The sequence below is a fragment of the Eretmochelys imbricata genome, chromosome 2 (assembly GCF_965152235.1).
Source record: "Eretmochelys imbricata isolate rEreImb1 chromosome 2, rEreImb1.hap1, whole genome shotgun sequence".
Classification (NCBI taxonomy): Eukaryota; Metazoa; Chordata; order Testudines; family Cheloniidae; genus Eretmochelys; species Eretmochelys imbricata.
This window is the reverse complement of record NC_135573.1, coordinates 84,947,641-85,019,729: the sequence shown is the minus strand read 5'-3', so window position 1 is coordinate 85,019,729 and position 72,089 is coordinate 84,947,641. Positions and strand designations below refer to the sequence as shown.

Genomic DNA, 72,089 nt, shown 5'->3' with positions numbered 1-72,089 from the left:
CCTGGGGAAGGCTTGATAAAAATCCTCACCAATTTGCATAGGTGAACACAGACCCAAACCCTTGGATCTTAAGAATAAGGGAAAAACAATCAAGTTCTTAAAAGAAGAATTTTAATTGAAAAGAAAAAGTAAAAGAATCAGCTCTGTAAAATCAGGATGGTAAATACCTTACAGGGTAATCAGATTCAAAACATAGAGAATCCCTCTAGGCAAAACCTTAAGTTACAAAAAGACACAAAAACAGGAATATACATTCCATTCAGCATAATTTATTTTAACAGCCATTTAAACAAAACAGAATCTAACGCATATCTAACTAGATTGCTTATTAGCCCTTTACAGGAGTTCTGACCTGCATTCCTGCTCTGGTCCAGGCAAAAGCAACACACAGACCGAGAGAACCTTTGTTTCTCCCCCACTCTAGCTTTGAAAGCATCTTGTCTCCTCATTGGTCATTTTGGTCAGGTGCCAGCGAGGTTATCCTAGCTTCTTAATCCTTTACAGGTGAAAGGGTTTTTCCTCTGGCCAGGAGGGATTTAAAGGTGTTTACCCTTCCCTTTATATTTATGACAGATGGAGATTCCACAATCTCCCTAGGCAATTTATTCCAGTGCTTATCAATTCTGACAGTTAGGAAATTTTTCCTAATGTCCAACCTAAACCGTCCTTGCTGCAATTTAAGCCCATTGCTTCTTGTCCTATCCTCAGAGGTTAAGAAGAACACTTTTTCTCCCTCCTCTTTGTAACAACTTTTTATGTACTTGAAAACTGTTATGTCCCCCCTCAGTCCTCTCTTCTCCAGATGAAACAAACCCAATTTCTTCATGTTTTCTAGACCTTTAATAATTTTTGTTGTTCTTCTCTGGCCTTTCTCCAATTTGTCCACGTCTTTCCTGAAATGTGGTGCCCAGAAACTGGACACAATATTGCAGTTGAGGCCTAATCAGCGTGAAGTAGAGTGGAAGAATTATTTCTCGTGTCTTGCTTACAGTATTCCTGCTAGTACATCCCAGAATGATGTTTGCTTTTTTTGCAACAGTGTTACTGACTCATATTTAGTTTGTGATCCACTATGATCCCCAGAACCCTTTCCGCAGTATGCCTTCCTACGGAGTCATTTCCCATTTTGTATGTGTGCAACTGATTTGTTCCTTCCTAAGTGGAGTACCATACTTTGCATTTGTCCTTAGTGAATTTCATCCTGTTTACTTCAGACCATTTATCCAGTTTGTCCAGATCATTTTGAATTTTAATCCTATCCTTCAAAGCACTTGCAACCCCTCCCAGCTTGGTATTGTCCTCAAACTTTATAAGTGTACTCTCTATGCCATTATCTAAATAACTGATGAAGATATTGAACAGAAATGGACCCAGAACCGATCCCTGCAGGATCCCACTTGTTATGCCCTTCCAGCATGACTGTGAGCCATTGATAACTACTCTCTGGAAACTATTTTCCAACCAGTTATGCACTCTCCTTATAGTAGCTCCATCTAGGTTGTATTTCCCTAGTTTGTTTATGAGAAGGTCATGCGAGACCGTATCAAAAGCTTTACTAAAGTCAAGATATACTACATCTACCGCTTCCCCCCCATCCACAAGGCTTGTTACCCTGTCAAAGAAAGCTATCAGGTTGGTTTGACACGCTTTGTTCTTGACAATTCCATGCTGACTGTTACTTATCACCTCATTATCTTCTAAGTGTTTGAAAATTGATTTCTTAATTATATGCTCCATTATCTTTCCGGGTACAGAAGTTAAGCTGACTAGTCTGTAATTTCCCGGGTTGTCCTTATTTCCCTTTCTATGGATGGGCACTATATTTGCGCTTTTCCAGTCTTCTGGAATGTCTCCCGTCTTCCATTACTTTTAAAAGATAATTGCTAATAGCTAGGGTATCTCTTCAGTCACCTCCTTGAGTATTCTAGGATGCATTTCATCAGGCCCTGGTGATTTGAAGACCTCTAACTTGTCTAAGTACTTTTTGACTTGTTCTTTCCCTATTTTAGACTCTGATTCTACCTCATTTTCGCTTGCATTCACTATGTGAGATGTCCAATCACCACCAACCTTCTTGTTGAAAACCAAAACAAAGAAGTCATTAAGCACCTCTGCCATTTCCACATCTTTTGTTATTGTCTTTCCCCCCTCATTGAGTAATGGGTTTATTCTGTCCTTTCTTCTCTTTCTTCTAATGTATTTGTAGAGTGTTTTCTTGTTACCTTTATGTCCCTAGCTAGTTTGATGTTTGATCTTGTTATGTGTCTTGGCCTTTCTAGTTTTGTCCCTATATACTTGTATTATTTGTTTATATTAAACCTTTGTAATTGGACTGAGTTTCTACTTTTTGTAGGACTCTCTTTTTTGAGTTTTAGATCATTGAAGATCTCCTGGTTAAGCCCGGGTGGTCTCTTGCCGTACTTCCTGTCTTTCCATAGCATGTTAAAATGACCATTTGCATTCATTTCTGCAAGTTTAATTTCTCTATGTATTATTTTGAGACATAAAATGGTATTTCTTTGTGACCTCAAAGTATCACAACAACAATCAAAAAGGCTTCTTAAAAAAACTCTAATAATTTGTACAGGTATCATTAAACTGTAATAGCACTGGTGACATTTCTAGTCAACATCATTATCATCATTTTCGTTGATCTCTGAGTGTGTGGGTTGCCACAGTCTTCATTGCCTTGGCATGTACATAGTTCTGTGCAGAGAACATTGTTCTGCATTCACACACAGTTGATTTTCTCAAGTACTTTTTCATGATGAGTCTGTTCTGGATGTGTTCTACATTTTTTTTTTCCTTTCTCCCAAATGCTGTTCACTGCATAAGAGACCCTGATTGTCCAGGGGGAGTGAGCGACTTCATAGAATTTCAAGAGGTCATCTAGTCCAGTCCCCTGCACTCATGGCAGGACTAAGTACTATCTAGACCAGTGGTTCTCAAACTTTTGTACTGGTGACCCCTTTCACATAGCAAGCCTCTGAGTGTGACCCTTTCACACACACACACATTATCTCCCCATATGTCTGTATTTACATATATATTGGTAAAGGTTACTCTGAAATGTAATCAAGCCGTCCCTGTCTATGCTGTATTCTGTTAATTCAGAGATCAAAAGGACATCTTAACATTTAAATGAACTGCAAACATAGGATATGGCTGTATTCATCTCTCTTTGAAATGTATAGCAAATCATCTGCGAATGGTAGAAAAACAGGTAATTGCCTTATGTTAATCTGTGTGAATAATTACCTGCAATGCTTAGGAAATGGGGCCACTTCAAAGTCCTCATGAGTGCCTATTGTTCGCCGAACGACTCCGAGCTGTCAAAGAAGGCCTGAAACTGTATAAACAATGGCTTGGGTCCTGATTCTGTCATCTCAGATCTGCTTGAGGTTTCATGCAGGGGAAACCCAAGTCATAAGGACTGACATCCCAGTTCTGACTGGACCGCCCTGAATATAGACATTGGACTATAATGTATGGACTCTGAAAGACCTCTTTGCATCTACAAAGCTCACCATCTCGTGAGCTGTAGCTCACGAAAGCTTATGCTCAAATAAATTGGTTAGTCTCTAAGGTGCCACAAGTACTCCTTTTCTTTTTGCGAATACAGACTAACACGGCTGTTACTCTGAAACATCTCTGCTATGAATCTGAATCTCAAGATTGTATTTATGTCTGTATGTATACTGATCTTTTAACCAATGCTCTCTTTTCTTTTTTAATAAATTTTAGTTTAGTTAATAAGAATTGGCTGTAAGCATGTATTTGGGTAAGATCTGAAATATTCATTAACCTGGGAGGTAATGTGTCTGATCCTTTGAGATTAGTAGAACCTTTTTGATATGATGAATAAGATTTTCAGTAATCCTCATCATATTTGACTGGCATGCCTAGATGGAGGCCTGAGGTTGGGTTACTTTAAGGGAACTATATTGTTGGCTTCTGGGTAACCAGTGAGGTATTGTAGAAGCTGTTTTGTGCTTGTCTGGTAAATCTAAGTATTGGAATATCTACCAGCTTTGGGAATTGTCTTCCCCATTCTTTGCAGTTCACCCTAATTGAGTGACCTTAGTTGGCTCCCCTGGGACTCTGGTCACATCATGTTTTCTAGCCCTTTAATAATTTTTGTTGCTCCTCTCTAGACATTCTCCAGTTTGTCCACATCTTTCCTGAAATGTGGTGCCCAGAACTGGAAACAATGCTCAAGTTGAGGCCTAATCAGTGCGGAGTGGATTTGGAAGAAAGACACAAGAAGTAATTTTTACAACATTCCTGCTAATACATCCCAGAATTATGTTTGTGGGGCTTTTTTGTTTTGTTTGTTTTTTAACTTTCCCACACTTCAGTGATCTTTCTTGTGATCCTGGACTATGTGCAGATTGTTATTGTAATACCACTCTAGCTACTGAATGGAAGGTATTCTTTCCATCAGTGGTCTATATGTTGTCTACATTATCCTCTCCTTCATGGATGAGATTTCCACCAGCATGAAGTGGTAAAATTTCTTCTGGAATGAACACACTAAAGAGTCTTTCTATTCCAGTTTTTGCAGCATTAGTGTTGAACCGCCTCAGCTCATCATAATTGATGCAGAATCCATGAAAGTGTAGTATGTCAATTAAGTTTGGGACCCAAACTTTTGGTGTAGGTATGCAGCAAGACTTATGTACAATAGTGTGATAACTTTGGAACTGTTAAATACTATTCACTCTGAGGCACCTTCTTTGAATGTCTTCTGAAGGATGACACTCCTGGGTGAATTGTATGCCTCTTTATCTGTCAACCAAATGACAAACTCCTGCATAGGCACCAACTTTTCCCGGCGCCAGTGGGTGCTCGATCCAACCCCGCCCCAACTCCACCCCTGCCCTGCCCCCATTCCAACCCCTTCCCCAAAGTCCCCACCCCAACTCCACCCCCTCCCTGCCCCTATTGGACTGCTTCCCCAAATCCCCAGCCCCGCCTCTTCCCCAAGCATGCCACGTTCCCCCTCCTCCCCCCTCCCTCCCAGCATTCGCTGCTGCGAAACAGCTGTTTCACAGCAGGAAGCCTGGGAGCTAGGGGGAGAAGTGGGGAAGGTGCGCTCAGGGGAGGAGGCAGAGCGGAGGTGGAGGTGAGTTGGGGGGGGCAGGGCGGGGAGCTGCTGGTGGGTGCAGAGCACCCACCAATTTTTCCCCGTGGGTGCTCCAGCCCCAGAGCACCCATGGAGTCAGCACCTATGAACTCCTGCACACAAAAGACCTCTGTAAAATACAATTGCCTGGCTTTTGATGATGATCTGATGCTTTCATTTTGGCTATTTCAGAGTGAAGGATTGAAGCGGCATTATACAAAACAACTTGTTCATTTGAAAGCTGTTCGTCAAGCTCACTCACCAGAAGGAGATCCACGAAACATTTAGATGACTTAAGTTCCTGCCTCAGATTACTAGCAGTTTGGATAACATCAGCTGATGTTGTTGTGCAGCATAGAATAATGGTAGACTTGCCTTATCCATGCTGTGCATGGAATGAAATTTCAGAACCACAGTATTTTTCTAATCTTGCATGTAATTTGCTATTGGCATAGCTTGCCATTTCTACTTCTGAGGGTAGTAGGGCTTTAGAACTTGTAGCAGCTTGGACAGGAGAAGAACCTATTTTATATACAAGATCAATCTCTCTCTTCAATCAGCTGATAAAATGCAATATTGTAAGGTGATTACATTGCTGCAGTGTAACAGGTGGCTTTGCTTTAAGATTTGATTTACTCAAGTAGGAAGAAAGGCATTTTGAGTGATTAAACTGCATCCTTAGCAATCAAGTCTTCCACAGATATTCTGTGCAATGTGTGATCATCTCCTCTTTTGAAGTGCCCCCTCCCTTAGATTGGTTGCTCTCCAGTGTTACTATTGTATGAAGTTTCTTGGTGTGTGTGTGTGTGTGTGTGTGTTTGTTTTTTTCCCCCTCAAGCAAACAATGCAACAGGACCAATTGCTGGAGGGCATGCTTGCTCTGGTGGATATAGAAGCAGGTGAACATGATAGACTCTGAATCTGATCAGAGAGTATTTTCTTTCCTTGGTTCAATACAACTCTGACAAGTGCCAAGTTTGACTTGCTTGAGTATTTCTGAAAGCACCCTCTGTGATAGAGTATTGGTGGTACATCTTCTGAACTAGAAAACTCATCTCACAGCTGCCAATATAACTCATCTCTCCTGGCTTCTACTGCAAGCATCACAGAATTCTGTCCAGTACTGGTGTCTTTTGACAGTATGAATTCTTTTAATTTCCTGACAAATAACATTTTTCAAAGTTTCTGGAGAGTCTTCCTCTTTTGATGTAAGCTCGAAGGGGCTTGTTTCCTCTGTGTCTTCGTATGCTGTAATTTCCTGTGGAGTAAAATACCCAAAGTATAACTTTAGCATTACTGACTGGTTTCAGAGTAGCAGCCGTGTTAGTCTGTAGCCGCAAAAAGAAGAAGAGTACTTGGTAAAAAGGTGCCAAAAGTATTCTTTTTCTGTTAGCATTACTGTGATGCTCTGTACCTCAAAGTAGCACCCTGGAACCCCCATATTCACCACTGTCATAAAATTATGTTTTATGCAAAGTATGCCTCCAGGTATAATTTTAAAAGTCTTGATCTGCTGAACATTAATGTCCTGTTGGATGGGTGTGCTATCATTGTATGAAGTTATGAAGCATTGCTATAAGTGTAACTGGAAATATGTTGAGCTGTCCACAGCCAACCTTTCAATTGCAACAAAGGACCAGACAGACATTCTGATGCGAGAGTAGAGTCTCTTTAATGGGCCAGCAGCCATCCTAGAGACTTCTCGGAGTACGTAAGCAATGGAGACGGCTTGACCAATGGGGACTGCCTGATCCCCATGTCACAGCAAAGATCTTTCCAGCAAGAAGAAAATATAAAAGAGGGGAATTGACATCACTTGGCCCCTTCTCTTCTCTCCCTCCACTCCCGTCAACACCTGGAAGAACATCTGGAGGACACAGACTTTGAACTGGAGAAGGGTGATCCCAGGCTGGATCTGAAATCTGCTTGTACCATCATTCAGAGTGAGGCATTGCTTGCTTCAAATCCTGTTTCATTTGTAGAACTTACACTGCAAATTTATTTGTATTTCTTATGTAACCAACTTTGATCTCTACTCTTGCTGCATAAAACCAGATCTACACTGTGGTTTGACTAGTTTTAAAATAGCTTGAGCTGAACCAGTATTCAAATTGATTAGAAAATTTCCCTAGTAGAGATAGACCATTTGTGCTTCAAACATAAATACTGAACAGTAATACAGAGAAGTATAAAGCTCCTATATTTATCATAATGACTTCTTGCCAAAACCTAATTGTGATGGGGTGTACTCCCCACACTGGCCCTGAGAGGGTAAATTAGGCCAAATTAACTGCGCAGGCTCCAGTTGGAGGAGCAGCTGGGGAGCAGGGGTTGATTAAATGAGGCTTGGCTAGGCAAGAACAAGAGGGGCCTGTGTAAAGCCCAGAAGCAGAGAGCAAAAGGCGGAAAGGTAGGTTGTAGTCACTCCCTGGGAGGAGGGAGGTGTGTTGGGACTATAGAGGGTAGTCCACAGTTGCTCCCTGGGAGGAGGGAATTGAGAGGCTGGCAAACCCAGAGAGCAGCCGGGAAGATAGAAGAAGGCTCAGCAGCAAGAAACAGTGCAGGCCTTGGCTGCTAACCAGAGGGCCCCTGAGCTGGAGCCTGGAATAGAGGGAGGGCCCAGGTTCCCCTATTGGTCTCTGGTGATATGGCAAGTACCAGGCAGAGGAGAGCGGATTGCCTGGGGCAACTTGGTCTGGGAAGGGGGAACCACGTTGTGACCTGCCTGGTGGGATGCGTCATGAAAAGGAGTCTGCAGTTCCTGGAATGAGAGGGGGTGTCACAGGATGAGAGGACAGTGTGGGAGTGACAGCCAGAGGAAGGTGCAATGCCTGGCCAGAGCTAATTCTCAGGATGGCCAGCAGAAGGCACCATCATGGTGAGTGCACCTTGTGACACTGATTAGGAGTATTTAAATACAGACGTCCTTAAAGGCTCCCTGGCACTTCTCATAACGGGGAAAATAAAGCTAATGCACGTATTCGGTGTACTTTGTGTGTCCTAACGTTTCACTTATTTGAAAAGAAATTACATGGGCTTTGTCTTCACTGCCAAGAAAGGTGTGTGTTTTTTCACAGGAGAACTAACATTGGTTAGTTGTCCTGCTGTCAGTCTTCGTGGGGACAAAGCCCTGTACTCTTGATTGTAGTGTAGTTAGGCAAAGTCAACACTATACTCCTGCCCTTACTTATTTACCTAATGGTAAAAACTACACTGCCTTGTCTCCACTAGGATTTTACAGCAGGATAGTAACACTGTATTAGTTAACCTATAGTTAAAACTGCCACCTTTCTGGCAGTGGAGACAAAGCCACAGAAGTGAAGCTGCAAGTTTTATTTATTTATTTATTTATTTATTTTTATTTATAAATATAGTCCTATATAGCATTCATAATTGGAATAATCCAAAGGATCTGTGAGCAGTGCTTATGCATGTCCTTAAAGTGGTGTTTGTTGTGTCAATCAAAAAATGTTGGTCTTCCAGGTGTGGTTTTAGAGATTTTGTGGGTTTTGTCTAGAACTTGGGATAGCAGCACTAGTAGTTCATTTTAAAACGTAGGGCCTAAATCTGATCGCAGATAAGGATTACATACAAGACAGTGCATTCATTGCCTGGTAACGAATCATTGTGTTATTTAATATGTTACCAAACAGGAATTTCAAAGTAAATTTGCTGTTTAAAAGGGGTATACTTCTCACTCTTGCTACAAAGCAGAATAGACCATTTTAGAATAGTTCTAAACTCCAAAGGTTAACATTCGGACACATGTAATTTGTACTGAACAAGGATGTTAAAGTGTTCAAAAGATGATAGGTGATGTAAGAGTCCTAACAAAGATAGTTAACATACTACTAAGGTGAGAAGCTTGTTTTCTTCTGTTTTATTAATGTTATCTTAACATGCTATGAAACAGCATAGGATGAATCTTACCTTACAGTAAAACTATGTGGGTTTACACTGAAGAATAGGCTTAATAGCAAAACATACAATACACTGACCAAAAAAGAGTTGGGTTTTTTTGTGGTAAATCCTACCACTCTAGGGAAAGAGTAACTAATACATAGAGTGCATGTGTATTGTCAGTTTCATTGCAACAGTTGGTACAGCTATCACCATAGACTGTTGATCAGTGTACTTTATATTTACAAGTGAATACCTGAATTTAAAACTACACTTGTTCATAGGAAGAATTACTTTTTGTTGGTCTTTGCAGGGTATTTTGAGAGGTCCACATAGGAATAGGTTCTATAGTGATGGCAAGTGTATGCTTTCTGGCTAGTGTGTTGAGACATAGAAAACATAATTGTAAATTACCATAAGCGTGTTAGTGATGATAGTGATTTGTTAGGCCCTAATCCTGCAAAGACTTAAGCACATGCTTAATTTTATACGCTGTGAGTAATTCTGCTGAACATAATGGCAGTACTCAGTGTATAAAGTTAAGCATGTATATTAGACTTTATCCACCCCCAAATCTTTATTCATGGGAGTAGGACTCAGAAGGACTATTTACATGATTGAGGGCGATTAGTCAATGAATAAGGATTGCAGGAGGTGCTTAGGTGGTGAGCATCCTAGAAGTTCTTGGATAAACAGAGAAGATCATATCCCTAAGTTGCATGTACAGAAATGTATAACTTGTGTGTATATGTATTGTGTGTGTGTGTGTGTGTGTGTGTTTGTGTGTATATATATATGATAACGTTATAACTTTGTAATATAAAACAGACTCTTGAGGATAGTTTATCACTTTTCATTGCTGTCTTATTATAATAATTAATATGTAGCCAAGACGATTTTCAGAGGATATTATTTTGAATGAATGTATAGATAACACTATTGACTTTTTACAAAATTTAAATAAAAATGGAATGATCAAAAGTAATGAACTTCATGTTGTACATGTGTTGCACTGACCTCTGCTGGAGAACGATGGACCTCTGTATATCAGTTGCCTATGGGAGGGTTTATGCTAGGAAAATGAACCAGGCTGATTTCAGAATTGAGGTGCTAGTGAAAATGAGTTAAGTGCCGGACTAGAGTAGACAAAACTGGTTTATTACTATTTCATATGATATGATAACCCTATTAGGAATGTATGTTACAGTTTACAAGGGGAAAAAACGATGCAGACAGGCAGGGCCAGATCAACTTTTTTGTGGGCCTGGCGCCAAACGTATTTGTGGGCCCCCCGGGGAATGATTGTAAAAGGGGCTGGGGGCAAAAGCACAGTGGGGCAGGAGCTAGGGTTGGTCCCTGGTGCAAGGGGGTAAACTGCAAGCGCAGCAGGGCTGGGGAGGAGGTAAACAAGATCCCCCCGCCCCTGCCCATATAGAGTGGGTACCTACCTGGTTCTAGCCCATTCTCTTCATCTCCCTCTGCATTGAGCTGCCCCTCCTCCCGCAGCAGCAGGACAGGTTCTCTTCCAGCCCTCTGGGATGAGTGTTGGGAGTGGGAGGAGCACAGGCTAATGTGATTACTCCTATAACCGGACTTTTAGTTTCCAGTCAGCACAGCTAGCCGGACACCCAGGCCCATTTTCCACTGGAGTTTCCAGTCTAAAACTGGATACCTGGCAATAGGGCAGCCAGAAAAGCCTGAGGCGGAGGGGCAAGCAATCATTTTTAAAAGTGAGAGGGCTAAGCCTTAAGCGGGAGGGGAGGGGGGAGAAGCAAGTGGTGGGTGGGCTAGGGAGTGGAGAGGAGCTCGTGGGCAGGGCCATGTCTGCTGTACTGCCCAGGTAGGTTGGAGACTGGGGATCAGCTGACACAGTATCCCCAGCCAAGGTGATGTGACAGCCAGTGGTGGATTTAGAGTTAGTGGGGCCCCCCGGCCCGGTGCTCAGTTTCAATTTTGGACCCAGCCAAGAAAAAGAACATTCTCTCTTATTTCCCCCCCACCACCGTTTTTCATTCTTTTTTTTTCTTCCTCCTCCTTCTATAAGTAATAGCCAGTAAATGAAAATAAAGTGAGGTATCTTGATCGTTCTTGTAGTCTAACTTATTTTTCCACAGACCACTTGAAAATCGCAGAGGGTCTCTTCAGACACTTAGTGATCTTTCCAAATATTGTAAAAAAATTTTGGGGGGAGGTGGGTGCGGGGTCTGGTCAGGAGCTAGAGTGCGGGAGGGGGCTCAGGGCTGGGGCAGGAGGTTGGGGTGTGGAGCGCTTACCTGGGGCAGCTCCTGTTTGGTGCAAGGGGTGCAGGTGGGAATGAGTGGGTGTGCAGGATCTCCCATTTGGTGCTCAGGATGGGGATGGGAATGGGGGGGGGCAGGAGTCAGGGCTTGGGGTGTGGGAGGTGCAGGGGTCAGGGCAGGGGGCTGGGGAGGTGTGAGGGGTTGCAGGGGTCAGGGTGGGCAGAGGGCTGGGGGGCTGGGCTGGGGTCATGGGGGTGCTCACGGCAGGGGGCTGGAGGGGGTATGCCCCGATTCCAGCCCCTTCCCCAAGGCCCCGCCTCCGCCCCCGAGCGGCAAGCGTGCTGAGGTTCCACTCTTCCCCCTCCCTCCTGCCGGCAAACAGCTGATCAGCGGCAGGGAGGGGGGAGAGGCGGGAACGCAGCACGCTGGGGGAAGAGGCGGGGGAGGAGGAGCGTGGCTGCTGGTAGAGCCTGCCCTGCTGCAGCAGGAGCCAGCAGCATTGAGCTTCAGCAGTCTGCTTCCAGCCCGCGCCAAGGAAACATCTATACACGCTCGTGCTCTACACCCTTCACATCCTCACCCTCGCTTCCCACTCCGATACAAAATGGCAGGACCTCCTGCCACCTCTGGAGGGTGAGGAGCCCCAGTGGGCCAACCTATACTCCACCTTGGTCCTGAGGCCCAATGGGGATATCAGTTGGCAACTCCTTCATGGAGCTGTGAGCACGGGCATGTACTTGGTGCGGTTTACCCCCATCCCAGACACCTGCCCTTTTTGCGGCGTGAGGGAAACCCTGGCACACATATACTTGGAGTGTGCCAGGCTGCAGCCCCTATTCTGGCTCCTCACAAATATTTTGTTACGTTTTTGGTTGCACTTTTCCCCTCACCTTTTTATTTATGCACTCCCTATCCATGGCCCCACAAAGTCATGGGACCTCCTGGTCAACCTCCTCCTGGCCCTGGCTAAAATGGCCATCTATAAAACCAGAGCGAGGAGGTTGGCCGATGGAGTGTCCTGTGACTGTGGGGCCTATTTCCGATCCTCCATCCGTTCATGTATCCGGGCAGAGTTCCTCTGGGCAGCGTCCACTGATTCCCTTGACGCCTTTGAGGAGCAGTGGGCACTATCTGGGGTTCTCTGCTCGGTGTCCCCGTCCGGTTCCCTTCGTCTGACCCTTTGACCACACTCCTGTCCCTGTTATTTTATTAGTTGTCCCCCGTATTTATTTGGTTTCCAGGTCCTGTGGATCCCCCTCTTAGGCTTGGGGGGATGCTTTAGCAGTGGGTGGGCAAAGCAAAGCCCGCCCACTTCCTGGATCTCAATAGGATCAAGCTTCTGCCCTGACAGGAGAGAGTGGGGTGGGCGGGTAGAGAAGAGTGGGCCGGGGCCCCTTTGGACTGTGGGCCTGGTGCCATGGCGCTATGGTAAATCTGGTACTGCAGACAGGTCTAGTTACTTGGCCACAGTGTTAGAAATGGTATTAGAATCCTGGGTGAAATCCTGACCCAGTTAAAGTTAATGGCAAAACTGCCATTGACTTCAGTCAGTGGGGCAAGATTCCAAGACTTCTAGTCCTGTGCTCATACAAATAGTTTGACCTTCTCGTTAAATTAGTTTCCCTAGTCTGGATGGATCTCATCAGCAGATTGATAAAATGTAACTGTTTGGCAGGATAGAAAAAAGATATAAAAGATGACTGATCTATTAGAGAGGAAAATTCTGAGCTGTGCTGGGGAAGAGAAAGAGAGGATGTCCAAGAATACATGGGGATGGAATACTATGCTTCATTTTCAGCCTGTAGGCTCATCTACAATTTACAAAGTGCAGACATAGGACCCAATTACCAGAGTTATCCCTTGATGTCATGGAAAAAACGTGGTTCTGTCTTGCAGTGCAGATGAGACATAACCTAGTCTTGTGCAGTTCTGCAACGTTGCTAGAATACTGTCATGTCACTGCAAAATAGAACACTTTTTTTTTAATCCATGTCAGGAGACAACCATCTTGTAACTTGATTACCCCAAAGCAGGTCTTTTTATAGAGTTGATGGGCCATGTGTACACAAGCCTCAATTGTGCTGCTTTGCTGTTAAGGTATATTTGTGTAAAGATTAACCGTAGGAATTCTACAGCTGTAATGCAGATGATCGTAATTTATTAACACTATGTCTGGTGTTGACTCATTTTCCCTCCCAAAAGAAATAAGCTTTTTTTTTGGCAGTGAAATAACAGGCTTTTGATTTCTGTCACCGTTAGGAACTCTACCTCAACTTGTTTTGATCCTACCGTTGTCAAAATGTGGGAGAACTTGTTTGAAGAAATTGATAATGCCTGTATTCACTTTTAAATTATAACAGACCAGGAAGTTTACAAAACAAAGATGACAGATAACGGATGACAAGCCATTTATTTCAGCCTCCCATTTCTAATGATGTCATCTTTGGTAATAGAGAACTGCTTGTGTAAAGAGGCTCTATTCATACAAAGATCAAAGAGTATATTGTTTGTTTTAATATATTTCATAATTATTTATTTCTAGCATCTCAGGGAGAGGTTATTTATAACCTCTTGCTGCCAGCAGTTTGGGAGCTCCCAAAGCTATATGCTATTGCATTTTTGTTTTAGTGCTCGGCACGCAGGAAATTTTCCCCGAGAGTGCCAACGGGTAGAAGAATATTGGCATCTTTTAAAGTAAATAAAAGTTAATGTTTACAAGCTGATTAGGACATCCAGCTTCTCCTGCTGTTTCACAAAAAACAAGGGGTTATTTTAGGCATCTTTATGTGATTCTACCAAGTTGTGGTTTCCAGATATTTAATGTTTGGGACTTAACAGAGCAGCGACCCATCTCTGAGCTCCAAACTCTCAAATCCACATTACTTTCCATCACGTACTTTTGAGTGTATTTTAAGAGGTTTTTTAACATGGCTATGATCATAGTGCCATAGTTTGAAAAGAGTACAGTAGAACCTCAGAGTTACAAACACTTTGGAGATGGAGGTTATTCGTAACTCTGAAATGTTCATAAGTCTGATCAAAACGTTATGTTGTTCTTTCAAAAGTTTACAGCTGAGCATTGACTTTTTGAAACTTTACTATGCAGAAGAAAAATGCTGTTTTAACCATCTTAATTTAAATAAAACAAGCACAGAAATAGTTTCCTTACATTGTCAAATCTTTTTTAAACTTTCCCTTTATTTTTTTAGTCATTTGTTGAACACATATTGTACTATACGGTATTTGCTTTTTTGCGGGGGGGTCTGCTGCCTGATTGTGTACTTCCAGTTCCAAATGCGGTGTGTGGTTGACTGGTCAGTTCGGAACTCTGAGGTTCTACTGTGTGTCCAACCACAAGAGTATGATATAATCCTCTGACAGATTACACATTGGTACCTGGGATTCAGTTCAGATAAACTTAATCTTAGGCCTTTATTTGGCCTAATATTACTTGCAATAGTCATGTTGGCAGCAATTGTCAGAATAAAGCCTCAAACATTTGAATGTGAGTAAACATGTGTGAAGTATGGTCTAGTGGTTAGGAGACTAGGAATTCTGTTCCTGCCACTAATTCACCTTGGACAAGTCCCTATATCTTTCCATGCCTGTTTCCCTGGCTGAAAAGCCATGTCCACACCAGTCACTGGGGCTGGGCAAATAATGGGGAAACATTTTCCTGTGAATGTTTTCCCACCAAATGTGCCTCAAACATGACCAGGACCACTTTTAGGTATGAAAATAGTTCATTCTGCAAGTCATTTCAGTCACTGGTCTCTCTGCTGGCCTAGGCATTGGATGCATAACCACTATTGGAACAGCATCACCTGGGAAAATAATAGAGGAAGCTGTAGTGTGGGAAAGACTCAGGTTTTTCACCCGTATGTCATCTCGCCATGCTCTGAGCAAGACATGGGGGTAGACGTGCCTAGATGCCATGGCAAGAATGGTTTAACCTGTTCCATAGCTTCCATCACTGTTACCATTGATGGAACTGCACTAGTGGTGAATTACCTCTGAATTTTGCCAGGGTTGGCCCGGTTTCTAAGACTGGGGGAAACAAAGAAAAAGCATGCCAATGATGCTGAGTTTTGCGATGCCGCGTGTACAGCAAGAACTGTACTAGGACCAATTAAAAAAAAAACACACCACCTCTCCCCACCCCAAAAAAAAAAATCTAGTAAGAGAACCAAAAAAGTGCTACTGTGGCTAAACAACCAAGTAAAAGAAGTAGTAAGCGGCAAAAAGGCATCCTTTCAAAAGCGAATTAATCCTAGTGAGGAAAATAGAAAGGAGCATAAATTCTGGCAAATGCAGTGTAAAAATATAATTAGGAAGGCCAAAAAAGAATGTGAAGAACAGCTAGTCAAAGACTCAAAAAGTAATAGCAAAAAATTTTTTTAAGTACATCAGAAGCAGGAAGCCTGCTAAACAACCAGTGGGGCCACTGGATGATCGAGATACTAAAGGAGCACTCAAGGACGATAAGGCTATTGCAGAGAAACTAAATGAATTCTTTGCATCAGTCTTCATGGCTGAGGATGTGAGGGAGATTCCCAAACCCAAGCCGTTCTTTTTAGGTGATGGATCTGAGGAACTGTCCCAAACTGAGGTGTCATTAGAGGTGGTTTGGGAACAAATTGATAAACTAAACAGTAATAAGTCACCAGGACTAGATGGTATTCACCCAAGAGTTCTGAAGGAACTTGAATGTGAAATTGCAGAACTACTGACTGTCGTCTGTAACCTATCATTTAAATCAGCTTCTGTACCAGAAGTCTGGAGGATAGCTAATGTGATGCCAAATTTTAAAAAGGGCTCCAGAGGTGACTCTGGCAATTACAGGTGACTTCAGAACTGGGCAAACTGGTTGAAACTACAGTAAAGAACAAAATTGTCAGACACATAGATGAACATAATTTATTGGGGGAAGAGTCAACATGATTTTTGTAAAGGGAAATCATGCTTCAGCAATCTACTGGAATTCACTGAGGGGGGTCAACAAGCATGTGTACAAGGGGGGGTCCAGTGGATATAGTGTACTTAGATTTTCAGAAAGCCTTTGACAAGGTCCCTCACCAATGGCTCTCAAGCAAAGTTAGCTGTCATGGGATAAGAGGGAAGGTTTTCTCATGGACTGGTAACTTGTTAAAAGATAGGAAACAAAGGGTAGGAATAAATGGTCAGTTTTCAGAATGGAGACTGGAACCAGTCCTATTCAACATATTCATAAATGATCTGGAAAAAGGGGTAAACAGTGAGGTGGCAAAATTTGCAGATGATACTGTGATGGGTTGGACCCCCTGGGAAGCCACCTGATATGCTGAGATACCACCAAGTCTACCTGTTCTGCCAGCATGGGCCCCCTTTAACATGTCTTGCTGAGCCAAGTTCTTAAAACCTCCTCTAACACACACACAGGCAGGGCCACACCCAGCTGCAGATCAGCTCTGGGAAGACTCAGTTTAAGGGACTTGCTCAAGCACTCAGATGTCCACCTCCCTTGGAGTGCAGACCCAAGATATATTATGAAATTTGCCCCCTCCCTCAATGTGGAGAGAGATGTGCACACTTCTCCCCCCGCTCCCTCCCATTAGAAATTACAGAAACTGGATTTAATAATCAACAAAACAAATTTTATTAACTATAAAAGGCAGATTTCAAGTGGTAAAAGGGGTAACAAACAGAACAAAACAGATTACTAAGCAAATGAAATCAAACATGCAAATTAAGCTAGTTTCACTAAAGAAATTGGTTACAAATAGTATTTCTCACCCTAGATATTGTTGAAGGCAGTTTGCAAAGTTTACAGAGTTCCAGTTATATTCCTTTTCAGACTGGACCCCTGTCTCAGTCTGGACTCCCCCCTTGCCTTCAATCTTTCTTTTTGGGCAGACAGGCCAAGGAGAGGAGGAGTCCTGTTTGCCTTCCTCCCCACCCTTAAGTAGGATTTACATAAGGCAGGAATCCTTTGTTTCCCAAACTTAACCCCCCTTCCCTTACAGTGGAAAGTTACAAGAAGTCCCAGGTAATGTTTCAGTATCAGCTGACAAGACCACCTGACTCTGTAGGCTCACAGTGTCCATGAGTCAGTGGCACTATGGAACATCCACAGGAAGGCCAAGCTTTTCTCAGTCTATTGTCCTTGCTGATGGGCCATCCATCCTGTCTGGCTTTTCCACTGTTGTACCTGAAGTGTTAGCAGTGGGCATCACCCAAAGTAGCATGGCTGAAATACAGATACATAGTCAATATTCCTAACTTCAGATACAGAAATGATACAGGAATACAAATTCCCATGATATCTCACATGAGCCATCTGTCCTAAAGTATATCTTATATCATATTCATATCATAAGCATATTTTCATAAAGAATATGGAATGATACATCACAGACACAAAACTACTCAAGATAGTTAAGTCCAAGGCAGATTGCAAAGAACTAAAAAAGGATCTCTCAAAACTAGGTGACTGGGCAACAAAATGGCAGATGAAATTCAGTGTTGATAAATTCAAAGTAATGCACATTGGAAAACAACCCCAACTATACATATAAAATGATGGGGTCTAAATTAGCTGTTACCACTCAAGAAAGAGATCTTGGAGGCATTGTGGATAGTTCTCTGAAAACGTCCACTCAATGTGCAGCAGCAGTCAAAAAAGTGAACAGAATGTTGGGAATAATTAAGAAAGGGATAGGTAATAAACCAGAAAATATCATATTGCCTTTATATAATTCCATGGTACTCCCACATCTTGAATACTGCATGGAGATATGGTCACCCCATCTCAAAAAAGATGTATTGGAATAGGAAAAGGTTCAGAAGAGGGCAACAAAAATGGTTAGCGGTATGGAACGGCTTCTGTATGAGAAAAGATTACGAGAAGAGCGTAATGACTGGGACTTTTCAGCTTGGAAAAGAAATGACTAAGAGGGGATGTAATTGAGGTCTATAAAATCATGACTGGTGTGGAGAAAGTGAATAAGGAAGAGTTATTTACTCCTTCTCATAAAACAAGAACTAGGGGTCACCAAATGAAATTAATAGGCTGCAGGTTTAAAACAAAACAAAAGGAAGTATTTATTCACACAATGCAGTCAACCTGTGGAACCCGTTGCCAGAGGAGGATGTGAAGGCCAAGACTGCAACAGCGTTCAAAAAAGATACATTCATGGAGGATAGGTCCATCAGTGGCTATTCGCCAGGATGGGCAGGGACAGTGTCCCTAGCCTCTGTTTGCCAGAAGCTGGGAATGGGTGACAGAGGATGGATCACTTGATGATTACCTGTTCTGTTCATTCCCTCTGGGGCACCTGGCATTGGCCACTGTCAGAAGACAGGATACTGGGCTAGATGGACCTTTGGTCTGACCCGGTATGGCCATTTTTATGTTCTGTGTAATACCTTGTTCCATATAAAATATTCATCAACCTTTTTGCATCATTGACCTGTTACCAATTTTTACATTTTAATGTTGTTTATTGAACACGGCTAGGAAGCCAGGGCTGTTCTAGTTTGATATAACCTCAGTTTGGTATTTGGGTCAGAAACATTGGGCAAGATGCTTTGGACCACACTGCTGACATAATGTGACCCTAAAGTAAATTAGTCTGACCCAGTGTAAAGGTGATCTTCTTGTGGTTTAGAGCTGACAAAAGGACTTTATACGTTACTCACCTGCACTTCTCAGCCCCTTTCTTCCCCTGCACTCCACCATGCTGCCAGAATAGTAGGGGGGAAATGGGTGTGTTTTGGCAGGGGGCATGATGGAAGGGAAAAGGCTGTGGCAAGGATTCTCATGTGCTACATTGATCCTTGGCTGCATTTTCAAACCCTTATAGCTGTTACAGCCCAGTGTTAATTCCAGTAGCCTTTGGGCTGGTCTAACACAGCATGGAGAAGCAGCGAGTACAGAGCTACAGCAGGATCAGGAAGGTATAAAGGTGAGATTTTTAAATCACCTTTGTAGGTGTGCACATCCACATGCTTTGAGATTATTTAAAATGTAAAAATGCTCCTTTTTGAAAAGATTAAGTGGTTTTTAAAGGATTAAGTACCCGGACAGATGGACACACATAGGTATAGCAGGAAAACTGCAATGACTTCAATAAATTGCAGTCTGCAGTAAAACCTGCTAATTAAAACTTCATTGAAATTTTATATAGAGCAAATTACATACATGGTCCATGTTGTGTATGAAGTTACTCATGTACATAAGTATTGGTAGGATTAGGGACTAAGCAAAGAACAAACATAGAATACAGGCTATGATATTGTAGAACTTACTTAACATTCATTCAACCCCCACCCCCCAAATGATTTATTTATAAAATATCTTTGTGGTCAGGAACAAAAGTGTTTCACTGATGAAATATCATGGTATGAAAAGAATGTGTTAAAATGGTTAAAATAATATTGATTTCATAGCTTCTTTTAAAATATCAACTTGCTTATCATGCAGTTGGGAAGTGTGGTCCATCCTAAGCATGTGCCATTTCCCCACTGCTGAAATTCCAGGGCTAAGTGGTCACAGAAATCTTTTTCATTTTCCTTTTTCTCTTCACTTAGCTTTCATTGGCTTTGAAGTGCCGTTCAGGTCAGAACACACATACACTCTTTAAAGCATCTGAAGTGGTCACCTCAGCTTCTGCTTTAGATCCTGCACACTTGCACTTTTGTTCTAAGGCAACTGTAATTCAGCTCTTGAAAGCTAATTGCCAGGATTATTAGAGGCAATGGGGGATTTATTTTTAATGAAAATGTGGACCTGCCTATATACAGTTTCTTCCAAGACATTGCTAGGATCTATTTTGGACAGAAATACTCTTGATTTTTCTCTGCAACTGTCATTGATAAATCTGAACTACAGCCAGGAAGACAGAGGCCCCTGCAAGCCTACCCAGGCACTGAGAACAATTAGCACTTTTTCACTTGTGGTTGTCCCAGGTAAAATCTGTACCATTGACAGATTTCCTTTTTCCTCCCAAGCGAAAAAGGATTCTAGTCTACATTATTGTTTCTGTCCCTTGTGGCAGTGTTACTCCAGTGCAACAAATGGGAGTCAAATGCAACTAAATCTCAGAATGGCAAAAATTTGCACTCACTTTGCAGTGGTGTAAACTGCACAAGGGGCAGGGAAACAAAATCTATCCATCGGTTGACTAGGTTTTCATCACAATCTCTCTCACATTTTGAATTCCTTTTAGCTTTGTAACCTCCATTTTGTATTAGGACCTGAATTTAGTCTTATGTACTAAACACATCTAACCTTGCCTAAGGCAGGCTTACTGTAATACATGCCAGACAGGTGCCCTGGCCAGGAAAGAGGCTAGGACTGTCACTGAGAAATCATCACAGAACAGTTTAGGGCCATCGGCTTTCATTGCGTCACAACTGCTGGCCCAACCCCATGGAACAATATCTGCACCTGCTCAATCTGAGCACATGGCAACAAAAGAGAACCTATATTTAAGGGTTTTTTTCTCTGAGCAGGGGACCGTTCACTGCTACTTATAACCAGGACTAGCTAGTGAGAGAGAGAGCAGGAGGGACTCCGCAGAGATTGAAACGCTGATAAATCTTGGACTCTCAGAAGGGGTAAGATCAGGGGTGCCTTAGAACTTTTGTTATTCAAAGATCTGTAGCTCTCTGGTGCTTTCTAAGAGTAAAGAGACTGTGGTTAAGTAATTCCTTTGCTTAGCCTGTGTTCCTTGCTTTCCTCCCATGTTGTTTCTGAAGGGATTAAACTAGAAGCCCAGCATGACCACAGGCTAAGTGGGATTCTGAGGGAGCACATGTAAGTGACTAGGGGGGTTGAGAAGCCTGAGGCACTGGTTCCAGAGTCTGGCGTGCTGCACTGCTGAGTCCCACATTGCAAGAAAGGGTTCAAACAATATGTCTGAACCTGGGAGCATGTAGGGTGACCAGAAGTCCCGATTTTATAAGGACAGTACTGATATTTGGAGTTTTTTCTTATATAGTCACCAATTACCCCCCACTCCCTGTCCCGATTTTTCATACTTGCTATCTGGTCACCCTAGGAGCATGTGTCACAGACCCAGAGCTAGGAACAGTGATCTGGCTCTGCCCAGATCCAGTCTGCTTGGAAGCATGTTGAGTCTACTTGCAACTGATTGGTGAGGAGAGAGGGGTAGTGGGATAGGCTGTAACAGAGATTGGTAGTGTTTCATATAGATGGTCACTCTCTGGACTTGCCTGATCTCCTCAGGAAGATTGTTCTATAGCTAGAGCTCCTTAACTGAGAATCTGGTTTAACAGAAAGTGAATATAGTTTTATTTTGAAGAATAATCTTGAAACCTTTTGATCCTTGACTCACATGAGTAATCCTGATTGGACCCTAGGTTTGTCAGCTTCTTAATATTCTTTTATCCTTTGAGTAGCTCTGGTCTCGTGGTGGATTGCTTTGAATAGCAATGGGCTGGGAATCAAGAGATTCTGTTTCTGGCCGTGCTTACTGCATGACATTGGGCAAGTCACTATCCCCATTTCACAGACTGGAAAACAGGCACAGAGGCAAACAATGGTTAAAGTTAAGTATCTAAATTCATATTTACTTTCCCACAAACACTCTGTGGAGCAGAGCTTAGTAAGACAGGACACATTTGTATCTTGTATTTTTCTGTTGTGGACATAGTGGGCCTGATTCTGATTGCACACCATTTTTAAACTCGATTGACTTCAATTATTATTCCCAATTAACACTCACAAATGAGGGGAGAATAAGGGTCCTTTAGGTACACGCTATCCCAGAACTCTGGTGATGCTGCCGCACTGATGGTCCCCTCGCATCTCCTTTTCTCTGATGTTTGTGGCTACACCCATCAGTGACAGGGCTGAGACACTTCAGGAGCTTAATTACAGTGAAGCTCTGCCAATATCTCCCAGTAGAATAGTGGATAAGCTGCAACAGTCCTCCTGGCGTGTTCAGAATCCCTCCTCTTCCTCTGCTCCAAAGAGCAATCACTGTAATTAATCTATTGCTTTCAAAGGCACATACCAACCTATAAGAATCAGTGCTACCATCCTTAGGACATGGAGCCAGATTCTCAATGGTGTAAATCTGCATAGCTCCATTGACTTGAATGGTGCTACATCAGTTTGCAACAACTGAGAATTTTGCCCGTGAACAATTGTTTTACTTTTTTTAAATGGTTGGGAGAACCTTTATTGACAGGAATGAAATGTGGGCTTTTTGGAAAGGCTGAAAATCAAACTGAGAACATTAATTAGGAAAAGTGCTGTGTCTGCTGCACGTCATGCTGAAAAACGACATGGAAACAGTACCTTAAGGAATTAAAAATAAGGTATCGGATTCTAATTTACACCGGTTTTACAGAGTTATTTCTGATTTACCCTGGTATAAGTGAGAGAAGATTCAGGCCCAGGAAAGGTAGGGGCCTGCCAGTGAACTGAAATGGTGCCGCACTTTAAAGAGCAGTAAAAATGCCTCTGCAGAGTTTGTTTGGTGCAGTATCACTCGTTTTCAGGACTGCATATTTTAGTGCTTACCAGTGACTGAATTAAATGAAAAAGTTTTAAATTGCATTTAATTACCCCCATTTGGATAGGCTGAATTATACAATTCGAAAAGTGTCCTTTCTGGATCTGTAATTGGAGTTCTTTATGGAGGTCGTGCTGGTAGGTACTTCCCTCCTCCACGGAAGCATGAGTTCTGTCCATGCAAGTGTCCTTTTGTAAGGCAGGATCTTGAAATGCCCTGAACAATCCTCAACACCTTGGCTCCGCACAGAAGGCTGGGGAAGCCACCAATGCCATGACTGATTCAGGCCTTATCTGCACCAGGGAACTGTAGCACCAAAAAAACCCCACAACCAAACCATGAATGGGGATTTTTTTTAAATTACTGCCAGATGGGGACGATAGATTCTTCTTAAAAGTGGGGGGGCATGAGGCTCTGCCCCTCCTCTTCTCCCCCGAGGCCCCAGCCTCCAGCCAAGCTGGAACTGGGCCAGGGAGCCCCAGCTCCTCCACCTGCCTGGGGATGCCCAAGAACAGCCCCTGGCCTGTGTCCCTGCCCCCCAGATCCCGTGCCCAGGGCAGGTGGTGGGTTCATGGCTCCCCACAGCTGCCTGCGCGGCTCTTACACCAACCCAGCTCCAGCTTCCAGCCTGGTCTGGGGGCAGGGCCTTGGGGGCCAAAGAGCCGCAGCTGGGCTATGGTAAGAGCTACCTGGGCAGCTGTGGGGAGCTGCAGACCCTCCACCTGCCCGGGGCAGGGACATGGGATGGGGACTACTCTTGGGGTGGGGCACCCCAGGCAGGTGGAGGATCTGTGGCTGTCTGCAGCTGCCCAGGCTCCCCGAGCCTTCTTACCCTGACCGGGCTCCAGCTTCTGGCAGGCCTTGGGAGGAAGTGGAGTGGCAGGGGGCCGGGCCCGTGGTGAAAAGCGACAGGCCAGGCCCATTCACTTTCAAAAGTGGGAGGGCCATGGCCCCTTGGCCACCCCCATTCTGACGCCCCAGTTGCCAGAACTGTGCAGCTCCCTTATACAGAGCCTTGGTTGGACTGGTAGGGAAATGAGGTCTTCTGTAAGGATCAATCTTTACTGATACCACTGTGCCAAGCATGGCTTTCTGGGTGGTTTCCTGTCTTCCTAGCAGAAGGCAGGGGAGATGCTACTACAATGATCTGCCCCCCAAAGATTGCTGCTTCAGGGGTGGCTCCCACACAGAATCGTCTGTTTGGGTGGTGGCAGTGAGAGCTCCTCTCCCCCAGACCTCTGCTGGGGTGGCAGGAGTGCTACCTTAGTTTCCTGTGCAAACTTAATTCAGCCCCCTTTAATTCCATGATCACGTGCTATTTTTCCCACAGGACCACTGTTTCATTCAGTGCACAGGCTGGACCTGCCCTGGCGATGTGTAGTAAAGGAGGCTGTTGTCTGTAGGACCCATACCTCATTTGTTGTAGAAGTCGGATGGTGTGTAGTAATGAGGCAGGGGACTGCAGGAAGAGAAAGGAGAGTCTCATGGTTAATACACTTGAATGCCACCATGGAGAATTAGATTCTATTCCTGTCTATGCCACAGAGTTCCTTGTGCTAGGCAAGTAATTTAAATCAAAATACTCACAGGTAGTCGTTAATTGTATGTTTAGCAATCACAGCTGCAATTGAAGTTGATAGGAGCTGTGCTTTAGATGTATTAAGTGCTGTAAAAATGCTAAATATTTTGAAAAATGAGGCCCTAGGCATCTCAAGTTGGGCACCCATAGTTAAGGTTGCGAGTCTGTCACGGAGGTCACAGATTCTGTGACTTTCCGGGACCTCCGTGACTTCTGTAACTGGCAGGTACAACTGTCCCCCAGGCTGCCGGAGCAGCTTGGGTAGCCCTGGGGCCAGCTGCACCGGCCCCCCACAACAGCAGCAGTCCTGGGCCACCTTCCCGCCCCAGCAGTGGCGGTCCCGGGGCTGTTCCCCCACCCATCACCAGCAGACGCCCCAGAGGCCCCCCTCCAGAGCAGCAGTTGTGCCCCCAGAGTCCCCCAGAACACCCAAGATTTAGTCAGGGGTATATAGTACAAGTCATGGACAGATCACGGGCCCGTGAATTTTTATTTATTGCCTGAGACCTGTCCACAGGGGTGAAAGTAAGTTAGAGGACTTACCCGTACGCTGGAGTCCTGAGCAGGGGGTGTGGCCTCAACTGGAAAAGGCGTGGCCTTCACCAGAAGAGGCAGGGCCTTAAATCCCCGGGCCCTTTAGATCTTAATTTAAAGGGCCAGGGCTCCAGTTGCGGTAGTGGCGGCTGGGAGCCCCAGGCCCTTTAAATCACCCCCGAGCTACCAGCTGCAGAGGCGGCTGGGAACCCCGGGGCTGGGGGGCGATTTAAAGGGCCCAGGGCTCCAGCTGCTGCTACCGCAGTGGAGCCCCAGGCCCTTTAAATCACTGAGGATCCCTGGGGGCTTCCGGCTGCCACCGCTACCCCGGGGCTCTGGCAGAGTTTTAAAGGGCCTGGGGCTCCGCTGTGGTAGCGGCTGCCGGAGCCCCAAGCCCTTTAAATCCCCGCTTGAGCCCTGCTGCCCGAGCCCTGGGGTAGCGGTGGCCGGGCTCCATCGGGGATTTAAAGGGCCCCGGGGCTCCAGCCGCCGCTACCGCCCCGGCCCTTTAAATCCCCTCCAGAGCCCCGCTGCTGCTACCCCAGGGCTCAGGCAGCAGGGCTCCAGCAGGGATTTAAAGGCCCAGGGAAGTAGTGGCGGCAGGAGCTCCGGGGCCCTTTAAATCCCCGCCAGAAGCCCACCCCCCACACCCCTACCCCAGGGCTCGGGCAGCAGGGATCAGGCGGGGATTTAAAGGGCCCTGGGGTGGTAGTGGCAGCTGGAGCTCCGGGGCCCTTTAAGTCCCCGCCGCAGCTACCCTGGGGCTTTAAATTGCCGTCTGGGAAAGCTGGTCCTGGTACGGCACACCGGCTCTTACCGGTACATTGTACCGGGGCGTACCGGCTTACTTTCACCTCTGCCTGTCCATGACTTTTACTACAATTACCCATGACTAAATCTTAGCCTTAACCCTAATTAGTGGATATCTTTGGCAATGCTGGTCTTAATCTCTCTCTGCCTCAATTCCCCCACTGTAATTAAAAGGTAATAATATCACCTATTCTCCTGGGAGGTTGTGAAAATAAATTAATGTTTGTGAAGCACCAAGTACCATGGAAATGTTAATGGGAAAATGAACACATTTGCATTCAGTGCAGGGTTTGGATGATGTGTGTTAAGTAAGACCTGGTGCCACCCACTGAATGTGGAGGATAAAAAAGAAATACGGAATAACTACTAATTCACTGAAAGGGGCAGGACTCCTGTATTAAAAATAGGATATAAACATGAAATTAAAGACTGTATCATAATGCATATGCACAAAAGGGCTGCATTAATGCTGCATGAATAACCCAAATTTTGTCATTTCCTAACTTTTGAGTGCTTGACTTTGCAGCCTCAATAGTCTTTTAACTTCAATATAATGTTGCAGTTGTATACTTTTAAAAAATGACCAGAACCCTGCCTCTTCCGCTATTTCACATTCTCACTGTGGTCACAAGACCACAATATGTTTACATTCTACTTGCTAGGTACAGTCCCCATATGTTCACCATTATGAAGCATTCCACTTCAAGGAGTTCAATTGCCAAGGCAACAGAGCTGGTACAGTCATATCTACCCTGTTTACTCTCCATACAGAATGCGCATACCACTATCAGTATCTTAGTTCTCCTCGGTCTGAGATCTAGCATCCATAAATCAGCTCTCAACCCTGACCCCATCCATTGACCAAATAATAACCATAAGCCACAGAGTATCTCAATCTCCTAATGAATTCAGCAGGCTCTGACTTTAGCTAGATTGACAAAATATTGAAAGTTAGTTGTGATAGTTCTGAATGTGAGAAATCCATGTTGTGGACTCTGCACCATATGACACAATAAAGGGACAAGGCAGAGTTAGGAGATTTCCAAACCTTCATATTTTTAAAAAAAAATCTTTAAACTTAGACTTTCCTGGCTTTCATGCATTTTATTTTATAATAATGTATTTTCTTCAAGTAATCCATCTCTAGAACTTTATCTTAACTTTTTGGGGTGTGGTAGGTGGCAGGGAGGGGGCTGGGATCCAGTTTGGGGTTTGTCTTTATATACAGATCAGGGACTTTTAGGGGAGATGCATCCCTTGCCGCCATGCTATTGTACTTTTTTAGGTCTCAGTCAGGATCCTCAGCTGTGTGGCCAAGACATCTACAAGTGAGTGGTTTTACTCTCTAGTTCTTCCACTCTGAATCTCTCTTGAAAAAAGGGCTGTTCTTTAGATTTACAATATTATTTAGAATGATTGCACAAAGAGGATAGATAAAGAGTGACTGGAGTTTCTAGTATCACTGGGATTTTTCAAATCCTACATAAAGTCCCAGCTATTACACTACTTCTTCTATAGTTAGGACACATTTTTTTTAAACGAAAAACTTTAATCTTGCCAGTCATTCAGATTCAATAAAAATAAGTCACTAGGTAGGACAAGCTCCTGCTATTTAGCTATCAAAGGAATGGGCTAGCCAATGGAGAATGCAACTTGTCTCAGCAGAGGGGAAGTAGTCAGCTGGCTAGCAAGGGAGGGATGAAGCAGACATGTCTCTTGCTTACGAAGGGAAGCCAGCCCATTGGGAAGGGAAGCTGTGTGAGTGAACTGGCTTCTCAGAGAAAGAGCCAGATTGTCAGCAGATAAAATGGGTGACTCAGCAGTAACGTGCCCACATTGCCTGACTCTTGGCTGAAATCCTAAACAGGGTCAATTAGCCATTTATACTGTGAGTTCCATTTCAAAATTCATCTGAAAAGTGGCCGTTGTGCCATAACTTTGATTATTACAGTAAATTGTCTGAAGGCTTGTGGTTAGGGTTGCCAACTTCCTAATTGCACAAAACCGAACACCTTTGCCCCACCCCTTCCATCACCCCCTTTGCCCCCCTCATTCCATCCCTGCCTTTCTTTGTAGCTCACTCTCCCGCACCCTCCCTCATTTTCACCAGGCTGGGGCAGGGGGTTGGGGTGCAGGAGGGGGCAAGGGCTTTGGCTGGGGCTCTGGGTTGGGGCCGGGGCAGAGGGTTTGGGGTGCAGGATTGGGTTCCAAGCTGGGGCACGGGATTGGGGCCAGGTGGGGCGGGGGTAGACTTCGGGAGGGAGTTTTTGTATGGGAGCGGGCTCAGGGCTGGGGCAGGGGGTTGGGGTGTGCGGTCTGGGAGAGAGTTTAGGTGTGGAAGGGGGCTCACGGCTGGGGTTTGGGGTGTGGGAGTTGGTGAGGGGTGCGGCCTCCAGGTGACACTCATCTCCGAGGGCTCCCCGCAGGCGGTGACATGTGCCTCGGCTCCTATGTGGAGGTGCGGCCAGGCGGCTCTGTGCACTGCCTCCACCCGCAGGTGCCGCCCCCACAGTTCCCATTGGCTGAGGTTTCTGGCCAGTGGGAGCTGCGGAGCTGGCAGTCGGGGCCAGGGCAGCACATGGAGCTCCCACGGCCGCACGTCCCTAGGAGCTGAGGGACATATTGCTGCTTGCGGGGAGCCTCACAGAGCCAAGTAGGGAGCCTGCCAGACCTGCGCCAACTGGACTTTTAACAGCCTGGTCAGTGAACTGCCAAGGTCCCAGGGTTGAAAACCTGTCACCTGGCAACCCTACTTGTGATCTGTGTTACTCTGGTTGTGATTAAAGGAGGCCAGAAAAGAAAGGGGTAGCAGTTGGCTCAAAGTGCCAGTCACATCAAGGCCAATCCCCTTAGGCACCATTATTATTTTTTTAAAAGATGCTAGTCACACTAGTCTCTTTAAAGGTACTGTAAATTGCTGAACAGGGACAAAAGGGTTAGAAACATATCCCAGAGACACCATTTTAGAAATAAAAAAAGCACATGTGAGTGAAACAAGAAATACAAAGTGGTCTCTGAAGCATCTAGAAGGATCCTGGGGATCATGGGGAAAATAGAGCAGGACAACATGTTTGATTTTTGGTGTTGACACTCATTCATAAAAAGCAGCACCTATCCTTTTTCTCTAGGCGCTCCTTGACCTATTTTTAAAATATATTTATATAGTCCAACCCAGTGACTGTCTTTCAGCCAATAATTCTCATACAGCTCACTTCACCTTAACCACACGGGTCTCTGCTCCCCCTGCTGTAATGTTCAGTAGGAATGTCTGTGGATGTGAAATCGTCTTGACATCTCAGCTATGCTAGATGGGTGTGTCTTTGGTTTTTTTGGCCGGCAATGTTGCTTTCTGTTGTTGGAGACAATAGAAGAGATGGGGAGAATGAGAGCAGGAAATCACAGTGCTAAATATGCTCAGCACAATAATGGCATGCTATTACACTCTGGTCTCACCCTCTCACTGAGCAGACACTGGTCTGTTGTGAATCAACCCTACCTTTGGACACCACATGCTACTGAGCTCCCCCACCATTACCCAGATCTGGGCAGTGACTAGTTCTAGCTCTAAGATGCCACAAGTACTCCTTTTCTTTTTGCAAATACAGACTAACATGGCTGCTTCTCTGAAACCTAGTTCACTGTCCCTAATTCTGGATGTCTCAGGCATACCCCCCAGATGCAGACCCGGTGTCTGACGGCTTTCTGGGCAGTGGGACCTTGCAGCCTGGCTGCCTTAGACCCTGGAAGCAGTGCTTCATCCCTCCTGAGCTCCCAGTTGCTTAGCTGTGTTCCCCCACAGAGTCCACCTGGTTGCGGGAGCTCTTGTTTCTAGTTAAACCCTTTAGGGGCAATGTGGCAGGCAAGCAAGGAAAACAGGTTTAGCAAAGAAATTTCTTAACCACGGGCACTTTACTTTTCAAAGCACGCTAGAGATACAGATCTTTGAAAAAATAACAAAATCCTGAATGCAATCCCCTGGAGTCTGAGCTCATTCCTTCTGTGAGTCTTGGGCTTGGTCAGCATCCTTAGGTCTGCCTTTTTGGCCTGGTCTCCTTGCATGTGGTGGTGGTTAGTCACTTAATTTTGCATTTAAATTTCTATGATCCTTTTTCAAGAAACAGGCAAGAGGTTCCTTTCCCCCCCCCCCAAGGCCTCAATCCTGAATCAGGATCTGCTAGTGATAACTTTGTTTGGACTCTGCCTGAACAACATGTTCCATGTTAGCAGATCCTGACTCAGAATCAGGGGCCTTAAATATTCATTGTGCTATTGATTCCACTTCCACAGCTTTATCAGAGTTGAAAGCACTATGTACTTGTATGAAATGCCACATAGCACAGAAGAACCTAGGTAACTCTCAAACCTCACAATTATATGCATAGAGTCCTGAACCGAAACCCCAGATTTGAAACCTCTGATCTGAACTCCAGATCTAGATCCAAACTTAATGGTCTGGATCCTTGTCTGTGGTCATAGAGTGGTTGATGTAACTCCAAGGGGGAGTGGGTGTGTCATAAATATAAAGGAAAGGGTAAACACCTTTAAATCCCTCCTGGCCAGAGGAAAAAACCCTTTCACCTGTAAAGGGTTAAGAACCTAAAGACAACTTCGCTGGCACCTGACCAAAATGACCAATGAGGAGACAAGATACTTGCAAAGATGGGGGGACGGGACGGAGACAAAGGGTTCTTCTCTCTGTCTGTGTGTCTTTTGCCAGGACCAAAGCAGGAATGCAGGTCAGAACTCCTGTAAAGGGCTAATAAACAATCTAGTTAGATATGTGTTAGATTCTGTTTTGTTTAAATGGCTGATAAAATAAGTTGTGCTGAATGGAATGTATATTCCTGTTTTTGTGTCTTTTTGTAACTTAAGGTTTTGCCTAGAGGGATTCTCTATGATTTGAATCTGATTACCCTGTAAGTTATTTACCATCCTGATTTTACAGAGCTGATTCTTTTACTTTTTCTGTAATTAAAATTCTTCTTTTAAGAACCTGAATACTTTTTCATTGTTCTTAAGATCCAAGGGTTTGGGTCTGTGTTCACCTATGCAAATTGGTGAGGATTTTTATCAAGCCTTCCCCAGGAAAGGGGGTATAGGGCTTGGGGGGATTTTGGGGAGAAAGACATTTCCAAGTGGGCTCTTTCCCTGTTATATATTTGTTAGACGCTTGGTGGTGGCAGCAATAAAGTCCAGGGACAAAAGGTAAAATAGTTTGTACCTTGGGGAAGTTTTAACCTAAGCTGGTAAAAATAAGCTTAGGGGGTTTTTCATGTAGGTCCCCACATCTGTACCCTAGAGTTCAGAGTGGGGAAGGAACCTTGACAGGGTGCACAAAGGTGGCTTTCAGTCAACTATGCATTGCCCCAGTCCAGAGACATGGGGAGAATCTGTCCACATATCTCTCCAATGAGCAGAACCAAAATCTTGTATCTGAACACTTTTGAATTTGGAGTAATTTTCAAACTCCACATCTGAATCCACATTTTTCTAGGGTGACCAGACATCCCAATTTTATAGGGACACTCCTGATATTGGGGGCTTTTTCTTAGGTGCCTTAATATAGGTGCCTATTTACCATCCCCCGCATCCCGATTTTTCACACTTGCAATCTGGTCACCCTAGTTTTTCCACATTTTGGGGTGTTCAGCTGAGGCCCCTTTAAGAGGGAGAGGTTCAAGCTATGAAGCTGGATCTGAACCCAGATCCAGAGTTTGGATCCACTTTTTTGTTCAGCCCTCTCTCTAGTTTACAGCAGTCCATAATCAGGTAGGTAATATCATCATTCTACACTTAGCACAAATTTTGTCCTATGTGGCCACAAAAGTCCATAGCTAAAAAAATTAAATACCTAAGATCTGTAAGAAAAGAGTTTTTAGGTAAAAAGGAAAAAGATTTCTCTTTTGGGCAAACACCAAACACAGAATGCTTCTGCCTAAAAGCAGAATTTTTGAAAAAGTCATATGAAAGCAGGAGTTATAAGAGATGTCTGTAACTAACCTTAACTATACAGCATTCACTACCCATGAATTTTGTCACAGAACGTACTGTAGTAATAGGACTGTAGCATAATTACATGCAAAAATAACTTTTCCCATCTCAGTTCCTGCGCCTCACTTCCCTTTCATCAATTTAATCTTTAAGGTTCCTTTTATCTGTTGCTAAAGGGATGGCTGTAATGACAAAAGAAAAAGATATTGGCTTAATAGTGTGAATAAATGGGAGTAAGTGATTGATGAAGTTTCTTTTCAGACATGAGTCTTAATATTCGAGTGAGAAGTTTTAGAAGAGAGAGGAGGTTTAGGAGATGAATGGACTAATACTGAAATGTCATTTTATTCTTTGTGTTAGCGGACAAGGTTATTTTAAATTTTAGGGAGTTTAAATACAGAAACTATTTCACTGCTACTGCTCCATTCAGGCAAACTTTCAAACTGTAATATCTGATCAAAACCACATTAATCATCGAGCCTGTCCTTCCACTGTTCTCTCCAAAGATATTTCTGTGTAAATCAACCATTCCCCTTTCTACTCAGAAACAGTGTGCCATTTACTAGCTGTCGCTACCTGGGCCATGGAGCCAGGAACTGCTGAATTCTAATCGCAGCTCCTCATGGAATCATTCTGCAGCTTTCTATTTTGTTTCCCCACGTGTACAATGGGGATAATACCTACCTACCTATTTACCTCTGACGGACGTTGTCAGCATTAATTTGTTAGAGCCTGTCCTTAAACCCTTAAATTGAGTAGCACTAAGGCTCTGTCTACACTATGAAATTAAGTCGACTTATGTTACACCAACGGACAGCCACTGCTGTTGCATGTCCACACTGTGCTCCTTGTGTCAGCAGAGTGCATCCACAGTAGCAGCTCTTGCATTGACACAGAGAGCAGTGCACGGTGGGTAGCTATCCCACCGTGCAGCTGGCCGCAGGGTGTTTTGGGAAGGGTTTGCAATGCCTCCTGGGGGCAGGTTCAGCATCACGACTCTCAATTCCATCACTCCATGGGCATCCTACTTGGTGTCCAGCTGCTTTTCAACTGCCCTGGTAACCTGCAAGCCAGCCATCTGTGTCAGAAAGCATGGATCCTGCACTGCTCTTCAGTCTTGTGCTGTGCATTATGAACACAAGGCTGCAAGAGGAGCCCAACGGGGGGGTGGGAGGAAATGACTGTTCATCACCATCCTGACCCCAGTTCCCTCTTCGGAGAAGTGGCAAGTCTGCGGCTCCGCAACAGAGGTGACTATTTGCCTCCCTTGCCTTTTGCTATGCCTGCTGCAGCTCTGATTTTTGCACAGCAGAGCTGCGTGTCTCTGTGTGGCCCTTCTCCTCCATGCACAGCCTCCTCTTCCCACAGACCCAGTAGATCCGCCACTTCCTGTGGATTCCATTTAGGAGCCAATATGCTCAGCTGAGCAGCTGCTAAGTCAGGGGTGGGCAAACTACGGCCCGGGGGACACATCCAGCCCTTCAGATGTTTTAATCCAGCCCTCAAGCTCCAGCCGGGGAGCGGGGTCGGGGACTTGCCCCGCTCTACGCGTGCTGTGACTCTGCGCAGCTCCCAGAAGCAGTGGCATGTCCCCCCTCCGGCTCCTACATGTAGGGGCAGCCAGGGGGCTTCACACACTGCTCCTGCCCCAAGCGCTGCCTCCGCACCTCCCATTGGCTGGGAACCATGGCCAATGAGAGCTGCAGGGGCAGCACCTGTAGTTGGGGCACTATGCAGTGCCGACTGGCCGTACCTCTGCATAGGAGACAGAAGGGGGGGGACATGCTGCTGTTTCCAGGAGCTGCTTGAGGTACGCGCCATCTGGAGCCTGCACCCCAATCCTCTCATCCCGTCCTACCCTCTGAACCCCTTGGTCCCAGCCCGGAGCACCCTCCACTACAGGTATGTTAGCAACAAGAAGGTGGTCAGGGAAAGTGTGGGACCCTTACTGAATGAGGGAGGCAACATAGTGACAGAATGTGAAAAAAGCTAATGTACTCAATGCTTTTTTTGCCTCAGTCTTCATAGACAAGGTCAGCTCCCAGACTGCTGCACTGGGCAACACAGTATGGGGAGGAGATGAGCAGCCCTCAGTGGTGAAAGAACATGGTAAGGACTATTTAGAAAAGCTGGACATGCACAAGTCCATGGGTCCAGATCTGATGCATCCAAGGGTGCTGAGGGAGTTGGCTGATGTGATTGCAGAGCCATTGACCATTATCTTTGAAAATTCGTGGTGATCGGGGAGGTCCGAGATGATTGGAAAAAGGCAAATATACTGCCCATATTTAAAAAAGGGAAGAAAGAGAACATGGGGAACTACAGACTTGTCAGCTTCACTTCAGTCCCCAGCAAAATCATGGAGCAGGTTCTCAAGAATCCCTTTTGAAGCACTTGGGGGAGAGGAAGGTGATTAGGAACAGTCAACGTGGATTCACTGAGGGCAAGTCATGCCTGACCAACCTGATTGCCTTCTATGATGAGATAACTGGCTTTGTGGATATGGGGAAAGTGGTGGATGTGATATATCTTGACTTTAGCAAAGCTTTTGATACGGTCTCCCACAGTATTCTTGCCAGCAAGTTAAAGAAGTACGATTTGGATGAATGGACTATAAGGTGGATAGAAAGCTGGTTAGATTGTCGGACTCAATGGGTAGTGATCAACGGCTCGATGTCTTGTTGGCAGCTGGTATCAAGCAAAGTTCTGCAGGGGTCAGTCCTGGGGCCGGTTTTGTTCATCATCTTTATTAATGATCTGGATGATGGGATGAATTGCACCCTCAGCAAGTTCGCAGATGACACTAGGCTACAAGGGAGGTGGGGGGAGAGGGAGAGAAGGTGGACACGCTGGAGGGTAGGGATAGGGTCAGGGTCCAGAGTGACCTAGACAAATTGGAGGATTGGGCCAAAAGAAATCTGATGAGGTTCAACAAGGACAAGTGCAGAGTCCTGCACTTAGGAAGGAAGAATCCCATGTACCGCTACAGGCTGGGGACCGACTGGCTAAGCAGTTCTGCAGAAAAGGACCTGGGGATTACAGTGGACGAGAAGCTGGATATGAGTCAGCAGTGTGCCCTTGTTGTCAAGAAGGCCAATGGCATATAGGGCTGTATTAGTAGGAGCATTGCCAGCAGATCGAGGGAAGTGATTATTCCCCTCTATTTGGCAGTGGTGAGGCCACACCTGCCTCAGTAGGTGTCCAGTTTTGGTCCCCCCACTACAGAAGGAATGTGGACAAATTGGAGAAAGTCCAGCAGAGAGCAACGAATATGATTAGGGGGCTGGGACACATGACTTACGAGGAGATGCTGACAGAACTGGGACTATTTAGTCTGCAGCAGAGAAGAGTGAGGGGAGATTTGATAGCAGCTTTCAACTACCTGAAGGGGGGTTCCAAAGAGGATGGAGCTCGGCTGTTCTCAGTGGTGGCAAATGACAGAACAAGAAGCAATGGTCTCAAGTTGCATTGTTGGATATTAGGAAACACTTTCAGTAGGAGGGTGGTGAAGCACTGGAATGGGTTACCTTGGGAGGTGGTGGAATCTCCATCCTTAGAGGTTTTTAGGGCCTGGCTAGACAAAGCCCTAGCTGGGATGATTTAGTTGGTGTTGGTCCTGCTTTGAGCAGGGGATTGGTCTAGATGACCTCGTGAGTGTTGTAGGAGCAGCAGTGATCCGTATGACTGTGCTATGTATAACCTGTATGCTCAAAAGGTCTGTTACACTTTTCCCCCATTTTGTCTCCTCTCCCTCTTTGAATACCTGTGAAGTGGCTTTCCCCCTCCCACTCCCTCCTGGAATGCTTGTGGGATGAATGGGCTGGTTGAACAGCTGGAAGATCAGAAGAGCTCCCAGGTAGACAAGGTGTCTGGGACTCTAATTAGGCAGCGATCACACACCCAATGCAGGGACACTGCCTGAGATAGAGTGTGACCAACCAGACATGGCCAAGTCATCTCTAGTTCGTAGGCCATGAGGAGCAGGTCCTTAAAATGGGAAGAGGCCATGTGCTCAGGAGTACTCACAAGCTTGTACCTCCCGTGAAGGCCCTTCATCCGGACCGCCTGGCCAGTGGTTCGCCACATTGCATTCCATCGTGCCTCGGGAAGACTTGCCTTCATACACTTACCTTGAAGAATCCTGACATCTCCAGTGTTGTGCCTGTCCTGGGAGCATGAGTATGGGAGTGTGAGTGTGACACCCCCCCATCCCCTTCTTTTTAGCTTAGCTATCAATATAATAAATGTGCTGCTTTCTGCCAAACTCTGGTGGGTCATTAGTCCTCCCTCAGCTTACTAGCTGGCCCAATTTCAAGTAACACTGAGGTCTCTTCCAACACTAATATTCTATGATTCTAGGATTCCTGCACCGCCAACCCTTCATCCGCAGCCCCACCCCAGAGCCTGCACCCCCAGCCAGAGCCCACACACTCCAACCCCATGCCCCAGCCCAGAGTTCCCTCCTGCACCCTGAACTCCTCATTTCTGGCCCCACCTCAGAGCCCACACTCCCAGCCAGAACCGTCACCCCCTCCCACACCCCAACCCCCAACTTTGTGAGCATTCATGGCTCACCACACAATTTCCATAGCCAGATGTGGCCCTTGAGCCAAAAAGTTTGCCCACCCCTGTGCCGAGTGAACTCTTCACACAGAGCAAACAGGAAGACCCAGTTCAACACTTCCTGGGGCTTTAGCAGCAAAGGAGAGGTCACCTGTGTTTCTGGCTGCAGGGCAACAGAGTTCAAAACAGTGACCAGCGTGGTCATGGTGGGAACACCTCCTAGAGGTCACTTAGGGCAACTTGGGCAACACAGTGTTTACAGTGACACTGTGTCACTCTAACTACATCGCCCTATGCTCTACGACTCTCATTGAGGTGGTTTTATTATGTTGGCATAGCAGGAGAGTTAAAGTGGCAGGAAGAGCATTGCAGTGGGTACACCTCCATAGTTAGGTCCATGTAAGCTGCCTTATGTTGACAAATCTGTGTAGGGTACACATGGCTTAAGTGTGTCTCAGATAAGAGCCACTGACATGCATGGGATCCTTCAACGCTTGTCAGGAGTGGAGGAAGTACTGTTCCTGTCTAGGCCATGGTGCATCAGGTGCACCGGGGGGTTTGCTGAGCAGCAGCATCACTGTTAAGAATGTCTCCCCAGCGTGGACCTGCAGGAATTAGGTTCATAGCCACAATCCCTCTTTAGGATTTTCAGCAGCAGTGGTGCTGCTAGCCCTCCTCCCATCTTATGCTCTGGGAGTGGGTGAAGATGTTTTATAGTTGCCTCCCGCACAGCTGTGCTGCAAGAATAGGAGTCCCTGCCTCCAGCAAGCCCCTGCAGGACACCATAATTTAGTCCTAAATATCCTACTCTCCTTCCTTATTCATGTAAGGAACCTACCACCAAGAAGCTACTTGTCATGAGAAATTAATCACTTAGATCTAGATTCTGCCATCCTTCCTCATGTGGACTAGTCCCTTGCCCTGTGAGTTATACCATTTGAGTTCAAATCAGTGGGACTATTTTCAGAGTAAGGGGTTACTCCATGAGTAAGGGACAGTGATGTGTCTCTAAATGACATGGGGGAGGGGAAAAGAGGGGTGATTAGAAAGAAAGGAAAGAGCTGTTATTATACATACACACACACATTTTGTTAATTAGCAAAGCCAAGGGAGAAAGAAAAACAGTACTTGACAATATAGCTTTGGTTCAATATTAATTTTATTTTTAATTTGTTCCTTGTGTGTCAGTCTTATTAATGCTCTAGTGTTGAAATGGATGACGCCAGTAATTCATGCAGTGCTCCTGTTCTTTAGCTGTTTAAACGTCTGATTGATTGCCAACCTGTTGCCTACATCTGCCCTAACAAAGGTTGTCAGATTTTTAATGCTAAGCAGCTAAAACTGGCTGCAAAACACCAAAGTAAAAATAACTCAATTCTCTTAACCGTTTGGCAAATCTCTCAATGAACCAAATCAACTAATTGAAACTCAGTATGATACGATCTTGTGTCTCCATTCTTGGCTTCTTTAGTCTCACTCAGTATGTAGTCTCTCTCACCCCATTCAAATTATTTGAGGCCATGCCCTTAATTTCATCACTGATCATTCCCTGCTGAGCTCTCTATGCTGCTAATGCTCTCACCCTTGCCCACTTCTCAGTTATATCTGAGCACTCTCTCACCACTCAGAAAATTACCATCTATCTCACTGTCCTCTCAAAAACTTTGATCCCATTAGACACCCTAGCCTAATTTGCTCTCTTGATCGGCTGTAACCTAATTTCTGTTGTATATTGATTTCAGAAGTTGCTGACAATCTTTGTTCCCTTTTCAATACCATTACTATGGTAATACAAATAATAAATAATAATAATAAACTCTTATCTCTCCACCACATTCACCTTCTCCCTCCCAGCCTTTACCTTTAGGCACATGCAAAGAATTTGCTTCCTTATTCAATCTAAATTTCCCCCCCTCTTCAAACACCTCATCCTATTGTGTCCTACCAGTTTCTATTACTACTTCCCCTCCCTCTGACTCATATCAGAACTTCCTTATACTAGCCGGAACCTTGGACACCCCCCGCCCCCCTAATTTCCCTCCCCGCATGCTGTCTTTACATTTGGTCTGGTCTTCCCATCATCATCATCATCATCATTTTTCCTTATCTAGCTGTTTAACCGTTGCTTCTTTACAATCCCTTCTACTGAATATTCTTTTGAGGTTGACATTCTAAATACTTACCGCTGCATCTCAACGCTGTCCCTTTCACAGCAAAGGGATTGAGAAAGTATCCTTGTTTTGTTCCTCCAGTGACTTTTCATATAACAATACAGGTATATTCCAAACTGATTTCAACCCTTAGCAATCTGGCTGTAGCCCAGAAACCACGCTCCCTGATGTTGCTAACAACTTCCTTTCTACTGATTAGTTTCTTCTCTCTGTACATTCTGTTTGACCTCAATATAGCCTTCAACACTGAGCACTACTCCATCCTTCTAAATCACCTCCATAGTAATACAGGATTCCCCTATTACTTCCCATGGTAGTTCTGCCTCTACCTATCTGCCCTGCAATGATTTCTCCTTTCAACCCTGGCCCCACCTTTATGGCATCCCAAAAGGTTCACTTTGCTCTTTTCTACATACCTTCTTCCTCATCACCATATCTCAACTTTAGGTCTTAATTGCTGCTTTAAAGATGGGCATGCTCAGTTGTACATATTTTGACTTATTACTTTGGAGGCACAGACAACATTGAGACCAGGATTGGGAGTTGAGAACTGGCAATCTTGGACCATCCTAAAGACACGCATGACTGTGATGGGGATGGGGAGCTACAAGTGGGAAGGCTTGGTGCATTGCACACAGCACTAAACTTGGTCTGGAGAGCCAAGATCAGGCAGGCTCAAAGCATGACACAGAAACACAGCCTTGAGAATGGGAAGGGGAGCTGAGAGTAGATGTTTTCAGTGCTATGCACCAACCACAAGAGCGGGGAGCTGCAAATGGGCTTTGCAAATGGCAAAGATATGGTACAGAAACTGAGCTGGAGATTTGAGAATGGGCATGGGAATGGTGCACGGTCCACACATAGGCGCTGAGACTGTGTTGTGAAGCTGCACCAGTTCCTCCTCCTCCTCCTTCAGTGGCTGCATTTTGTGCAGGGCCCAATCACGCCGACTGGATTGGGCATCACAAGCAGGATAGGTGGAGGAATGTTTGAGGGACTAGTTTGAAGATCCTGTTGGGGCTTAGGTATGAGCTAGGTGCTGAGTGGGTTGGTGGTGTCAGGACTTAAGTAGCTTTGCACATGCCCACCAACAGCAATTTTGGGGACTTCAGCAGTGGAGGGTTACGTGGCAACTGAGCAGTGGTTTTGACTAAATTTTGAATTTAGGTACCTAAATCCTTTTGTGGATCTAGCCTTAAGATTCTGGAGAACAAGATGGCATCCTCAAAAGGTACCAGGTTTCTAACCCAGCATGACCTGGCCCAATTCAGTCCATGAGGAGATGGTAGTTGCAGGGTGTGAGGAGTGCCCAGGAAGCCCCCAAAGCTGTTCTTCAATCATGGCCCCTGCATTACTTCAACTACTTTCTCAAAACCAAGGGACAAAAACAAAACCATGGAGGTGGATGGCGCACAGCACTACCTTCATCTCCTCATACCCTTCCAGAACACGGGACTTCAAAACCATGAACTCTAGAAAAGCAGGAAATGCAGAGCCAGCACAACACAACTTAACTCTTCCCTCATGGGTATGACAATGGGAGCTGGGGATATAACAGATTGTGACAGGGTGTGCATACCCCACACGAAGCAGGAAAGGGTTAATCCCACACTATGGGCAGAGGAAGTCCCACCCCTCAGACTGTGCTGGGCATGCTCCAACTGCTATGCTAGTATAAAGGAAAGCAGCCCAACCCTAAGGAGGAAGGATGCTTAGTGAAAGCTCCAGCCAAGGAGCCATTACAGCCCTTGCCTGTGGGAGCCAGAGAGCATGAGACCCAGACCGGAGACCTGTTGCCTACAGCTGACCAGCTAGAGTCCAAGTCCCAGGGAGTTACCTGTGCTGAGGAGCCCGGAGACCTTGATGTCATATGGACTGCTGCTTCAGGAAGCCAGGTTTGAAGTGACTCAAAAGTGGAGTGAGTGGTACCATCTACCTGTGTAAGATCAGTATGTTGCAGTTGGATTCCTTGCTGACTCAGTAGTGGACCACTCTGCCACTGTTAGGGCCTCGGGTCAGGACGCAATGGACTTGAGTGAGCCCAAGTCCCCCTACCCTGGCCATCACCCCCTTTGGTGGTGGCCCCCAGATCTGGCTGCTAGGCCATGCCTCCCAGCGCTTGAGGGCCGCCCTATGGACTCGGGCTGCTAGGCCATGCCGCCCTGTGCTCAAGGGCCACCCTATTTTCTCAGGCCATTGGGCTGGATTGTTGAGGCCCAGGACAATCTGGTAGACTGTAACTGTTGTCAGTGCATCCCTGATCCAGGCCATAGGGGTATGGGGTGTGCATACACTGCCACACAGGTCCTTACCTGCCCCTAACAAAACTTAACATTCTTTGTGCCCAGCATAACTCCATACGAGCATGCCTTTTCATACCCATCCATGCATCATTACAATCTTCTGTGCAGCAGTTACCTGGGGAATACTTGCAGCTGGTTGCCAAAGATCACACTGCCACCTCAGTAGGCTCACATTTGCTACTATGCAAATCAGAAGACTCGGATCCAGGCTGGGAGACTACCAGGAAGTGGGAACATAAATCTGTACTACAGGATTATGCTTGCATAGCTACGCCAACATAGCTATGCCACTGCAGCCTCCATAGTCTAGGCCTGGTCTACATCTATTAAAAAGTTAGACTGACATAACTATGGCACTTCAGAAGTGTGAATTTTTAATGCCCTTAACACCACAGTTTAGCTGACCTAACCCCAGGTGTAGATGCAGCTAGCATGAGGGAAGAATTCTTCCTTCCCCAAGTGGCAGGTTGAGGGGATTATTTACTTTGAAGGAAAAACCCCTTCTGTTGATGTAGGAACTCTCTATACTAGAGACCAGTAGTTCTCAACTGATTTATCACTGTGAGCTGCATATGCAGCTCACAATGTGTTACATGGGCTGCAAATTGAGAATCACATTCCCCCCCCCCGAAATCTCCTAAAATTCCCTATGCCCAGTGCCCCTTGCCCAAAGACTCCTCCACAGAGCAGGGCCAGGAGCAGAGCCCTGGGCGTGAGGCTGGGCAGCTGGGAGCCCAGTCACTGCCACGCCGCCCGGCCAGGAGCAGAGCACCCAATGTGAGTTGGTAGCCAGGACCCGAGGCATGGGGCCAGGAGTGGAGCCCCACCTAAAACCTGGGGGTGCTGCAACACCCCTGCAAGCCCCTGGTTCCCAGCACCACCACCCTGTCACTGCCTAGAGACCCACTCTCCTGTCCCCTGCAACTCACCAGCCCCCCGCTGGCAGGAGAGCTCCTGCAGACTGCCAGATGCTGTCCCCCCTCAGCCAGCTACGCCTTCTGCCAGACCAGGGCATTAGTGCCAAATTTTGAATTTTTTTTAGCACAGAGCTGGGCCACAGCAGTGTGCTCACTGGGCCACCTGCAGGCTGCGAACCGCTCTCTAGACACTACAGCTTTACTGACAGAGCTGTACTGTTGTAGCACGATATAGCCACAGGCTTAGTATTGGACAGGAGTGTCCACACACAGACTAAGTGAGGAATAGCTATTCAGAACATACGGACTTTCACACCCCAGCTTATTTAGAATAGTTTTCCTGTGTACAAAAGCCCTAACTCATTCAAACACCAGGACTGGAAATAGCATCGTGACAGATTTGAGAGAGAGACTGGTTGAAGCTTTTCAAATGCAGATACCTTATTACTTCCTTAAGTCTTCTTTCTGTTACGGCACTGTCTAAAAGCCCCGTTGTCTTCCTCTGCGTCTGTAGCATCTAGCACAATCACTGCCCCAAGGATCTTACAGTCTGGAGTTCGGAAAGCGAGCTGCATGTGTGAACTGTGAGTGCTCCCACTGCCTTTGCTGTCAACCCACCTTGATTCAAGGTAATAACGGGGGCTAAGTGCAGACTATTCCTCGTATAAAAACTACTAAAGCAAATTATCCTCAATCTCTCTCCTCTCTTTGCCAGTAAAGAAATAACCCACTTCAGGAGTTCAACCACTCTTGACTAAAGAATCCAGGATGATACGTCTTTCTTTGCTTTTAATGTCTATCTCATGCTGCTATTATGTGGCTAGAGTAACTCTGCACACTGTATGATACTATATAAGACTGCCCTGTGTAAAGTACTGTAAAGGGCCTCCATGTATTTAAAAAATGTCTCCTGGTTTCTGGGTGACTACATACAAAATGCCGGGGCAGAAAAGCAATGAAAACAGCAAGACGGCAGAAGTATTGTTCAGAGAACTTTGTAATCTTAATTTTCTATACTGAAAGTTAATTACTTAAATAAGTGACAGACCAATCTGATGTCTTCAGTGAAATAAGTGACTATGCATCAAGAAGCACCAACACTGCAAATACCTTCATACCCTGTTGGTTTATTTTCCAGGGGGTAAAATATATGCAGTACATTTAAATTTTTTCATAAGACCTCTCTTTGGTTCTACTTAAGTTCCGGTATCACCCTCATCCCTGCAGTATCTGGGAAGGAAAACGTGAAATAAGTCTGTGAGAATTATTTAAGTATGCAGATAGCTATAATAGCCTTCTTGCATCAGCTCTATGTAAGAGAATCTCGGAGTACAAATCTCAAGTGCCACACAGAGACAGATGGGCAAACTGTGTAGGAATGTCAATAAATACACTATTGACTAAAGGCTGGAACTCAGCCAGCTGACCATTTATTTTTTGGATAATAGATACTGTCTAGAATGGTGAAGGCAGGAATGAGAAGGAATTATACTGGCACTGTAAAGATAAATATGGGAAATGAACACAGATTATTGAAGTGCCCCTTTTGAGAGTAGTCCTTAAGCAGACCCCACTGACTTTGGAAGGAATGTGCCTGAATAAGCATTGCAGGAGGGGGCTGTTAAGCTGGTTTCGGAGGAAGAAAAAAAATTAAAACCCCAATCATTACCCTTAAATTTTGATAATGATGTGATCTCTCACGTGTCTTGAACTTTTCGAGCAAGTAAACAATGCTTTTAAAGTCATGCATGGATGACAAAATATTCTTGCTGAGGGTGAGTGTGAATAAAATGAAGTAAGGTGGGAGGAGGGGGGGGTGTCCCATGCAGTCATGCAAATTCAGCATGGAATCTCCTTTCCAGACATCATCATGGGGTGATCCTAATTCCCCCCTCCAACCTGCTGGCTCTCACCACAGTATGCAGACAGGGCCACCCTCACGCTGGCCTGGGAGCTGCCAAATAACCTGCTCCAACCTGGGGTGTGATACAGAAGAGGTCAGGCCAGAGCCCACCCTAATAAAATCACAGCGATAAAAGTCAGCATCTGTGACACAAATGCTATGACAAACCTAAAATAGCTTTAATTACATTTAATCAAGAAATAGGAACTGCCATCCTGTATTATACCCATTGTTCCTCTAGTCCAGTAGGCTGCCTCAGATAGGGAACAGCATCAGATGCTCCAAAGGAAGATTCAAGAAATCCCACAGTAGGCAGCTGTGAGATCATGTATTCCCACCTGGTATAGGTCTTGTCCTTACTAGTCCGAGATTAACCATATCTCTAGAATGCTTCAAGATTTAAAATATGAGAGCAGATAGATAAGGAAAGTTTTTCAAAGGTATTTAGGCCCCTAAACCTGCACATGAGCACCTAGTGAGATTCTTCAAAAGCATTAAGCTTAGATGCTTTAAAAAAAATCCCATTATGCACCCTAAACACCTTTCAGAAATTTGGCCCTTAGCAAACATAACAAATACACACACTGCATAACAGCATAAAAGTGAACTGTGTCATTACTTTAACACTTTCTACTCCCCTAAAGACTAAACTTAGAGCGAACTTTCAGTGCATGCCAAGAAATCCTGATGTTAGTTGTGCTGTATATGGTCTCTGCCCCAAGGAATTTCCAAATCTCTGTGTTGTCCAGCACCAAGTAAGGTAATGACTATATTGTACAGCTAAGTTAGTACTGGGAATGGTAGTGCCACCTAGTGATAGTTTTTAAATGTTGTTCAAAGTCAAAAATAATACTTGTTTTAACTGAAAAGGAGGGTGCTAGAACATTCAAACCGTAAGAGGGTATGTAGTGAGTGTGAACTTTCTGTAATGAATCAGATGGTAAGATTCAGATGATTCCACATCACCATTAAAATAGCCAAATTTCATAGATTTTTTTTATGAAAGAATTAACCTAGACTTTTTATCCTTTCCATTTTCTAGAGTCTTCCTCTCATTCACTACTACTTTCAGCTTTTTTGTATTACTTCACTCCCCCTCCCTTTCTTTTGAGACATTTTACGTTGCAGATCTTTTCTACTTTTCCCTCTCCTGCTCCATCTCCCCTCCTGCCTGCTCTTCTGGGGACAGTTCTGGAGCAGGAGCAGCTCTCCTGCATTACTTCCAAATGCAGGTAATAAGAATAAACAACAAAATGACCATGCAGCTGTCACACTCCAAAAGAAGAGAAGAGCCCTGGGACATTTCCCTGGCAATTGAAGTTATATTTAAAGGCCACTGAAGAGTTTTTCATCCTACAAGAATGCACTCAAAACAGCATTTATTTCCTAATACAATAAAACATTCAACATTATTTTTCCACAGGCTCATCTATTGTTCGTATAATGGGATTAATAAATGAAACGGTCAATAAAAATGTTGGCTGGGACACTGATGCTACAGGTGACGTCTCATAGGAAATCACTAATTGTGTGGTAGGAATTTCAAGCATGTGAGATTAATAAATATTTTGGTTTAATTTTTTCTTTACACTAGGAATGAAACAAATCCCCCTGTCTAGGTCATGATCACGTTGCCTAGACATCTTTAAAATCACAAGTCCCCACTGTGATTTTTGAGACATTATCCTTCTGTTGCAGCTCTGTGGGGGGTTCTATGAATTACCAGGAGTGAGAGGGAGTGTTAGTTTAGCCTGGCCACCGCTATCTTTTCCACTATACTGTCTAACCCTAGTCTAGCTGAACTAGACAACATGCTAGTAAAAAAACCCAACAACGCCACAGCAGCCAGTCTACATCAGTGGCCATACTTGTGAAGCTTACACACAGGCTAGAATCAGGTGGGGGAATATGTCAAAAACCCTCAAAGACAAGACCTTCAATTACAGCATTTTCCACCTTAGTAAGTTCACAACATTCTAGCATCAGAGGGGTAGCCGTGTTAGTCTTTAAAGTGCCACCGGATTCCTCATTGTTTTTGTGAATACAGACTAACAGATTTGTTTGAGCATAAGCTTTCATGGGTAAAAAAACAAAAAACCCCACTTCTTCAGATACACCTGCATTTTACCCACAAAAGCTTATGCCCAAATAAATCTGTTAGTATTTAAGGTGCCACCAGACTCTTAGTTAACATTCTAGCACTATGCCTTTTTTGGCAAACATGGGACAGCAGTTGCACTATAAACTGGTCAACTTTCAAACCAGTAGAAAGCTTATGAGATGCTTCCTATATGAAACATCAACAGAACCAATAACTGTAAAACAAGTAGAAATTTCTTAAGACTACTCACTGTAGGCAGCTTCTCTATTACTCTGTCTCAATATACTAATGTATCAAATGCAAAAGAAACCAAGAAAACACATCCTAGGATGAATGCTTTATAGGATTCAGCCCCTTTATATTTACTGTTTTTGCTAATACCAAGCTCAAAATAAATTAATTTGCATTATAAAATTCTTATTTTCACTGAGCTTTGGAACCTAAGACAGTTCAGTTAGAATGCCACAAACTTACCTCTAAACAAAACTAGTTATATTTCCATCTTATGGATCTTTTCCCAAAATTTGGTTCACCACAGCAACCTTTCTAGAACCAGCAAAACAGTCTCAGTCAATGTCAACTGGTCAGTTCTGTAACCTCACTTCCAGAGGTATAACCAATAACTGTAAAACAAGTGGAAATTTGGTAAATAAAGCAGGGCGTCCATTCTCATAAGTATCCTAGACTGTAAAATTGAACCTCAAGAAATCTGGAAGAGATGGGTGGGGATATTTTGTTGAATCTGCTATTACTGTTATGCATATTACAACAAAAGGGCATACAATCTAAATAAGACTTGTGTACATATTGCAAAATTCATACCTGGACCTTCCCTCAAAAGTTGAGGAGTGTTCAGTTCAGTAGTTTGGTCCAGCCAGAAAGGGCAGCACTTTCCATCCTAGATTCAGATACTGGATTTCCCCCACTCACCAATCCCCCACATTTGGAGGGATCCAGTTGCAAGGTTTCACATAAGGTTCCTAATTTTAAGGCACAAAGCTCATGAGCAAAAGTTATATTATAGTAGCTTCCAAGCAAACATATTAAAGAGCACTTTGTTTGTCCTAACATAGCAACATTGGAATGCTACAATCCAACCTTCTACACAAAGGCCAGGCTGTACCAACAAACTGCAGCCAACAAGCAGCTAAATCCCAAGGCAACAGTCTAATACACAAGTTGTGGCCTCTAAGTGTGCAGAATAATGGATAAAATGATTATATATACCCTACACTGTGGCACAAGAACGAACATACATTAGCGCCATGGTAGACCAATTATTTCATTAAGTTGCTTTGGATAAAGAATTGTTATAAATACCCCACTCCCCACTTTTTATATATATTTTTAAATAAAGAAAAGGATTAAAGAATCAAGTTTACTGGAACTGTGTACTGAAATTCTAGGAACTTTTAATAGAATCTTTGTGGGTAGAAAATTTACCCCTCAAACTGTTAAAATGTACAGAAGGCCTAGGATCAAATACAAAGCTATGAATAAATCCAACCCCATGTCATATTTTTTCCATAATTGTACCTTTTATTTATTTATTTATTTTTAAGTTTCCTACCCTGCAAGTGGGCAGAAGCTCTCTTTTCAAAATAAAGAACTTTCATTCTGAAAGCAAAATGTATATGTTCCCAGTTGCCCCAAAGAGGCAGAAATAACATTGTAAAAACAGAGAGAGAGAAACATTAGGTTAAGTTCACACTTTCTGTCCAGCCCCAAAGCCAAAACACTTAATTCTGAGAGAGGATGGCAAGAGGAGAGGAAAAGGAGAAACATTTTTCATCAACTAAAAAGAAACCTAGTACCACCACAGGTCTGAGATTTGCCAGAAGGCTCACTCCTGCAGATGTTGTAAGGAGCATGAAACCGATGTTCTGGTCATGTCTAGCCAAAATCTTCCATTTACAGAATATTTTCCCTTTGGAAAAGCCTAACATATTCCACAAAAAATTAAGTTACCAGAATATTAAATGCTGTACAGTTAACACTGGGCACAACTCCAGGATTTTTTCATAACACCAAGCAAATGACTTCTAAGACTAGAACCATTCCTTTGCTCTGTACCAGAGTTTTAAATAAAGGAGGTTCCTCACCACGTTACACAAAATGTAATGTCACTGCCCAACTTAAGTGCAAGAACGGTAACATTTAAATGAAGACTTGTAGGTTACCGTTGTACAAGTTGTAAACCCACTGCTTAGCATTTTAATTCTGAACTAAAATGTCAAAAGTTGATATAACCATCAAATTGGGAAAAGGCTTCCACCTATTGTTAGAAAGGCCTCTTTACAAGAACAGGTTTAATGAGGTATTTTATTTATATAACAATCTTTATTTCAAAATGATATTTATTATAAAAATGTAAAAATCCAGAAATAGGTCTTTTTCCCTTGGCCTTCACATTCACTGATCTTTATCCCCAAATACTTTTAACTACAATAAAATCTGCCACTTCCAGTTTGATTACAGAGGTGCAAGTGTGCCATAATGGCCGGAAATTCATAAATTCATGGAGAAAGGCAAAAGCTGTGAAGCTAAACTGCATGCAACAGGTTCTACCAGCAAACCCCCCCCCCACCCAAAACCAAAAACCAAAACAACAAACAAAAAAACAACCCTGAGAAATAAACATGAGTGAAAACAAGAAGTTATTTGCAGGTGTCTGCAGTTTTGTTCAATCATCTTTGTCTTTTGCGCCATGTTTAAGGATGCGTGTAAATTCCATGTAATTGAAATTGCCCTTTTTGTCAATTGGTGCCTCTCTGTATAGCTCATCTACTTCTTCATCTGTAAACCTGTCTCCCATTGTTGTCAGCAACTCTCTCAGGTAATCTTCTTGAATGACCCCTAGAATGCAACATACACGAGGAATCAGGATAGAGAAAATTTTTTACTTCTTCATATGCAAAGACGTGTCAACAGTAGGATAAACAGTCACGCCAACAGCAATAGATACGTATCTGCCTATTATAGCATACAATAAATGAGTGTACTTGCACCAAGAGACCAGAATGGCTCTTCATGACATTATTAAAACTTCCATAAACTAATCTTCTCAAATTCCAGAGAGGCAGTTGTTCTGATACAATTTACAAGGATTCATGAAAAGAGGGACTGTTTTACAGAGACATAGTACACAGAAGTACAGGCACTTGAAAGAGCTTTCAAAATGGAAGAACAAAGACGTTGCTAACTGAGGCAGAAATAAATAAGGACACTGCTGCTCTATTGTGCAATTTGCATTTTTTTTAAGGGATTGTATTCTTCTTAACTTTACCTTACAGTGGATGCACAAATACACCTAGTAGTTTCCTCTGCTGACTAAATAGCAGCCATTTGCCTTTTTCACTGCTGTCAAGTTCTGTTGCTAGAGGGAGTTTCATTTGGATACTGAAAATACGTGGCACATGTCCAGGAGGAGGCTTATAATTGAGGAGACCTGCAGATAGCCTGAGTAAATTAAATCAGGAGGCAGGAAAGCTTGCTATGAGGAGTTGGAGGAAGGTGGGACAACTGAAGCTACTTATTTTATGATAAACAGAGATTAGCAGAAGAACACAAGGAAATTATTAACACAGGGATAAAATAAGAAGTTAAGATGACTTGGATACTGAAAAGCAAGTTAACTTAACATCAATAGATATTACTAGAGCCATTGGTTGACAAATAATCCCAGAGAAATTTAGAAAGTACAAAGAAGTGGAGTGTGGGGAAAAAATGGCAGCAGCAGCTGAGTTCAAAGGATGGGCCACATCCTGATGTCAAGATAAGTAACCTACATTGCCGCAAATGCACAGTAGTTGCCCTGTTAAAGGAAAAAGTATAAGTGATTGAGCTCTAGCTGGAGACAAACCACTCAAACTAGCTGACAGACTGCTACAAGAAGGACTATTAGACTATGCAAGACAGGTGTACACCACAAATGGACACCACAACGATTAAGGACCAGCATGTCAAAAAACAGGTTCTGCAGAAACTGATGCTTTAGAAAGGGACTAGATAACCTCAGTGAGCGGAGATCATCAGAGAAGACCGGAGGACAGAAAGCCAGACAAGCAGAGTGGACCAAAAGACAGACAACCAGTGAGTGATGGACAAGCCTTTGTATGGTGTCTCAATGTTAAAGAGGTTAAACCAATATTCTACATTAAGAACAGTAGGAGAGAACCTTTCAATTATCCACATCCATATTAACAGGGCCAGAGGCTCTCAGGATGGGATCATAGCACTTCACAGACCTGGATCAACAACTGAAGGAGATGACTACACAGATTAGCATCCCAGAACTGGTAGAATATTTAGAGACAAATGAGTGACAGGAGATGGTGTAGGGATTATTTGTCACAAGAGTGCAGGACTTTTTGGTGGTGAAATTCATCTACATGGATCTGAATTCCTCCATCTGAATAGTTCTGTACTGGATTAAAACCCTGAACAGCGCTACCAAACTAGGAAAAGTTTGCGAAGGTAACAGGACTCAAATAGATACTGACTATATACCATAAAGTAGCCTCACTAAGGCAGATGGAATAAAAGAATCAAAACAACTAATTTAGAATGGATCTTGGGGCATACTGTCAGAGACAAAGCAGATATTGGGGAGAACTAAGAGTAGAGGAACAAACTTTACCCATACAACTAGATTGGTTCCCGGTGCTATTCGGACAGATATGGAAAAGTAGTATATACAACTACAATATAGAAGGATATGACATGTTTTTCAGAGGGAGACAGAAAAACAAATGGGGAAGAAGATGTGCTATATCAAGTCAGCCTGGGTCACAACTGCATTACTCTAGTTTCACACCACTAAAATCTCCATTCCTTTGTATACTTTCTTGGCATTATTCACCACATGGAGTTACACTGACATAGAACTGAGGTAACAGTAGTTAGTCGACCCAGAACACATACATATGCATGCGGATGGAGACAACTGATAAAATGCTGAAAATGGTTCAAGAGAACTATAAATTTCTTAATAACACATTGTTCAAAGTACAGATCTCAGGAAAAAACAAGTCAAAGGCAACAACACAGTGGTCAAAAATGTATGAAGGAATATTAAAGAACATTTATATATCTTAGTCAATGAAGAAAAATAGGCACAACTTTCAGCAGAAAGGTGTGTTAAATGTCAAGAAAAATGAAGTATACAATTAGGCAATGGAGCAAAATGCTAAAGGAGACTGTGGAATCAATTCAAGGTGAGACTAAAACTGATCTATGAGCTGTAGCTCACGAAAGCTTATGCTCAAATAAAGTGGTTAGTCTCCAAGGTGCCACAAGTACTCCTTTTCTTTTTGCGAATACAGATTAACACGGCTGCTACTCTGAAACCTTTACAGATAATGATTGTTACTAGCTGGGAGGAGGACTGAACCAGAGGCACCTTTCAAGCCAATTGATAATAAAGATAGAAAGCATGACATTAACAATACTTCTAAGTAAACATTTTCTTTATGTCCTTAATGATATGCTCTCTTTTTTGACATACATACTAAACTGTAAGCATAGTGAATCAGAAAGACTACCTGTGGAGAGAAAATAATTCATCTAGGAACAGACTTCCTCTTTTAGAAGAGGATTGAGATATTTCCCTAGGGAGGGAGGGAGGGAAGTCAATTAACATCTGAAAAGACCTTAGCAAAGAAGGGCTGTTTATCTAGGCTCCAGCAGGAAGGGGTTATCCCTTGAAAGGGCAAAAGGTGCTAAAAATACAGTTTCAAAATAGTGTTTGAAATGGGACAATACACTTTGAAAGGCTCAGACTGCACATCCACAAATGAGATTAAAAATGCTACAGCAGACAATTGTGAGATAAGGTCATGTGTAATGACATCGGAGGTATGAAACTGATGTAAATTTCAAAAGATGCTAATGAAGGCTTGACCCCAGTTTCCAAAGGGCTTATAGGACTATATTTGCTGAGTATAGTGAGTGCTGTTGAATTCACCCCTTTCTGCTGGATTGTGCTCCAGAATCTCAACTTTCATTAAAAAAAGTTTCTAGACTTGCAGTTTGAAACATGAAGAGACTGCAAACCAATACAATGGCATCTGCCCGAGTCAGCAGAAATCTTGAAAAAGTAGCTGAGAGGCGTGACCACCTCATTTCTCTCAACCTGGGTCCCATGGATTTTTGATTCTGCAACAACAGAAATGACCTTTTTCCAAGACACCAGAAAATTCACAGTCGGGGTGATGTAGTCAGAGTGACAAACCAGGAAAAGTGACATTTTGTGTGGACTTAAAGAGGGGACAATATGGTTGGCACCAAGACTAGAGAAGAGATTACAGTAGTTAAGATGCAACAGGAGGGCCTGAACAAGAGCCTTGGATACTGTGTAGATGTATGGGTCTGGAGAGCGGGCCAAGTCAATTACCTTCAAACTAAAGACCTCCCATCTCAGTTACATTTTAAAAGCCACAGAAATTGACATTTGCCCATCGAGCCTGCTACTTTGGTTGAATTCCTCCTCCTCAGGCAGTTATATCTCATACTCCATTTTGGGGAGTTTGCATATTGCCTAGTTACATGTTCTTCCTTGAAGTCCCATTGTAGGAGACAAATACTGGTATGCAAATACTCATACAGAAACAGACTAGGGGACAATCTTCACCCTAACTTTAATATATCAGTTTCTTATCACTTGATAGGACATGAAAGTTAGGACACCTGTCCCTGTGTCATACCACATTTTATCAAGATACCAAAATGAGCCTGTTAGCCAAACAAATCCTCACCTATGTATCAAATTTAGATTATACTGTTAGGCTTGAACAACAGTGGAAAAACCAGAAATCCCAAGAGAGGTGTTTCATCCACTTACCTGTTGCCTCTTCGTCAAAACAAGCAAAAGCATTTCTGATTACATCTTCTGGATCTGTGCCATTTAGTTTTTCTCCAAACATTGTAAGGAACATAGTGAAGTTAATGGGGCCTGGAGCCTCATTCATCATGGCATCTAGGTATGCATCAGTGGGATCCTTACCTACAAGTAAATAAGTCACTTCTTAAAATTAAAGAGCACTGTATGCATTTAGAAGTTAGTCATCTTTCACAACACAGTTCTCACATATTGAAGTTTTAACAAATTCATACTACTAGACTTATTTGAGACAATGGTTTACAAGAAAGTAATAATTTTGTAACTGGAGAACATTACCAAGGGAAGCGAGCATATCATGCAAGTCTTCTTTGTCGATGAAGCCATCTCTGTTCTGATCAATCATGTTGAAGGCCTCTTTGAATTCTTGAATCTGTGACTGATCGAACATTGCAAACACATTGGAGGTTGCACGCTGAGGGCGCTTCTTGGCGGTCTTTGTCTTTGCCCTTTTGCTAGACATGTTGATTATTGGATTCTGGGGGGAGGGGGAAGTAAATACATTGACTAAAATACGAACTTAGAACTTACATAAAAGCTGTAATGATGATTTACAGCTAAAGTTTATAGCTAGCTGATTAAAAAAAAGTTTACCATTCCCCTACTCCTCATCACCAGAACCCTTTTTCTTCATCAGGAATGAAGGGAGAGAAAGAAGAAAAAAAATACAAGAAAACAGAACAACAGCCAGACTTCGAACCAAAAAAAAGTCATTAAAAGACTTCAGTTTGAAAATGAAAAAATATCAAGCTTGCTTTATGAGAGCGGTCAACATTTTGGGTTTTTTTTGGTTTAAGTTGTACAGTCTGGAAATGATGTGCTAAGTAGTTTAAGCAGTTCCCCAATGCCGTATAATCATTCACAAGTCACTATCACCTCAATATGTTTACAACACAAACCCAACCATAACTCTGTTCTCGTTTTGTTCTGAAATAAAAATATGCTGTAGAATGTATCCTATCCAAGATTATTAAATGTACAATGACAATACTGAAGGAATATATTTCCAAGGTGCATCAGTTATAATGGAGCTCAATGGCTTCTAATATGATGGCAGGTTGGTGGAATAGAATAATATTTTTACAAATTGAATAATTGGTTTGATGTTAGAAAACAACCCTGTTTTAGAGTAAGTAGAGTTTGTAAACTCTGAAAACGTTAAGGTTAAAGTTGGATGAGCATGGTAAATAAAGGTGGAGTGAGATCAGAAGTGAAAGTAAGCCCCTACCCCGCTGTACGGCTTACCGGCAAGCAGCAGAGGCGAGTTATATGGGCTCATGGCTCCAGCAATATTGAGGGCCCGGCTCCACCAATGTTCAGGGCCGGGTCTCCCCGCCTGGTCCCACCTGCTGCCCCCTCACATCTCCCCCGAGTGTCCCCTGGCTCCCCCTTGCTGCCACCGTGTGCCTCCCTGGGTGCCGGAGCAGAGCATGCCTGTCTCTCTCCTGCAGCACCATGCTGCCTCTCTGCATACACTGCCGCCGCAGGGTCCTAGTGCTCCACATACACTAGTGGCATGGCAGGCTGCCCTCCCCCCTCAGACCCTTTCATTTTCCGGTGGGACCCTCCTCTAGTACAGCCGCCCCCACTGCCCGCAGTCACTGCACCTGCCCCACGATGGCCAAGGGCCATCCCCATCCCCCACTCCCAGTGAGGCTACAGTGAGGGGCAGCAGTAGGGGACAAGGTGCACATGTGATGGCAGGCCCCCACCCCCAGCACCCACCACAGGGGAGGCGAGGGAGATTCCTGGACCTGAGAGGGACCCTAGGAGCACCTGCAGTGACAGTGGTGAGGATGAGTGTGCTGCCGGAGGGGGGGCCCCTACCCCAGAGCTCGCTGCTGCCGGTGGGGAGAGGGCTTGGGGGAGTCCTCCTCTCTGGCTCCAGTCCCAGGGCAGCCTACCTACACTCCAAGCTCATCCCCAGCCCTGCCCCACCCCAGAGCCCATAGCCCCAGCCAGAGCCCTCATCCCCCCTCCACCCCTCTGCCCTAGCCCAATACCCCAAACCCCTCATCTGCAGCCCCAGCCAGAGCCCTCATCCCCCCTGCACCCTAACTCTCTGCCTCAGCTCTGAGCCCCCTTCCACACCCCAAACCCCTCATCCCCAGCCACACCCCACAGCTCTCACCCCTGCACCCCCTCCCATCCCCAAACTCCCTCCCAGAGCCTGCACCCCTCCTGCACCCCAATCCCCTGCCCCAGCCCAGGGCCTTCACCCCAGATCTCCTCCCCAACCCAAACTCCCTCCCAGAGCCTTGGGCAGGTAGGGGGTGGAGTCTGGGGGGGGGGGGGGGAAGAGGAGGCAGAGTTTGGGCAGAGGCAGGTTCTGGGCACCACCAAAATTTCTACAAACCTGCCACCCCTGCTGGCAAGAGCCAGTGCGCCATACCAGGGCAGACTGGCTTCCCCAGGCAGCAATTTAAAGGGCTTGGGGCTCCCAGCAGTGGCAGGAGGCCCAGGCCCTTTAAACTGCTGCCAGAGCCCTGCTGCCGGAGCCCTGGGGTAGCAGCAGCGGGGCCTGGGTGGCGATTTAAAGGGCCCAGGGCTCCTGCCGCCGCTACCACCCTGGGCCCTTTAAATCGCCGCTGTAGCCCCGCTGCTGCTACCCCAGAGCTCCAGGGTTGATTTAAAGAGCCTGGGGCAGTAGAGGCAGCGATAGCCCCGGGGCCTTTAAATAGCCCTCGGAGCCTCCCGGAGTCCTGGGGTAGTGGCGGTGAGGCTCCGGCGGCCTCTACCACACCGGGCCCTTTAAATAGCTGCCGGAGCCCGGCCGCTGCTACCCCAGGGCTCCAGCAACTGGGCTCCGGGGACGATTTAAAGGGCCCTTGAGGGCAGCGGCAGCCTGAGCCCCTAGCCCTGCTGCTGGACCCCCGGGGCTCCATTGGCAATTTAAAGGATCCAAGGCTCTGCTGCGGTAGTGGCAGCTAGAGCTCCGGGCCCCTTAAATCACCCCCGAGCCTCAGGACTCCCAGCCACCTCTGCAGCTGGGAGCTCAGGGGGTGATTTAAAGGGCCCCAGGCTCCCAGCTGCTGCTACCACAGCCCTAGCCCCTGATTTAAAGGGCCTGGGGATTTAAAGGCCCCCGCCCCCTCCTCAGGAATCCGAGTACCAGCAAGTCCTTTAAATTACTTTCACCCCTGGATGAGATTAAGGATAAATAAGGAATTGGCTGGATACAATAACTGACAGGTTCCAGATCTAACATTTGGAAGTTTTTTTGAAGTTGCAGTATTATTAAAAAGCACATTTTTGGGAGGGAGGGGTAAGTGTAAACTGAATTCCACTGAAACACTTTCAAGCTATTTTCGTTTAGAATTCTCTCTTCCATGCATGGCCTTAAGTAAGATGCGTTCCAAAGTTTAACTGGGGTGCTATATGGATCTGCAGAAAGGAAGCTCTGCTCCTATAGACCTTGAGGCCCATCAAAGTGAGGGCTTGTCTACAGTGGCTCTTTACTGCACTGCAACTTTCTCGCTCAGGAGTGTGAAAAAACACCCCCCTGAGCGCAGCAAGTTTTAACACTGCAAAGCACCAGTGTAAACATTGCACCAGCTGTTTGACAATTTCCCATTGTCTAATTAGGGGTTATATCTAAAATGAAAGATAGCACAAAAAGGCACAAGGGGAAGCAGTTAAAAATAGTAAATATTTGCGTGCACACCCATTTCTTCTTCCCCATCATGTAACGTTGGCTTGGATTTTCACATGGCTCTATAAAACCCAGTGGCTCTCAAGATAGCTAGGTCCACGTGCTTGCACAGTCTGAATGAGGAGTGGGTCTGTGGTCTGCATTTTACTCACTATCTGAGACTAGGTGGAGCAAGTTTCAGAGTAACAGCCATGTTAGTCTGTATTCGCAAAAAGAAAAGGAGTACCTGTGGCACCTTAGAGACTAACCAATTTATTTGAGCATGAGCTTTCAGCTCACTTCATCGGATGCATACCGTGGAAACTGCAGCAGACTTTATATATACACACAGAGAATATGAAACAATACCTCCTCCCACCCCACTGTCCTGCTGGTAATAGCTTATCTAAAGTGATCATCAGGTTAGGCCATTTCCAGCACAAATCCAGGTTTTCTCACCCTCCACCCTCCCACACAAATTCACTCTCCTGCTGGTGATAGCCCATCCAAAGTGACAACTCTTTACACAATGTGCATAATAATCAAGTTGGGCCATTTCCTGCACAAATCCAGGTTCTCTCACTCCCTCACCCCCCTCCAAAAACCCACCCCCATACACACACAAACTCACTCTCCTGCTGGTAATAGCTCATCCAAACTGACCACTCTCCAAGTTTAGGTGGAGCAAATAGAGCACTGATCAGTAGTCTGCCTCTTAAAACGCTCAGCAACTGAACTCCACAGTTCCACAGCAAATAGTAATTTGTGGTGCTATATGAATACATTACTCAAGTTTAAAGCCAGTCAGATCCTAAAAAAACAACACTCAGTTTGGTCGCTGTATTTACATCAATAAAGTGGCACACTAAACCCTATAATAAAAAGGACAGTTCCATTTCAGAAGCAGGTCAAAGTATGCCAATGTCCCACTAATGCCAAAGAACATAAGATCCACGTAAGTGCCCCATATTCTGTCCCTTACCTTTGAATAATCTCACCCTGTGGTACAACTTCCTAATGCTTGAATTAACTTCTTCTGGAATCAGTGCTTCAGTTCAATGACTAGACCAGGGGTCGGCAACCTTTGAGAAGTGGCGTGCCAAGTCTTCATTAATTTAAGGTTTCGCGTGCCAGTAATAAACTTTACATTTACAAGGGGCCCCCCCGACAGAACCCCAGACGGGCAGTGAGCTGAGTGGTGCCAGCAGCTGGAACCCAGGCTGGCAGGGGCCGGCGGCCAGAACCCCAGACGGCAGTAGATGGAACCCCAGACCAGCAGCAGGCTGAGCGGCTCAGCCCGCTGCTGGCCCGGGGCTCTGTCTGCCGGCCCCTGCCAGGCGGGGTCCCGGTCGCTGGCCCGCTCAGCCCGCTGCCAACGCGGGGTTCCGTCCATCCAGGCCAGCAGCGGGCTGAGCGGGGCTGACGGCTGGGACCCTGGCTGGCAGCAGAGTGCCACTAAAAGTCAGCCTGTGCCACAGGTTGCCGACCCCTGGACTAGACCCACCACTTTGAATGGGATACTTGTTTTTCCTTTCCTTGTCTTACCTCTTCTATTTTCCGCTCTCTTTTATTCCATTATTTCCCTTCCATCACTGCTCTCTCACTCTTGTCACACCACATTCCCCTACAGCTGCACTGCAGTGTGACGAGCGTAGCAAACTCCTGGGTAGGTAGACACAGTTTATGCAGCCTATTCGGATCCTTCCAGACTGAAAAATGCTACATAACCGAGGCGCAGTGCGAGCGGTTGCACAGCTCAGCATCGCACCAGCGGGGACGGGGATGGGGGGGGGGGGGGGGAGGCTTCCCTGCCATGACTTTCTGCAGCCGTTTCCTGCCAGTCCCTTTCCCGGCACGCACAGGCCGGAGCTCCCGGGCGTTGACCCGTCTCTCAGACGCTGAGGGGGCTGGTAAGCAATTTCCCTCCGCCCCCTCCCGGCGGTGCCGCAGCTGAAGGGGCAACTGCGCCAGGATGGAAGCGGCCCCCGCTGCGGGCTGTCCGGGCCCCCAGGGGGTGGGCGGCCAGGGCGGGTCGGCCCGAGACGTTTGCGCAGGGCCCCGGGTAACGCCCGCCCCGCGGTTCCCAGCGACAGTCGGGGCAGCAGCGCGTGCCAGGGCCTGGTCCCCGGAAGGAGGGACCCGTGGGCCTCCCCTGGGCGAGGCGGGGCCCGGCCCGGCCCGGCCCGGCCCGGCCCGGGGGTGCGGCGCGGAGACCGGCCCTGAGCTGCTCTCCGCTCCCGGGCGGGCGAGGGGTCCCTGCCCCAAGGCTCTGGCGGGCCCCGCCCGGGCCCTGCGCTGTCACCGGGGCCGCGCGACGCGGCCTCACCTGGCGGCTGCCGTAGAGACTCAGGTCCAATCGGAACTGGCAGAAACTAGGGGCGCTTCTAACTGCCCCAACACTTCCGGAGAGCACGGTCCCAGAACGAACCACCGCCCGGCCAGTGGGGGGCGACGAGGGACACAGGGGCTAAACCATCAACGAGGAGAGGGCGTCAGAAGGGCCCGGGACGCAACCGCGCCGCACACTGTAGAGGGGGGAGCGCGGCTGCTCCGCAGTGACTCTGCTGCTCACGACCCCCGCCCGGCAGAGATGGTTCGAACCTTAACTCCTCCCCCTCGCTTATGTGATGGTGCAGTCCTGTGTGCTCACTGCGTTCCACGGGGCGGGGCTAGCGAGGACTCGTATACAGGTAACCCCGCCCTATAGCGCGCTTGCGCACAACCCCATATAGTCCGCGCAGGAAGGGGGCGGAGCTGTGCTGCCCTGCCAGGCGTGGTAGCTGCCGCACGGGGGCGATGGAGGGTTCCCCGCTTGCTCTGGCGCCCCCTGCAGTTGCAGGGCGGGTGTTGTTGCCAACCTCACCTGTTAAGCCTAGAAGGGGGCTCTATAAATCATTGAGTCCGCCCCCTGCACTGGGGCAGGTTTAAGTATTAAGATTACCAGTGAGAGGCGTTTGTCTAACCTGTTCTTAAAACCCTCCCCTGACAGAGATTCCACAACCTCCCTAGGCAATTTGTTCCAGTTAGGAAGTTTTTCCTAATGTCTAACCTAAATCTCCCTTGCTGCAATTTAAGCCCATAAATTCTTGTCCTGTTCTCAGTGGTTAAGGAGAACAATTTATCACACTCCTCCTTATGGCAACCTTTTACATGCATGACGGTGATGTCTTGTCATGAGTCAGCCCTCCCTGCCAAATCAGGAGACTGGCTTAAAACCATGGGAGTTGGGTTTTTTTTAATAAAGGGAATGGTGGGGGTCTCTTGTTTGCCCATTTGGAGCCCATGAGCTGCGCTCAGGTCACATTTTCAAGTTCAGCTCTGTAACTGTGAGGGGCAGCAGCTGACTCTGTAAGGAAAGTAGTGGAGCCGTTTGGCTACCCAGGCACTCCCAGGAGCTGCACTCTCAGGAACACACCCACCACAGTTGGCCGCGCAAGGGATGGGTTGGCTCCCACATGGGGTAGTTTCCTACCCTGTAGCTGCCCCACTCCCCCTGGGGGCCCTGGTGGGTGAGGTGACACCAGGGCACACCCTGAACACAGCCAGGCCTCACAGGCTGTACTGGGGCTGTCCACAGAACCCTGGGGTGCTGCATGCCCCAGCTGCCCTGCTGCTAGGGGCTTGCACCAGCGCCCTTCCTAGGGTTGCCAACTTTCTATTTGCAGAAAACTGAACACCCTGACACGGCCCCACCCCTTCCCTGAGGCCCCACCCCCACTCACTCCATTTCTCCACCCTCCATTGCTTGCTGTCCCCCACCCTTGCTCAGTCATTCATTTTCATCGGGTTGGGGTGTGAGAGGGGGTGAGGCCTCTGGAGTGGGGCTGGAGATTGTGAAAGTAGAATGAATTATATTGAAATTATAATTCATTAAAGAAATGCTACTTGAAGGGTTTGTTGAAATATAGTTGTCAGGAAGAGAAACATTAAGGAGTGTGAGACAATGGGTCCTCAAACTAATTAACTTAGAGCTCCTACTGAGCTAGGAGATTGGTAAACGTTAGTATGCAAATAAGATATGTATGTATATTTGTCAGTTTCTGCTTTCTTTTGTCTCTTATGTTAAATTGGCTTTGGCTTAGCTGTATAAATAGGTTATCTTGGGCCTCAGAGAGGGGTTCACATCTGGGTGCATTAGCAAGGCGCTTTGCTAATAAACAGAGTGGTCTGACAAATTATGTGAGTCCTGAATCTGACTTTGACAATTTGGAGGTTCCACCGAGATGACAACCGTCTTCACTGGGGCCGTGTGACTCCTGACTGTTCTTAGGACGGCCGTGGCAAGCCAGCACCTGGGCATTTGGCCCGAGCGGTCCTCCACCAGAATGGAAGGGTGCATGACCACAGTGAAGTCTACGCCATTGAACCTGTTGGTTCCCACTCTGTTCTGGTAGGGAATCCCAGGATCTGACATCAGGAATCTGGTCAGGTAATTATTTCTATGTTTTGTCCAGACTGAGGACTGTCTTGTCTCTGTGTCTATCCGTCCTCCCTGTGGTGTGTTTGAGTCTGGGCGCCGTCTCCGTCTGGGGATCGGCTGACCAAAGGGTTCCTGTCCCCACGGTCTGAATGAGTGAAATCTGCACAATCGCACCTGCACCGCGCCTTGGGTAAAACCCTTGGTGTGAAAGCAAGGGCGATTGAGGCAGTAGCCTGTGGGCTCCTTTTGTGTGTTGCACCGGGCATCGCTCTGATGAACGCGACTTTCCTTCTTGTGTGATTGGTGTGTAAAGTCCTCCTGTATGGGTAACCAGATGTCTAAGTCGGGACAGTTCCGTAAAGGAACGCCGGCTCAGTTTATGTATTTTAGGAAGAGTCCGGACTCTGTAAATTTCTGGAAAAATGGTGTAGGCTAAGAGGGTCAGGTAGAGTGACTACTACTAGCACTACGCTTCTGTCCCCAGAAGCCTTTACAGCTATTCTGAGGGAAAATGGGCCCTTTTCCCTCAGAAATGATCTATAAGGGACTGCTGCAGGTAGCAGGCAGAGAGAGAATCTGATAAAAATTGTTTGACTATTGGGTAATGTAATCAAAATCACTAAAGGATGTAAGGGTGTTCTATTGGAACTTAACTGCTTCAAATGTATAAAGGGAACGTAAGATGTAAAAAAAAACAACAACAGAGCAGTGTGGAAGGGATGTTAAGGGAAAGAAAAAGTGTATGTATCTGTCTGTGTATGTGTAAATATGTAAAGTTCTAAGGACCAGTTAGTTTTGTTTTTGTTTTAAATAATGCCACTAAAAATCCATTTGACTCTTTAATTCAAAGTTGCAAAACTGACAGACCTTTTTGCTAGACACAGGTAATTAGTGTTGTTTGGCTTTGGGATTTGGCATTTAACCCTTAAAAGGTAACTCAATGCTTTACAAAATTTAAAATGTTTTTAAGTTGTGGCTGCAGCAGGGCAGTCAAAATCAGGAGAATAGAAAATAAATTCTGGATTCTTTTTGTTTGTTTGTTTGTTTGTTGTTTGTTTTTGTAACAAAATAGCAGATGAGAGTTGTAGTAAAAAAAAAAATTAAAAAAAGACAGTGCCCTTCTGAAGCAACAGCAGGGGTGAAGTGCACAAAACAAAAAGAAGCAATGTTAGAAACACTGAGTCTTAAAATGGCTCTGAGTAATCAGACTGTCACTTTGATAAAGCTACATGAAAACTCTGTAAGCAAAACAAGAAATAGTTACACCTTATGTAAAAATGGATCTGGATAATGTTATAGAAGTTAAATTATGGAAGGAATGTGCATTTGCCCCAGAACATGTGCAGGGTATATTGTAGAAGGGGCAAAAGAAATGCAAACATACCATGCTACTTAATTAAAATGCTGTTAGGGCTCCAAAGGGAGCCACAATAGGTTGGGTTTTCTTTTGCAGATTGCTGTGTGTTTTGGAAGCAGAAGTTAAAAGTAATCAAAACTCTGGTGAAAGTTGATTGTGTCCCTTTTAAGATAGAGTCTCTGAGCTGCTGATGGCTTTAAATCCAAAAGCAGGAAGTATCTGTGAAAATGCAAATTACCTAAATGATAAAGGAAGGAAAGAACTAGCAGCACAAAGGAGCTGCAGATAAAGGACATACCTGGTCAGCAAATTTTCTAAATAAAAGGCATGGGATAACAAGATAATTTTAATAAATTTAATGATAAGTATCCCTGTAACAACGTATAGTGTGTATGATTTTTGGAAAAACCCTTTAAGGTCATATGGTAATGATGCTTCTCAGTTATTACCTGTAAATAAAACTTAAAGCTTAACACAGCAGGAAAAACATTATAAATTTGGTCTGTTGTATAAGAAGGAAAACTCAGGTATTTAATGACTAAACAGTGGGATAATTTCCCCATAACCCTTAAAAGATAAAAGCCATTGAAACCTGGCCTGCCTAAAGAACAAAAACAGGAAAATGTGGGGGCAATTTCTCTGTTTTTCCTGCAATTAGCAAGGAAATTTGTAAAAGAAAGTGGTATTATTATTAAGCAATAATCTGTCCCCACCAGGGGGGTGGAAATTGTTTCTTTTGTTCTTAGACTCTACAAGCAAGCTGGCGCCAGCGGAAGAATAACTCAGAATACCATGGATCTATGTTTTGTGTTGTTTGTCTGTGGTGTTTGTCTTGTTGCTAGCATTGTTGTGTTTTAATGAACAGAAAACCTCATGACATGGGTGGGGGATGGCTTCAAAAAGCTGACCTTGGGGGAAGGGGGGGGGGAAGATGTGTATGGGAATGCAAAAGGCTAACTCAGGAGAATCCCAAAATTCAGTGGCCACTGTTAGGATCTTTGCAAGTTACTATTAATTTAGGCTTAAATAGAGACTGGGAGTGGCTAAGTCATTATGCAAGGTAGCCTATTTCCTCTTGTTTTTTCCTACCCCCCCAGATGTTCTGGTTTAACTTGGATTTAAACTTAGCTCATCCAAACTGACCACTCTCCATTACCAGCAGGAGAGTGAGTTTGTGTGTGTATGGGGGTGGGTTTTTGGAGGGGGGTGAGGGAGTGAGAGAACCTGGATTTGTGCAGGAAATGGCCCAATTTGATTATCATACACATTGTGTAAAGAGTTGTCACTTTGGATGGGCTATCACCAGCAGGAGAGTGAATTTGTGTGGGGGGTGGAGGGTGAGAAAACCTGGATTTGTGCTGGAAATGGCCTAACCTGATGATCACTTTAGATAAGCTATTACCAGCAGGACAGTGGGGTGGGAGGAGGTATTGTTTCATATTCTCTGTGTATATATAAAGTCTGCTGCAGTTTCCACGGTATGCATCCGATGAAGTGAGCTGTAGCTCACGAAAGCTCATGCTCAAATAAATTGGTTAGTCTCTAAGGTGCCACAAGTACTCCTTTTCTTTTTGCGAATACAGACTAACACGGCTGTTACTCTGAAACCTGTCATATGTGGACAGAATCAAAACTTGCCTCTCTCAAAGACTCTGGCTTCTATCCCACCAGATGCAACTCATTTTACTGTTGTTGATTTGTGCTCCGCTTTCTTTACTCTCCAGGTTCACCCTGACTCCCAGTTCCTGTTTGCCTTTTCTTACAAGGGGCAACAGTACACATGGACCACACTGCCCCAGGGGTATACTGAAAGCCCATCATATTTTTCGCAAGCATTAGCGCGAGACCTTGCTGACCTTGTTTTCCTGTCCAGGTCCACACTAGTCCGATATGTAGATGATCTATGCCTCTGTTCCCCTTCATTGTCTGCCTCTGAAACTGACTCTTTAGTGCTCCTTACTGCCCTAGCAAATAAGGGTCAGAAAGCTTCTCGTTCTAACCTACAACTCTGTCAAGCTTCTGTCACATACCTCGGCTTTCTCCTCTCCCAGGGTTCCCGTGCACTTTCTCTCTGTTGAAAGTCTCTCTTTGGTCTCTTTCTCTCTTTGGTCTCTGCTGTAACTAAGACAGGATGGTGGGCCCCTCATTTTAGCTCTTTTGCAACCCGCCACTGTGCAGCCTGTACCATTTGCCAAAGCCATAATATTGGTAAACCTGTAAAAGTGGCCCAGGGGTTCCGGGGCCTGCCTCAAGCACTGTTCTTGCATTGGCAACTTGATTTTGTACAAATGTCTAAGTGTCAACAATATGAATTTATATTGGTTATGGTATGTTTATTCTCTGGTTGGATTGAAGCCCTTCCTTGTCGCAAGGCTGACTCATTGTCTGTTGCCAAATGTCTGTTAAATCATATTATGCCTGCCAAGGGAATTCCTGCTGTTCTGTCTAGGGATCGGGGTACACATTTTACTGGACAACTTGTTCAAAACCTGGACCGCATATTGCGTATCAAACACCTGTTGCACTGTCCCTACCACCCACAGAGTGCAGGTGCAGTTGAAAGACGAAATGGTGTACTTAAGAATAAGCTTGCTGAAATTTGTGACTCTACAGGATTAAGCTGGCCAGTAGCCTTACCATTAGCCCTTATGGACATGAGATCCACTCCATCCCAAAGGCATAAATTAAGTCCCTTTGAAATTGTTATGGGATGCCCTATGCGAGCTATGACTACCATTACTCCCGTTCCAGATTTGAACTTGACTCACAGTGCGCTCCTTCAGTATTGCAAGGGACTAATGCAAGCTGTAAGTCACTTGCATTCACAGGTTCGAGTCGCCTGGCCCACGGAACCCACCTCCGATGCTTGCCACAACCTCGAGCCAGGTGATTGGGTCTATGTACGGCGCCATCATTGAAAGCACGCCTCAGAGCCCCGGTGGAAAGGTCCTCATCAGGTACTGCTTACTACACAGACAGCTGTTAAACTATCTGGCATTGCAGCATGGATACATGCTTCACAGTATAAGAAGGCACCATCCCCAGAGAACCAATCATCACCTCAGGACAATGCAGAGTCAATTTTGACTCCAGAAGAAGACGTAGAGGAACAGTCTGCAAAACCTTACAATCTACGCTCTCGTAAGGGTTACCAGAAGCAGACGACAAACAAAAAAAAAAGCAGTAGCGAGCCTAGCGCCTACTCCCTGGTGGGCGTAAAACCGTGACTGCGTTTCCCTCAGTTGAGGTTGTCAGAACCAGAAGAGCCTTGCCTCCAACATGCGCCTCTACCTGTTCCTTGGCTGCTGGTATCTTACGGTTTGGGGAGACCATGATGACAATTCTTTTATCCAGCAGCAGGTGCGGATAGCTCAGACCCTTAATATTTCGAATTGCTGGGTCTGCGCAGCCACATCTCAGCCCACTCTCAAACTGGTGTTCCTGTCCTGGCTATCCCACTCAAGTCCCCAGACCTCACTGGAGGGCCTCGTCCGTTTAACAAAATATGGAACAGCAATGACACTTGGGAAGCGGTGGGAATAAATGCAACTAAATGGATAAGTGTGGTGGAGGGAAAAGGTCATTGGTGTTGGGTGTGTAATGGGACAGGGCTGGATCTGGGGAAAAGCCGTTGCCTTCAGCATATTGTGGCCAATGGTGTATGGGATTATTCAAACAAAACTAAAAAGTGGCGGGCCGGGTATGGAGATATGAATTTTTTTCTCAACCTGGGATCATGAACCTTCCCTTGAGAACGCCTCCGCAATTTCAGGCGAAAAAGAAGGGACTTAACAGATGCCCAACGGCATATAAATAACATAAGCCCCTTAACCTGGGAAGAGGCCATTGGCAGTTCCTTAATACCATTAGGGGGAGCAATACACCATACAAAAAGGCTCCTAAGGTTACAAGCAGTAGTTGAAATAATGGCAAATGAAACCGGAGAAAGTTTAAGAGCCCTATCCAAAGAAACAGGAGCAATCCAACAGATGGCCCTCCAAAACCATCAGGCATTAGATATAGTGCTGGCGGCAAAAGGAGGGACTTGTGCTCTCATTGGAAAAGACTGCTGTGTGTATATACCAGACAATACCAATGAGGTAACAGATCGTGCTAGCCACTTAGAACAAATCGCATATCTTCCCCACGAAGAGCCAAGTTCTTTATGGAAGTGGCTAAGTAACCTTTTCAATTTCTCTGGCATAGGAAACTGGTTGTTTCAGGGAGCCCTAACTCTCCTGTTTGGAATCCTAATAATTTTTGTATGTTTTCAGTTACTTTCCTGTTGTATCCAAAATTGTGTCAGGCATGCTACACAAATAGCTGCCCCAAACCAGAGTGCTAATTTGATGATTTTAAATATCACTGATGAACAAAGAGATAAAGAACGCTTGATATGTGGAACCCAGTAATTGTTGGTCATTGCGTAGCTTGACCAAAAGGAGGGATTGTGAAAGTAGAATGAATTATATTGAAATTATAATTCATTAAAGAAATGCTACTTGAAGGGTTTGTTGAAATATAGTTGTCAGGAAGAGAAACATTAAGGCGTGTGAGACAATGGGTCCTCAAACTAATTAACTTAGAGCTCCTACTGAGCTAGGAGATTGGTAAACGTTAGTATGCAAATAAGATATGTATGTATATTTGTCAGTTTCTGCTTTCTTTTGTCTCTTATGTTAAATTGGCTTTGGCTTAGCTGTATAAATAGGTTATCTTGGGCCTCAGAGAGGGGCTCACATCTGGGTGCATTAGCAAGGCGCTTTGCTAATAAACAGAGTGGTCTGACAAATTATGTGAGTCCTGAATCTGACTTTGACAAGATGAGGGGAGTTGAGGTGCAGGATGGGGCTCCAGGCTGAAGGTTGGGGCCAAGGAGATTGGAGTGTGGGAGGGAGCTCCAGACTGGGGCAGAGGGTTAGGGTATGGAGTGGGTACAGGCTCCGGGCAGGGGGTGCAGGCTCCGGAGTGGGGCTAGAAATGATGGGTTCAGGGTGCTAGAGGGGGCTCTGGGCTGGGGTATGGGAGGGGTGAGGGCTCCAGATGGGGCTGCAGGCTCTGTGGTGGTGCCGGGGATGAGGGTTTGGGGTGCAGGAGGGGGCTCAGGGCTGGGGGTTAGAGTGTGGGAGGGAGTGCGGCATTCAGGCTTTAGGCAGTGCTGACCTCAGGCGGTTCCCAGGAAGCTGCCAGTATCTTCCTCCAGCTCCTAGGCAGAGGCGAGGCCAGGTGGCTCTAAGCCAGGGGTCAGCAACCTATGGGACGAGTGCTAAAGTTGGCTTGCAAGCTGATTTTCAGTGGCACACTGCTGCCGGCCTGGGGTTCCGTCCGCCAGCCCCCTGCCAACCAGGGTTCCATCTGCTGGCACCGCTCAGCCTGCTGCTGGCCTGGGGTACCGGCCACCGGCCTGGGGCTCTGCTCCTTGCCTCGGCCTGGCGCTCTGCAGCTGCCTCCAGCTGTGGCCCGCTGTCCCCAGCCTGGGGTAGTGATGGATGCAGACAGGGACAAGGGGGGTGCAGTGCAGCACCCCCACCTTAAAAATTGTTCCAGCAGCACTGGGATATTTTTAAGTCCTGATTTGCTGCTTATACCATGCCATGTGGAACAGCGCACTATGTTTGACGTTGTGGTTGCCATCTGTTGCGATTATTTTTTTCCACTGTGAGTTGAGGGGTACATTTGACAAAATGTCAGCTCCTAAGAAAGCAAAGTTAGATGTCTGTTCATTTCAGCCTTCTTGTACAGACACATTTGGATTTATTCAAAAGAAGGACCTCTTTTGTTTGTGCTTTCTGTTGTGAAAGTGTTTGTTGCACATCAAGTGTTCAACGACATTTTGAAACAAAGGATGAGAAAACCTTTCTTGATGAAGCAGTCAAGACTGAATCGATCAAAAAGGCAGTGGCAGGATATGAGAAGCAAAGCAATGTTTTTAAATGCTCAAGTGTAAGTAAAAATCAAGCTACAGAAGGAAGTTACAAGATTGCACAGTGCACTGCAAAAAACGGAAAGCCGATTATATATTGGGAATATATAAAAAGTTTTTCTCAGCAGTTTGGAGGTATTGTTCAATGATTTGCCAAATAAAGATACGATTGTATCTGGAATAAAAGAACTGCCTCTCTCTGCCAGAATAGTTGAGAGACGCATAAGCAAAATAGCAGAAAACATTAATGAAAAGCAGACAACTGCATTAAAAGACTCATAGATATTAAGGTCAGAAGGGACCATTATGATCATCTAGTCTGACCTCCTGCACAATGCAGGCCACAGAATCTCACCCACTCATTCCTGCAATAAACCTCTCACCTATGTCTGAGCTATTGAAGTCCTCAAATCATGGTTTAAAGACTTCAAGGGGCAGAGAATCCTCCAGCAAGTGACCTTTGCCCCAGGAAAGAATTCTCTGTAGTAACTCAGATCCCACCACATCTAACATCCCATCACAGGCCATTGCGTCTATTTACCATGAATAGTTAAAGATCAGTTAATTGCCAAAATCATGTTATCCCATCATACCATCTCCTCCATAAACTTATCAAGTTTAATCTTGAAGCCAGATAGGTCTTTTGCCCCCACTGCTTCCCTTCGAAGGCTATTCCAGAACTTCACTCCTCTGATGGTTAGAAACCTTCATCTAATTTCAAGTCTAAACTTCCCGATGGCCAGTTTATATCCATTTGTTCTTGTGTCCACATTGGTACTGAGCTAAAATAATTCCTCTCCCTCTCCAGTATTTATCCCTCTGAGATATTTATAGAGAGCAATCATATCTCCCCTCAACCTTCTTTTGGTTAGGCTAAACAAGCCAAGCTCCTTGAGTCTCCTTTCATAAGACAGGTTTTCCATTTCTCGGATCATCCTAGTATCCCTTCTCTGTACCTGTTCCAGTTTGAATTCCTCCACAGCAGTGTTTAGCATTGCAGCTGATGACAGCGTGGATATAAACAACTTTCCACGTTTGGCAGTTGTTGCAAGATATTGTGCTTCAGATGAAATCCAAGAGGAACTTTGTTGCCTAAAACCCCTGCATGGCACAACAAAGGGGGAAGATATAGTGGAAAGTTTTGTAAACCATTCTGAAGAACGAGGAGTTGACATCAGAAAAATATTGTGTGACAACAGATGGTGCGCCTTCCATGGTCGGAAAACGGAAGGGATTTGTAAAGTTACTTGAAGATCAAATTGGCCACCCGACAGTTAAATTTGACTGTATCATCCATCAAGAAAACCTGTGTGCTAAAATTTCTAATTCAGAGCTTAATAATGTGATGAATACAGTGGTGCAAATTGTGAATTTCCTTGTTGCTCGATCTGCTTTGACTCACGGACTGTTTCAAGCACTGCTAGAAGAGATGGACAGTGCTTTTAATGACATTCCACTTCACAGCAACATTCAGTGGCTAAGTCGTGGCAAGGTTTTGTTGTGCTTTGTAAACTGTTTTGATTCAATCAAGGCCTTTTTGTTGGAGAAAGCACAAAACTACCCCAAACTGGATGATGACAAATGGGTGTGTAAGCTCATGTTGCTAACTGGCATCACCACTCACCGAAACGAACTCAACCTCTGTCTCCAGGCTGCTGGGCAAACGGTTCTGGATCCGTATGAAGCCTGGAAGGCATTTGTTGTAAAATTAGCAGTTTTTTCTCGGGATATTCGAACTTCGACTTTCCGCTACTTCCAACACATAAAAGAGCTATAGACATGTTGCACTGTCAGTGTCGATGAGATTGGAATGTACATGCAAGAACTGAAATCGGAATTTTCTGACAGATTACAAGCTTTCCAGCAATTTGGCCCAATGCTTTCTTTTCTAATTAAACCTGAAAAATTCAACAAAAGCGACTTGGATTTGTCTGTATTTCAGTGGATGGGTGTTGAAGATTTCAAAATGCAGCTCATTCAGTTAAAAAGCTCAGAATTGTGGGCACCAAAGTTTTTGGAGATCTGTGGGAGTGCACTTGAAGATACCAAGAGAGATCATTGGGCCTCTATTCTGACCTGCTCGACGTCCCTGCCAGTGAAATTTTACTGTTTGAAGAAAATTGCATTTGCAATGCTTTCAGCATTTGGATCCACATACCTGTGTGAACAGGTATTTTCACACATGAAATCTGTCCTCTGTCCCTCTTGGAGCTGGTTAACAACTGATCACTCAGAAGCCTGTGTGCAGCTTAAAGTATCCAAATACGTGCCAGACATTGGAAAACTCAGCAAGGAAAAGCAAGGGCAAGGATCACACTAAACTGATAAGATCTGCATTTTAATTTAATTTTAAATGAAACTTCTTACACATTTTAAAAACCTTATTTACTTTACATACAACAATAGTTTAGTTATATAATATAGACTTAGAGAGAGAGACCTTCTAAAACGTTAAAATGTATTACTGGCACGTGAAACCTTAAATTACAGTGAATAAATGAAGACTTGGCACACCACTTCTGAAAGGTTGCTAACCCCCGCTCTAAGCACTGTCCCCGGCCACAGGCGCCACCTCTGTAGCTCCCATTGGCCGCAGTTCCCAGCCAATGGCAGCTGTGGAGTCGGCAGTCTGGGCAGGAGCAGCATGCAGAGCCCCCGTGGCAGCCACTATGCCTAGGAGCTGGAGGGAGATGCCAGCAGCTTCCCAGGAGCCACATGGAAGTAGGGCAGACAGGGAGCTTGCCATAGCCCCGCGGTGGGTGACCGACCAGACTTTTAACGGCCCAGACTTTTAATGGACTCATTAGGGTCCCTTTTTGACTGCGTGTTCCGGTCGGAAACCGGATGCCTGGCAACCCTACCTAGGCCTGCTCTCAGCCTCACACCCTCCGCACAGCAGCCTGAGTGAAGTGACTCAAGGGAGTGCTTGCTGTGACGCGCATGGACAAATGACCACCCGCTGGTGATGCCAAATGAAAACCTTATAGAAAACTAAGGGAGCCAGATTTTAGTGGTTGGAGGCCAAAACTGAAGTTCAGCAGGATTTACAATTGACCTGCAGAAGAAAAAAAGTGGGGCTGTAACCTTTTTTTGGTTTTATATGTTGTTTAAATGAAGGTTTCCTCAAAAAAATTATGTTTTTCTGTTTTTTTGTTTTACGTTAAAAATTCAGGTCTTATCTACCCTGGAAGTCTTTATGGATGATTAGAGAACTAGCAGATTTATGACATCACAGATACTAGGATAATGAAACCTGATTAGCTGAGAGGACAAGTGGGTTTTATTGTTATTTGGGGTTGTTTGTTTGTTTGTTTGTTTTGTTGGTATGGAAGGTAAGACCTCTTTGTTAAAGTCTTTGGTAAAGAGTCAACCTTTCCTCCCTCTTTTCAATTTAAGTGCTGAGGATAATCCCAGTTCACATCTCTGGGTCTCCCAACAGTGATCCGCAGCATAAACAAGATGATGTTCCTAATATTTCTGAAGTAAAAAATAAGCAGAAACCCCCTTTTTAGGCTAGCTTCATACATCATAAAAGTAACTAACAAAAAGGGCACAAATTCATTTCCCCCCCACCCTGCACTTGCCTTTATGGAGTTCATGATCCCATTAATGCAGCCCCTTGAAGAAGTGGTAGGAATGGTTCAAATGTAAGTACCCTCCTGAGGCTGAGGACTGAAATGTGGTCAGGGGAAGTTATTAGTCTGGGACCCAAAAGCTTCTGGATTTTTAGAATTTTTCTAATGTGCTCAAGGGCTGGATTAATTTACATTTTACGTATTCAAGTCACAGAGTGTGAGGAGTCTGGGTGTGAGGAAGTTGTAGATGGTTTACAATGTTGAAAATAGGAATAATAAAAAAATGAATTCTGAACCATTGTTATTTTAGAAAAATACATCGCCAGTACCTTGTTATCAGATCTCATTTCCTGCATCTTCTTTCATTTTCATCAGTTGCATTATTAAACTTTTCTCATGACTATATATGACAGCCTATTAAAGTGATAGCTGTAATGGCAGGAAAGGAAGCCTCACTTAATTGTATGGATAAACAGGAAAAGATGATCCATGAATGATTGATAAAGATTCTTTTCATAAATCAGTGTCTTGATATACAATACTTCTCTTTTAGAGAAAAGGAAAAATGTAAACGGAATGGATTATTTCTAAAATGTCCATTTACATCTCTGATTAGGTAAAAATTA

General features: G+C 45.0%; 1 protein-coding gene across 2 annotated transcripts; it reads right to left on the bottom strand.

The window, feature by feature from the left end:
* Positions 1-47,967: 47,967 nt before the first annotated feature.
* LOC144261170 (myosin regulatory light chain 12B-like) lies at positions 47,968-58,736 on the bottom strand. 2 transcript variants are annotated; one of them, XM_077810420.1, is made up of 5 exons: positions 58,515-58,736; positions 57,734-57,850; positions 52,837-53,035; positions 52,501-52,662; positions 47,968-48,515 (listed from the first exon to the last, which is right to left on the bottom strand). In XM_077810420.1, the coding sequence occupies exons 3-5, from the start codon at positions 53,018-53,020 to the stop codon at positions 48,343-48,345; spliced, it is 519 nt and encodes a 172-aa protein (XP_077666546.1). In that variant the 5' UTR covers positions 53,021-53,035; positions 57,734-57,850; positions 58,515-58,736; the 3' UTR covers positions 47,968-48,342. The 2 variants fall into 2 exon arrangements, with proteins under 2 accessions (XP_077666546.1, XP_077666545.1); XM_077810419.1 differs by lacking the exon at positions 57,734-57,850 and having other exon boundaries at positions 58,515-58,666.
* Positions 58,737-72,089: the final 13,353 nt, after the last annotated feature.

Coding starts and splice junctions, on each gene's coding strand:
- LOC144261170 (XM_077810420.1), bottom strand. CDS start 53,020: ATGTCTAGCAAAAGGGCAAAGACAAAGACCGCCAAGAAGCGCCCTCAG. Junction 52,663..52,836: donor TGATATGCTCGCTTCCCTTG/GTAATGTTCTCC, acceptor ATTTACTTGTAG/GTAAGGATCCCACTGATGCA. Junction 48,516..52,500: donor TTTTGACGAAGAGGCAACAG/GTAAGTGGATGA, acceptor GTTGCATTCTAG/GGGTCATTCAAGAAGATTAC.